Source organism: Triturus cristatus, chromosome 1_2 (genome assembly GCF_964204655.1).
Source record: "Triturus cristatus chromosome 1_2, aTriCri1.1, whole genome shotgun sequence".
In the NCBI taxonomy this organism is placed as follows: Eukaryota; Metazoa; Chordata; class Amphibia; order Caudata; family Salamandridae; genus Triturus; species Triturus cristatus.
The window spans coordinates 228,907,054-228,979,142 of record NC_140580.1 but is presented as its reverse complement, the minus strand read 5'-3'; the positions used below and the strand labels follow the sequence as shown (position 1 = coordinate 228,979,142).

The following is a 72,089-nucleotide window of genomic DNA, read 5'->3' as shown; positions in this document are numbered from 1 at the left end:
CCTTCGCGGTAACTGTGCACCCACTGGTTTAATAGTAACGAATGCCCCTAGATTATTTCTTCCTGATAGAATCTTCATGAAGGATTGGTCTCTAATCGCGTGGCGGTGTACACGCGATTGGTTGATACTCATTATAAGCACTGCCTAAAGCATTTCTGACGCAATCCTTATTGAGAGTCACGTGTTAGAAGGCCAAATCAAAACCACCATCACAAATACTGTGTACAAAAAGAATCTAGAAGAAACAAACAAATCCAACAAAGAATATAAAGATTCTATTCTTTTAAACAAGATAGAAAAATTCAAGAAGGATTTGGCACGTTTCTCGCTTGAGAAAGTTTACACTTACACCAAAGAAGGATATGTGGCACCAGAATTCAACAAGAGGGGTAGAAAAACTGGTTCCAACTACTCCTCTTCAGGGTCAGACACATTGTCAAGCGACTCAGAATCGTCGAACTATGAAGCACAGTACAATCAAGGCATGAGTACTCACTCAAGGCCTAATCGAAGAAGAGGGAGACATGGCCCTTACCAACAATCAGGCCCTTGGTGGCCCCCGACACCTTGGGGTTATCCACAATATCACCCCCCTATGACACCCTTTCCTCCTCCTACACAATTTTTTGGGAACCAGGCTTTTTTAGAACAAGGCCATGGAAGAAACAGAACCAGAAACAGAGGCAGGAGAAGAGGACAACAGCTTGTCCATTGGGAAGACGATCCACCTCCCCCGAACACACGGAGCAGGAAGGGCTTACAACAGCCCAGCACCAGCTCGAACACAACAGTCTAGTTGTAAACTTGAGCTCACGCACTCTCACTGAAGATGAGAATGCGGTCCTAGATAGAGGATTAGGATTTGTACCAACTAATCTTGGGGATCCCTTCCTTATGAGATGCGAATTGGCGCGTTTTGTTAGGAAAATTCGCCTTCATTTCTTCTTCAAAAATAAAGAGAATGAGACTGTGATGATAGATGGGGCATCCTCTAACACAGGGTTGAAACTACCTTCTAAATTCAATCCACCACATTACCTTGTACCAGAGCAAGTGCTAACGTTTGAGAAAGCTGTCACCCATGACATCAAGGCGATTTGTGACTCTAAAGATAGACCTTATCACAATCTACCGGCCAATGAGAAACAGGCCTTACCAACTTTGTCTAATGATACAGATATCACAATCAAACCTGCTGATAAAGGGGGAGCGATTGTGATTCAGGATACTATATCCTATCGACAAGAATGTCTACGCCAGCTGGGTGACTCGCGTTCATATCGTCTTTTGAAGACTGACCCCACTCCTAGGTTAACTAGAGAGATTGGCACTTTGATTGAAGAAGCTAAAACTGAGGGATGGATCACACCAAATGAGGCTGATTTTTTGTTATCCAAATTTCCTATCATGCCTCAGTTTTACACTTTACCGAAAATCCACAAGCCACAAAGACCTCCACTGGGACGCCCAATTATTTCAGGGATAGGGTCCCTTCTGGAGCCGTTATCCACCTTTGTCGACTTTTTTCTGAAATCAAAGGTGAAATTGATGCCAACTTTTTTGCAAGACACACAAGATGTTCTGAGACTATTACCAGAAACATCATTTGATGTAGATGTGGATTACCTTGTCTCATTTGACATAGAATCATTATATACCTCGATTCCACAAACAGAAACTCTAGATACTATACGTGAGCTTCTAGAATCTAGATTACAAGATTTGGATACTATTACACCAGTATAATTTATTCTTGAGTGCGCAAGGTTGGCCATGACTGAGAATTTTTTCAGGTTTGAAGATGATATTTATCTTCAAATCTTGGGCACTTCTATGGGCAGTATTTTTGCACCTTCGTTAGCCAATCTTTATGTCCATAAGTTTGAACAAGATCACATCTTGACCTCCACTAATCCTTTCCGCAACAATATACTGTTGTGGAAAAGATATATAGATGATATTTTTGTCATCTATAGAGGTACAGCTTCTGACATTCAAGTCTTTCACCAATGGCTGAACCATCAAAATGCCTTTCTAAAATTCACAGTAGAATTCACAAAAGAACGTCTTCCCTTTCTAGACATCTGTATATATCCACAAGATGGATTTCTTGGCAGTGAATTATATAAGAAGCCGATGGCAAGAAACTCATTGCTCACTTTTGAAAGTCATCACGCATTAAGAGGAATTGTTCCGATCCTGTCAAATTTCACAAACATGCAAAAAATGTGTCTGTACAACTGAAACAGCGTCGCTACCCGATGCGACTGGTCAAAAAAGCGTGGAAAAGAGCCTCTAATAACAACCGAGAGGCTCTATTGGAACCCCCAGTGACTAAACAACCTTTAAACAGACTGACATTTGTACATACTTTTAACACCATGACGAACAAAGTGCAAAAAAGTATACGCAAACACTGGCGGATTCTTAACATAGGGCCTGACACTGTACCTAGTCCGTTGTTTTCATATAAGAGAGGTTCTAATTTGAGGGATGTGTTGGTCCACACGAGACCAAAAAATGTTACACTGACTCAAATCAACACCTTGTGGAACCTTCCTCCGGTACAAGGCCACTTCCCTTGTGGTTCTTGTTCTGTTTGCCCTCAAACACAACATGTGAAACAGATAGACATAGGAACCCCTAGACCTTGGGTTCTGAAAAAGTACACAAACTGCAACTCTGAAAGAGTAATCTACATCATCACTTGTCCTTGTTCATTGAGGTACGTAGGTATGACGATACGCAAAGTGAAGCTACGTATCAGTGAACATAAGAGCACGATTCGGTGCAAAAAACTGGCCACTCGCTTGACTAATCACTTTCTGATGCTCAATCATAAAGCGGAAGATCTCAAGTGGTCTGTACTTGAACAGCTATACATACCTGCTCATGTGAGTGACATTTCACACTTTTTGTTCAAAAGGGAACAGAAATGGATTTACAGACTCCGTACAGATGTACAGGGGTTAAATGATGATATTCCCTGGACAGCACTATGATGACGTCCTACAATAACTAAATATGGTGGTCTTTACAAGCTGGCAGGTGTAGTGCACAGATGGTGCGTTCTTCCAATGTTCGGGTTGGAGCGTACTGATTTACTAAGACAACCGTCATTCAATCTGTATAGGCTCCTTTAATATGTAGAGTTGGTCTGTACTCGTTCCTTACCTCCCCCTTCTTCATACATGCAAGGATACTACGATTTCCTATTGAGCTGACTTACACTAAGCCGGTATACACAATCATGAGAACCATTGTGTTGAGCTGCATTAGGGAATGTGTTTATGAGACTGTCGGCTTGTGCCAGCTTGGTTGGGGTATAGTAATCCCCCATTATATTGGGAGTCGAAGGCTGAGTCGGAACTCATTTGAATGCATTGGGCGATATCCTGGTTTCGGCAAGATAAGTGGGATTACGCTGTCCTAGTTGTCGATGCATGAGTCTGTTCTCCCCCTCCCTCTCTGTGATGGCATGTTTTAAACACTGTTTCGGATTGCATGGAAACGTAGAACGAGGGAGGAGATCACCCATATGATCGTTTCGATCATTACGCATCATGTGACACCTGGGAACTTTAAGTCCTTTGATTCCCAGCTATATTGAGGTTCTGTCACACATCTATGCGGGTCTCGTAATAATTTTATTTTAATTAGTTAAGACCACAATACCAAGGAGACAATGCCTCATTATGTAATGAAAGTTTGGGCAGCTTCCGTGTATTTAAAATTATGACACACGGGAACTTCATATCCCATGATGCCTAGTCACTTTCAGTCGCTTTCGGATGACGTCATGCTCCGATGCGGACATCGGAATTGCATTTCAACCCACAACATCGGAGCGTCTGCACCTTCCCGTCCTACTCCTCAATACTCCGTGGTACCGACGGACAGGTCAGTGTATTGCCCATGTTTGTTTGTTTGGCTGTGTTTGTTACTTGTCTGGCTCTCGATGTTTTGAGCACGAGGTGCAGGTTTGGGTAGACCATCACCGCCATACTAATGAGAAGTAAAGCCTGAACACTGCTGATTTGCGTTACCATTGAAATAAACGAGTTGGTATGATCTATGTGACCTTTACAGAACAGTCGTTATGTATAGCATAATACTCTATAATACGTAAGGCTGGGTAGGTTGTATAGTATGTCTGGAGAAACATGATTGCCTCTATTACGAGTAGTAGTAGGCTTCTTTTAGTTAACACTTAGTCGTGGCATAGGGTATGCTGCCGATTAGGAAATCAGTAGAGTTGGTTTTTAATAACAGACAAGAGGCTGAATAAAGGTTTTGCACCACTTGTCTTTTTTATGTAGAGCGGGGCCACTTCTATCTGAGCAGGATGCCAGGTGAGGTGAGGCGGTCTCCCGTACTATAGATGGGTATGCATGGTTTTCCCACTTATTTCATGATATTGACATGGATTTGCAAAAAAATTAAAAACTTGGGATTATTAAGTCCAAGTATGATCAAGCAATTTGTCTTCACATGTACGTTTTCTTCCCTCTTTTTGCTTCTTACCATTTAGGATTAAAATAAAGACGCTCCCCTAACAAATCGTAAGGAGAGGTTTGAAATTTGCAATAAACTAATTGGTTTGCACTGGGGTTAAATTTAGTTTAAATTTGATTTCACACTATTATACAGCAGTAGCAAGGGTTCTGTTTGGTCCTGACGAAAGCCGGATTAATAGTCACCATCGGCTGAAACATGTTGACCTGATTTTTGGACTTATGCAGTTATTTTGTCAAAACTGCGTCTACACTGTTTTTAACTGTTGCCACATGGATAGACATTAATAAATAGTTTTTCTTTCCATTGGGCATTTTTAACATCACTTTCTTCAAAAATGTATTGTTTTTTTGCACTGCTTTTGCCACCATTTTGTATGTTTGTCAGCCACACTATCACTTGATAGACACCTCATCTCAAGATGTATAGAGAGGTGCCCGTACTGTTTGCAGCCTTGATCTTTCTGATGGCTCAGACAGGGCTATCGGATCCCAAATGATGTGGGCTGCTATTTTGGTGGCTGATGGGATTCACGTTTCATGTGTAGACAATTTTACATGTTTGAATTGCTTGATCTTTTTTGATTTGACCCTAGATTTCTGTGCTGTGGTATTAGTCTTAGAATTAAAGGGATTAGTCTTCTAGTGGTCGGTAAAAATTTCTCCCTTTGACCCTCCTTTGATATATTCTTATATCTTGTTGTATAGTTTAGTAAGGTGTCCCAAGTCTTCAAAACTCGGCTTGTCGAGTCCGTTATGTGGGTTCTGAGACTGTAACACGAAGAGGGTGAAGTCTTGGCTGCAATGTGGGCCTGGCATTGTTCTGCGCCTGCACTATCTGTGTGCAGAGAGGATTTTTTCGTGGTGTCCAAGGTGTAGGAGGCAACTAGATCAGCCCACTCCTGGGATCTTAGGTAAGATAAAGCATTGTGCTTGCCTCCTCGGGCTTCTGGTGTTACTTTTTGAGTGACTACCTCCTCTCCCCTCTTGACGTCTGAGAGGTTCATTACAGCCTTGTTTGTTGGCATCTGTGGGTGCCAGACTGGAGAGTATTTTTGAAGATATTATAAGGGTGGCGGATTCAGTTGCAATTCGCCAGAGATGTCGTGTACTGGCCCTTTCTCCATACCGGCAAGTCTGTGCTGTTTAAATTTCTGTGCGCTTGTCAAGGCCATAGACTGTGGTTCCCGATTGGATGGGATCTTGGGTTACTACCCCATCCTTGCTTTTACTGGGTTGGGTGGACAAATGAGCTGGGAAGTTTGGCCCATGGGGCTGCCGCCTGGAAGGTGAAATCGAATAAACTTGGGCAGCTCGAGTTGGAGAGTTAACACCCTCTGCCTCTACCTCTTCCTCTGCTCTCATGTGTGAGTTGGTAATGTTGTGTTCAGTAAAATCAGTAAGTGCTGGTGTCTTTTCCGGTGGTTGTAGGGCAGCCACAGGTTGATCCATGGGAGGTGAGGTGCTGGCTTGTGCAGCAGCCAGTTTAGTGATTGGCTGTAGTGGGAGAAGTGGATTCTGGAGGCCTTGGATTTCACGGCTGGAAGAGAATATGGAGGAGGCTGCATCTTTAAGGAAATAAAATTTAGAGTACATTTTTGGTTGAAAGAAAAGTGGGCCCCTGAAGAACTCCTATCTCCAGGGGCCACTTGTAACTGTAATTGTGGCACTTGTAACTGCGGAACTGAGCTAGAAGGAATTGCCTCCGCTGTATCTGCTAGGTCCTCTGATGAGGTCGCTGGATCAGGTTTGGTTACCCTGGTGTTCCCTTTGCGGTTCGATTGCCACAGCAGGGCAAGAGCTTGACCCCTATTCCTTTCAGACCTCATAGCAATAACAATGATGGGCTTCTTCTGATCTGGGGGCATGAGGCTTGATTTTCTGTAAGCACCGGGCTTTGTGCCGGTTTTCCTTTCTTTTTCAGTTTTCTGCCAGCCCAGATGTATCTGTAGTTAAGGTCACCAGAGGACCGGTGGGTGAATAGCTGGGATTAGATTAGCCGGTGTGCAAGGGAGATAGTTGGACGTCCTAGGTCTTCCTTGAGGAGTACGTATGTCCCGCTTGGTACTGTGTCGACGGAGTAGGTGGTTGCTGGCCTGTGGGTTAGGTTGAAGATGGCTGCTTAGAGGCTGCCTGGGACCTGATTGTCGCCCCCCCACTGGACAAAGTCTCGGAAATCCTCTGTTTCCTCTACCTGCTCCTCCTCATTTGTGTGCTCGTGTGCTGGCCACTATGGTAGACAGACCCCTTGATGGAGAATCGGGAGAATTTAGGGGGCTTCTGATGTTGCTGATCCTGCAGCTGCTGTCTCCCACAGCTGTGCTTTCTTCCCTTGTTGGAGCTCAAGGAGAACTAAAGCGCTATCCCCAGCCGCTGGTCTCCTACGCAATGGCAAAAGTGCAATAGCCAGAGCCAAGAGGGTTCTGGCTAGGAGCACTGGAGGTGAAGGGGAGGTGGGGGGGCGCTGGTGGCACTCTGGTGGTAGGCAGATGCCAGCGGGGCCCCCCGCAGAGACCTGGGACTCCTCTCTTATTGGCAGCATGCAGAGCTAGCTGTAGGAGCCCAGTTTCTAAAGGTACTGCTAGGCCTTGTAACTGGGGCAGAAGAGAGGGAGGCGCCAGGCTACGCATCGCTGCGTTTTCTCTGAAGCCCTTGTGACCTCCTCCTCCTCCCTTTCCCCCTGCCGTAGAGCTCCCTAGGTGCAAACCGGCTCCTGCTGTGCCTACCGTCTACTCCCACCCTTCTGCCAACCTACTGGCACCAGTGACGGAAGAGCGTTGGGGGAGCGGCTGGGGTCCTGATGCTGCTTTGGGGTCTGCAGTCACTAGAGAAGGGGCCTGGCAAACAGGGCTCATGGACGGATCTGCAAGCCGCGCCAAACCTAGTCAGCCCGCGTTTATTGGGCTCGCACTCTGCCGCCCCCTGCTATTGGCAGCAGCACTCACAGCCCTCCTTACCACCAAGCAGCCATCTTGCCGCCTCATCGCCCCGTGAGAGCTGTGCTGTGCCAGGAGCCCCAGACAGAGGGCCCGAGATGAGGGGTGGGGGTGAAAGCTCTGCTCGGCTGCTTCACTGGGCTCAGCTCGTCTCGACGTTTGCGTTTGGCGTCTGACATCAGCTGAGTTGATTATCGGAGACCGTATTTCCGTAAAATAGGCTGGGTGATAGTTCTTAGACAAGTTGGAAAAAAAAAATCAGTGGTCAGTGATACGAATAAGGAAAAACCCGACTACTTAGCAATGATATGTGCCTGCCACTGCCTACATGTTTGTTGGTTTTATTATTCATTTGATTTTTATCGTTTTTAATGTCTTTTAATGTGCACTTTATACTTGTACTGTATGGTTTTAGTTTTTTTTCTTAATGAAAATCAAATAAAGCTGACTTTAACTTTGATTCTTGTGAGCGTGCTAGTGTGGTACTTGCTACTAAATTGGCATGTAAATTTCCTCTATTGTGCATGCAAGATGGACTTAAAGGGGTGTGTGATGTAAGGCACATAAATGTTTGTGCCCATCTTGTCATCGAACATCACGCTTCCTTACATGGGCTTTGTTTCAGGGTCAAGAACATGGGTGAAACCTGCTGAAAGAAGAACTTAGTGGGTGTCTAGTGCGGCATGGTGCATGAGCATATATCATGGAGGCCAGATGGTGGTGCCATTACTGGAGCAAAGAGGTGAGATCTTGCAAGAATTAAGGAACTAAAGTGAGATCACAGGAGAACCGTGACATCTTGTGGCCATTTTGTTTATTTATTCCAGAAAGCGGCCAGGACCCTTTGGTATTCGTTCTGAATGACTGGCTGGAGTGGCAACGCATGGTCGTGAATAAGTGAGCAGCTTCAGAAGAAGTCAACTGGTAGGGTCTTGTGAGACATTTCTTTGTTGGGAACCTCCAGTAAAAGAAATCATGTCTGGAAAGTTCCGGAAGGAATCTCATAATTTGGCTAATAAAAAGAGAAGAGAAGCATTGAAATATTCCAAGATTGCCAAGTTTGTGTGTGGGGGAAATGACTCCATCTCCACCATGGTCCGTTCCCTCTGAAGGCATGATCGAGTAAGGGCCATTGGAGGTTGACATCTATGTTCGCCCATCTAATTTAAATGGTCAGACATACAGGTTAGTTTTCATTGCACGCCACGACCAGGAAAACCCTGGTAGTAAGGGGCAGTAAAAACTGCAAAATGGACCCCTTGTTTCCCAGTGTCGTTTTAGGTTTTGTTTTTGAAAATAAAAAAATTAACTTTGTAGAACTGCTCAATCATGTTGGCTGGAGCCATACAGCTAAGTTACAACTTACAATGCATTGATAGGGACTGTCATGACAGCAGTTGCTGTCAATGCATTAAATGTCTGCAGTCACAATGGACCTAAATTTGGCAGGTGGGACCTCCGCCAGGACGTCTGAGTAAAATACTTTGCTGCCTTGGTGGAAGACGGCCCAGCCGCCCATTTACAAATCAGGTCCTAAGCGTGTAAAAACAGCAAAGCTGTGTGTACTAATCTGTCTCATTACCTGCAAACAAAAGTGTGTCTGTAAGATTCCAGAAGCAATCAAATATCATGGATGGTTAAAAGAGAACTATTGAAGTACTGTGATTGCCAAGTTAATGTCATTTAGCTTGAAAGGTGGCACATTGATTCTATGTTGTAAAGAGAGGAAACTCTTTTCTATACTGAGTTACAGATAATTAAACAAATCAAAAGAAATCGTTCTTGTGTGAAAGGCTAAACTGACTAAGCCCACATTTACATCGGAGTTGCATCACTTTATTGGCACAGACCCACTGCAAAATCTGTTGTGGGATTTACAAAGCCATGCAAAGTCCGGTTTGTGTGGCTTTCAGGTATGCATTGCATTGGTGGAGCATGGGCATTCCTGTGCACCCAATCATGTATTTTTCTGCAAATCCATATTTATAAGGACTTGTAAACATGGGTTTGGGCTAAAAGGATGTGCCTACCCGAGGCTGGTGTAATAAGGAAAAATATCTATTTCTCCTTGTTACTTCCTGTTTACATGCATTCTGCAGCACACATACAAAAAGGAGTTAGACTCAGAGTATATGTTTAAATCCTGAACATAACGCAGCCACCCTTGCACAAGGGTGCTTGTGTTGACGTTAGGCAACCACAAGTGTGCCAGCGCATGGACAGAGCTGAACTGCACCATATCTTTGTAAATATGGCACAGCTCTGAACTCTTCCTTAAACGCACACAGTGCAGCAACTTCATTTGCTGCACTGTGTTGTGTGAAATCTAGGCCTACTTGTCTAAAAGCAGTTAGTGCTGTGTGAGTAGTAACTTAGGAGGCAAGCAAGCAAACCCTTGGAATCACTCTGGGTTAAAGGGATGTGGGTCCAGTCCTTCTCAGTCAGGCCAGAGGGTATCAGGCAGCAGGGCAGTACAACAGAAAAGCAGTTCTTCCAGAGTGCAGTCCAGCAGAGTGCCAATTCTTGTGGCACAGTAGTTACTCCTGACAAAGTTCTTTACAGGCCCAGTAGTGTACTCAAGTGGTGGGGTCAAAAGTTCAGATCTTATACCCAGTGGTGCCTCTGAAGTCGGGGTGACATCAAAGAAGCAAGTTGGAGTGCAGAGAGTTCCTCCCTCCCCAGCCCTGGCCCCAGAATCACTAAAGGGGGTATGCTGAGTTTCAAAAGTACACTGTTGTATATTCAATGCAGCGGGAGTGGATGTAGGAGGTATAGGAAGATAAACGGTACAGAGGAGGCTTCTTGGCCGTCCTCATAAAACAGGCCACCGGTTAATCTCTTTCAAATACCAACATTCTCATACAACTTACCACATGAGAATTTTATTGATTGACATGCTACATTTCACATGAACTAATGTCAAACCCCAGTTATCACACAGCCCTTTGTGTGGTAACAGGACACAGCCTATTCAGGTGTAAGTGTTAGCTCCTCCCTCTCACCCTGCCCAGTATGACCCATCAGGATGTGAATGGACCATCAGTCAAACCTAAGCTCCCTTTGTGTGTGGCTATCTGAAGGTAATGCACAAAGTCCAGCTGTCAGCCACTCCAGACGTGTATTGGAGACAGGCTCCAGGCACCCAGGACTAAGAGCAAAAAAATGTCATATTTCTAAAAGTCAGTGAGTGATAGTAGATGTCATTCCACATATATATATATATATATATATATATATAGAACTAAACTACTCCAAAATTATTTAGTAATTGAATACATTTCTTGTCGGCATCTTTACCTTTCTACATTTCTAAAAGTGGAATTTTTTAAAAGGTAATGCTGTATTCAACTTTATCAGTAAAGAGGATTTATCATTACCATTCCAGTTTTATGAAACATGACAGATCTCAATCAGGAATTACAGCTTATTCATTGAAATAAGGAATTCCCAAGGTTACCCAATTAGAGGGGAAGGCCTCAGTAGAGAAAGAATGAATTTGGGTGTTTTTCACTACCAAGACAAGTAAAACTTAAAAGTACATGTCCTACCTTTTGATTACCCAGCACCCTGCCCTGTGGGCTACCTTGCGCCTAACTTAGGGGTGACTTATATGTAATAAAAAGGAGTTTAAGGCTTGGCAGGGGGTTTTAAATGCCAAGTCGGCAGTGTAAACTGCACCTACAGGCTCTGCAGTGGCAGGCCTGAGACATGCTATTTGAGTGGGTGGCACAATTAGTGTTGCAGGCCTACTAGTAGCATTTAATTTACAGGCCCTGGGATCATGTAGTGCACTCTACTGGGGACTTGTATGTAAATTAAATATGCCAATTGTGGATAAGTCAATCAAACCTTGTTTAGAGGAGAGATCGCATGCACTTTAGCACTGCCTAGCAGTGGTAAAGTGCTCAGAGTCCTAAAGCCAGTAAAAATGAGGTGAGAAAAAGAGGAGAAGGAAGGCAAACAAAAAGTTTGGGGTGACCGTTCAGAGAGGGCCATTTTCCAACACTGATGTAATTAAAAAAATCAAAATGAATAATACATACATAGATACATAGATAGGTTTTATGTCAACTCTCTTTATTCATAGGTCTAGTCACTTGCCATTCATATTATTATTGTTATTTCCGCCTAATTCAGCACAAAGCATGAGCAAGGGATCACCAACCTCAGCCATTGGTTCTGGTGCACTGAGAATGATTGAATGTTTCCTGGTTACATGTGCCTGATAAGAAGTGCACTTCAGTTCCTGATCTAGTGGGCCAACACTTCACTTTGACAATGCTTCTTCCTGTCAGTTCATGTCATGTTAGTGTGTTTAAAGTATATCTTCAGGCTAAAGTAACCCATAGCCAATAATTCTTTAACCCCTGTTCTAAGTAAAACTGTCTGAAAGGAAGCACCTGAACTGTTCTAATTTAATCATAATCTTTATCTTGTCATAGGATACTCTCGGCTACATTGCTGCCTTCCACTAGCTTGTCTGGAGTTTATTCTCCTCTTCTTCAATGACGTTTATACGATTGGTTATGCGATCACTTAAATTCAAGTAGTTCATGTGCATAATAGCAAGTTCTTCTTTAAGAATATCTCGTTCCCTCTCTAGAATCTTAGCTGACTTTTCAACCTTCTCCGTGTCTCTGCAAGATTTTTTTCTTTCTGCAGCTAGGTAGCGTTTCTCTTTGAGTTGCTCTTGCAGCTCTTCTTTCAGCAGGTTCTTGTCCTCTTTAAGATCAGATACCATTTTAGACAGAGCACTGCATTCATTCTGCAATGACCTTATGCTTTTCCCTACAGCCTCGTCTCTGGCAATGGACTCCAGGTAATTATTTTCTATTTTCTCTTCTAATTTACATTTTTCTTGGTTAATCTGTTTAATTTGAAAGGCCATAGATGTTGTCTCAAATTCATACTCACTGATATTTATTTCAAGATTTTTCAGGTCATCCATTGCATCCCGTAACTTTTTTATTAACATTGTTATTTCCAAATCCTTTATTGACACTAATGCTGTTGTGCTTTTGATCTCTTCAGCAGAATGCTCGAGGCATTTTACTAGCTGTTTATTTTCTGTTTGTAATCTATTTAAACATTCTTCAAGCATTTGTTTTCCTTCCACTATCCTGAATTGGTTTTGCTTAAAATAATGTATTTCTTCTTTCATGCCTTCTAAAGATTTAACAAAAACTGCATTTTCTTCTTTGAGTACCTTGCACGTATTGCTAACTTTGACTTTTTCAATATCTGCCTTTCTCACCATTTGTAGTACCCTTTTCTTCATTTGTATATTGTGGTGTTTTTCGATCTCTAACCTTTTTGCATATTTTTTCAGCGTGATATATTTACAAGCAAGACGTTTTAATTCACTAACACACAGGTTGCTGTTCTTCTTTTGTTGTAAGAGTTTGTGTGTTAAACAAACATTCTTCAATTTTAGATGCTTTATTTCTTCTTGCTTCTGTGCTATTTCATCTATCAAGGACTGTACTAAACTTGCGCTCTCAGTTTCATTTTGTGTTAGTTTACCCCTTTCTTTATGTACATGTTGATAGTTGTCGCTAATTCTATTCAGATCCATTTCGGAACTTTGGAAGTCATTCCTTTTTAACTGAAGTTGGTACCACGACATAAATATTTCATAAATATTTCTTTTTTGTGGTTCAGTTTTATTGTATGTGTTGCTTTCAAACTCAGAAATTATTGTTTGCATAGGTTGAAGCTTCTCCTTCAGTTCAGTGCTTTCATTTTCTAAACTGGCACCTCGAGAAACTACACCACTTACTTTGTCAATGTTTTCCTTTTCGTTTGTAACCTGCAAACACCTATCTGCATTTTTTGGTGCGTCGTTTTCCGTAGGAAGTGCTGCAATTGATACATGTGTTCCAAAGTGCTTTTGTACAAAGATATTGTCCCACAAGTGTTGTTTTTCTACAGCAATTTTATCTTCTCTCCAAGGAATCTCTTCAGAGTAGTCAAGTCCCCAAGTGCAACTGTCATGTTCACTGAAGTATGTCTGCAACCATAATTGTTTTTTTGTTGTAGATAGACAAAAAGGCTCGTTAGCTTCACCTTCCTCTTCTCTAGCTGTAGGCGATCTTCTTTGCCATCCATGTCTTATTGCGTGATTGTGTGCTTTCTCATATTCCTGATGTGACTGAAACACTGGAGAAATACATTTTTCACAATTTTCTCCTTGTGTTGATAGTTCAGCTGAACCATTATCATTCGGCAATAATGTTGTCGGGGATTGGGTCTCAAATCCTGCCAACACCCTTGCATTACTACATTGATGTTGCATGCCCGCTTCATCTGTATTGTATGAACTTGAGCTATCATTCCATGTCAAATTTATTTTGTCCACTAACATTTCAACCTGTGTATGCACAGGAAAATCAGCATTTGGTCTCCATGAATGTGTCTGGGTTTCAAAACCTTCATCAAAGTTGAGCAGTAGTTTTTTTCCCTGTGACATCACTGGAGGGAGCGCTCAGGAGCTGATAAGTAGGTTATTGGTAGGCCAAAACTCGCAGACACCTGAAAAGTAATTGTATCTTATTGTGAATATTTAAAATATGTTCTTGAATTCACATTATATAACTACTTATTTAAAAGAGTGAGCATACAAATATGTTACAAATTTTAGGAGCAAGATTTTCTTTTAGTTTGTAGTAAATTGGAAACTTATTCCGTGCTTCTGTTTAACTACTGCTTTATTTTCTTGAATGTGTCACATTCCTACTTATTCTGAGAAAGACATGATTAAAAATATCTCTCCTGTAAATGGAAAAAATTCAAAAATTTCCTGATATTTTTAATCAATATTTTTCTTTGTCAAATTCAATGTTGGTCTGATTTTATAGTATGATAAGCAGGTTCACAAATAAGAAATATGCTCCCTTCCCCAGATTATCTTCTTCTCTATGAATATTAGTTAATTCACTAGTCCTCAGAAAGCTAATCTATTGCAATAGGTTTCTTCAAAGGCTCTTTCAATTCTTGTTCCAGTCCCTAAAAAGCCATTGAGGTTACTACCATTTTACTATATGTTCAACATTTACAGATTATATGTATTTATTTTAATTTCTAAAAATATATAGAGCAGGCCTAGCCACATGGGCGATAAAGCGGAAATCTCAGGGTAGTCTCTCTTTGGACAATGTAGGAAATGTGACATCATTACCTTTAATTACCATCACCCTTGTTTCCACTCAAGGTGATGAATCTTTGCCACCGTATTTTGACCAAAAGAGCTCTTTAATAAACATGAGCAAATAATCAAATGCAAATAAATATTTTAGCCAATAATGAGAGTGTTAAAGAGATTTATTTTCTAATTAATATTTAAGATTCTCTGACTCTTCATTCATAAGTCAGTTATCAATCAGGTTACAGAATTGATAATAGAAAAATAAAGTTAGTACAGTGCATATTATAATTGCATACAGTGTGTTCCATAAAGGAAAGACTTCCTATTCTAAGAAAATGAGGCACAAATGATGTCAATCAGAACTCCTGAAGGACTCAAATTACAGCAAGAGTGAGATTAGCAAGAAGCTAAACCAATAATTAATAATGGCAGAATCTCCCATAACGAGAAATAAAGCACAGAGCAAATAAGCCTTGGCAAAGCCAGTTAGTCAAAGCATAAATCTTGGGGATTTTAATAAAAGTCAGAATGGAACAAAACCTGCATCTAATCTGCCTTCATCTCCCTCTGTTCTGCTATCCATCAAGGTATGTCCTCCCCTCCTCTGCAGGTCTGAAAAAGTCTGTAAAGGTCTCCGTCCCTAAATCTGTCTGAGTTTGCGTCTGGCAAAGGTCTTTGCAAGGGTTCTGAAACTCCTAAACTAGGAACACGTCTATATAAAAAATAATGTTACAAAGCAGGTGGCATGGTTTCGTTCTGCATCCAATTGGAATCCAGCATTCTCATGTCCACCTCTCAGCAGTCTACATACGTCACCCATCAGACAGGCAAAAATCATTACCACGATATATTGTACATCTTATTTAATATAACTCCATCTCCTAACCCTCCTTTAAAAAACATTTTATTTTTAACTAAACACATGACATTAGCTGCAAAAGAACTATGTTATTTAAGCAAGAATCATTAAAGGATAACATGGTAATGCATTTTTGAAGTACATGTTTTTTCTATTCTCTGTAAAGCACTGGTGCTTTGCTGAACATTTCCAGCAACTAAATAGATAAGTCTCCGAGGTTACATGCTGTAAAGTATGCCAATCGTTTTCTGTTTCACAAGGAAAGAAAAATTCCTTCACTTATCTCGAAGGTCAACTGGGGCTTTCAGAGCAAGAGCTGAATCATGAGCTGTTTCTGTGTTTCTACATTTTAAAATGTCATGTTAATTCAGTACAACTATATTCTACTACTGCACACATTTAAAAAAAATTCAAATTAAAATCCCATGAGGACAAAATCTAAACTAGCCACATTAAATCAAACTATGAAATAATTGTGCAATGTTTACATGATTTATTAAATGGAAAGCGTCTAACAAAAGTCTGTGAATAGCAAAGGCTCATGTTTTCATTTTCAGCACCAAATGTCTGCATGTCACTTTTTAAATGCAGTTTTATGTCTGAAGCCCAAGGCAGGTTTGCCGTTAGTAATGCTTAATTCTATAGGAAACGTTTAGGCTGTTTCATGGGCAATGGAGTGCTTTGCAAATAACTAGAAATTCAAAAAGTGGATAGAGTAACAGGAGAAGGGATGGAGTAGCATTGGGGTTAAACTGAGGTGCTCCAGAAGATGACTAGACATTTACAGACAGTTTATGAACACGTGAGTTTTTATTTCCTCCTGAATGATAATAGGTTATCATTAATCCTCAGGTCCACAGATAGATCATTCCAGAGTCTGGAGGCCAGATAAGAGAAGACCTGGTTAAATGTGTTGTACTTACTTTTGGGATTGGTTTCTCGTATTTCCCTTTCCTTCTGATCATGAGTTTACCTCCCAAGTAGGTGGTTAGTCCTGGGTGCATAGTTTTATGTGTGATGCCCACCATCTTGAAATTAATTCTAACATCTAGGGCAGACATTGGAGATCTTTCAAGTTGGAGCTGATTTCTTGTTGTCAATGGTAAGATGGGCATCCATGTGAGGAATGCCTCAGAGGATGCAAATGTAGACTTGGGAAGGTGAACAAGTAATTCCATTGCGGTGTGATAGGATCAGACCACAAACAGTGGTCCTGATATTTTTAGGTGGAATGGATGTTTTGAAGTTTTTGAGAAGGTGGAGCAGGAATGAGGCAGTTTTGGTTAGTATGGATATGTGTGTTATCATAAAGACATTTTGGTCAATGGGGAATCCTAAGGATTTAGCTTTTGGCACTAATGATGTGATGCCGATGTTAATGAGACTCTGCAGTCAGTGATTGACCAGAGAAGGTAGACATTGGTAGTATGGATGGAAGAATTCTATTTTAGAGGTGTTGAATTTATCCACTTAACTGCTGAGGCTTCTTCTTAAATGTCCATGGACTTGATAATTCTCGCTCCAGTGCATACTCGACTCATGGGTTCACACTCTGCAACTCTGGGCAATAGCTTGCTTAATTTCCACATGGGCCCCTCATGGTGGGATGCCTGGCTTTCACCTTGCGGATGCCCTGCTGGGTTATCTCACAGGGGAATACCAGGACGGGTTCCCTAAGCAAGCGCTTAGAGACCGCTTGGTGATTTGCGCTATATAAAATTCCTACACATTTACACATTTACATTTCTTCACCCCAGTACTGGGCTCTTTTTTGGCTTTTTATGGTATTTTGTGCTTAGGCCCCCATAACTTTTTTCCCACATAAGTTATCCACAGCAAATGGGTGCTCTTTTTTCCCCAACATCATGGGGATTCTCAAAGGTACCCAGGGTTTGTGGATTCCTCTGGAGGGGCTCGAGAAAATGGGGAAAATATAGCAAATGTTTGAGTGTGGGAAAAACAGGAAAAGTGCTCAGTAAAACGTGTCAGTTTTATTTCTCCTAAAAATGGAATCAATGAATTGATTGCTGTGCTAAATTCACCATTTTCCCAGCTTTCATGAACATGCAGAGGTGTATGTGAAAACCAAATGTTATCTATGGTATTGGCTGTTTTCTAAGAGGTAACTATTTTTTCAAAATTTTAGTACTTTTTACCTATTTCCAGTTTGTGGTGGAAACCAATGTGAAACCCATGGATGATCCCAGAAAACCATAGATTTCTGAAAAGTAGGCAAAATTCTAAATTCAGCAATGTGTCATTTCTATAGATCCCTCAAGGTTTTCCTAAAGAATCTAAGTGTTGAATTAAAAAAATTTAATATTGAAAATGAGTAGGAAAAAGCGGGTATTTGTGACAACATTTTCATCTGTAAATTCTTATCACCGTTGGTGATTTAGAAAAGCTATATACCATTATATTGACTAGGCACTTCTGGTTGCGGGGATATATAGGGTTTGTAGGTTGACCAAGAACCTAAGATATCCAAAGCCAGCAACTGAGGTGCACCTTACCATGGTTTTTCATTGCATACAGAGTATAGAGCGATTCATATGGTAAAATACAAAGAGTGAAAAATGGCTATGAGGGGAACCTATGTGTTTCTGAAAAGTATACCAGAAACTGAGTTTAGGAGCAGTGGTTATTTGTACATCTCTCAATTTGTGGGTACCCATAGTAGCATGTGATTCAGAGGGCAATATTCAAAATGTCTTTTTTCTTATGCACTATCTTACGTTTAGAAGCCACAAATGCAGAGAAATCCACTGGGTAACGCCAAATCTTATCCTATTCTGTGTTTTCACATGTCGCCTGATAAAAATGGTAACTCACTTGTGTGGGTAGGTCTAGTTGATGGCAAGAGGAAAGGGCCCAAAACACAACATGGATGCATCACATTTTTCCACTGAAAACTGTCCCTTTTTTGCAATTTGGGTAGCTGTTTTTTTTAGGCCCTAGCTCAACCGACATGTAGAAAAACCTAGCAAACCTACAAGTTTTTGAAAACTAGATGCTCGGGGGAATCCCGGTTGGTGTGACTTGCATGGCTTTTAGCAGTTTTTCTACCCATAAGCCCTTGCAAACCTCAATCTTTGTAAAAAAAAACACATTTTTCTGACATTTATGTGAGGAAAACTTCTGGAATCTAAGGGGCCCACACATTTCGAACCACCCAGTATTCTTCCTCCCAAGTCTCCTGATAAAAATGGTACCTCACTTGCATGATTAGGCCTAGTGCCCGAGACCAGAAAGGGCCCAAAACGCAACATGGATACATCACATTTTTCCACTGAAAACTGACCCTCTTTTTGCAAAGTCAATAGCTGTGGGTTTTGGGTTCTAGCTCAGCCAACACCTAGGAAAACCTAGCAAATGTGCGCATTTTTGAAAACTAGACACCAGAGGGAATCCAGGGTGGGGTGACTTGCATGGCTCTGTTGCAGGGATTCTGCATAAACACAGAACTATGTGTAGGATTATGGGACCTTCGTGCATAGGGACTGGGTCATCCTGCCACCTTAGTACCCAGGACCAACTAGCTATAGTGTCTCACTTGCTCTCCGACTCACTCACAGAGAAACAAATGATTAGACACTCCAGAACACAACACTCCTGACTCTCTAAGGAATCGCGGTTGCAAGACACACCCTGTCGCTCGCACTCTTGTACTTGTCCACAATAAGAATTGACAGAGACACAAATATTTTTAAAATATTTATTTTAACTAACGTGCTCTAATGTGCAGTATACGTGCCACAATAAGCAAGAAAATGCATAACACAAATATGGTAAGCATAGAAATTAGTTCATAAATCATGAAAGGAGCTGTCATTTTGAGAAGACAGTATAGCCTAATCTCCCTCCCCTTGTATAGAAGCAGAATGATTATATAATAGAAGATCTCTGGGCGTTATCTGCAGACCCCATACCTCAGGCTATAGATGGTAGATCTACATCATAGGTGCTGTCATGCTCTTCTCCCTGGAAAGATCCCTCTCCAAGTGTGTGCTACCTATTCATGTATTCCATTAAGACCAAAGTACGTGTTCCCAAACAACTTCTGCATCAGTATGTTTTGTCTAGGTGCTAGGGCCTTACCAGAACAGAATAATACAGGTCATTGTTGATCGACCTTGCTCACCTCACAATGTTCAGACTAAATCTCAGGAGCCTGCAGAGAGTGAACACAGCGGTAGGTTCTCATGAGAAAATCGCAAAAGAGGATTTGCAAAATAAACTTGTGTAGTAGTGTGCACAAAGCAGAGGACAGTCTGCAGCGTGCTCATGCTAACCTATAGAAGACGACAATGTCACCATGGGCTATGTGACACCCTCCCTTTGGTCAGGTCAGTAGCCCTGGACTAAAACGGAACTCAGAGGTAAGCAGAGGCAAAGCGTCTTGGGGAAAGGCTAAATAGAAATTTAAAAATCAAAGTAGAATCATAATCCAATGAAAACGAATGTAGAGATGATAAAAATTCCCATATCCTCCCCTTTTTTGTTTGTGTCCAATATCATATCCATTCACAGCATATCATCTGGGCCAGCAATTTTGCGGGAGAAGTGGAATGCCATAGGCTCTAGCAGGCTGTCAGAACCTTCAATATTAAAAAGGTTTGCCATTTAATTAAGCAACTCGAATGAGCACACATGCTCCTCATATCCAGACACCATCAGGAGCAAGTCAGGGCAACCTGTGTTGACTTCAATGAAGCTTTTATCCAAGAGGTGCTGTGCACGAGAACAGGTACTCGAGTCTTCTACTGGACCAAGTGTAGGATCGTACACAAAACGCCTACCCACGGAACAGTCCTGTTTATGGGCCATCAATGGACCCATCAACAGTTCACAATCCTGGACAGCATGTGACGTATTAGAGAGGCAGACATCCAGGGCCCATTGAAAAAGGGCACCAGAGGCAGTAGAACACAGGTTGCCCGCAGGTGAAGTAGGCATAAAGGAAGGTCAACCAATAGTTGATGTTAAGAGCTTCTAATGGCATCAAACCAAAAAGCTGCTGTTTCCAATCACTGTACAGCTGCAACTGGTCCCAGCTTGGCAGTACCACAGGTTGAGGTGCCATTACAGAGCAGCAGTAAAAGTACCAGAATGCCGCAGACCAAAAGGAGAAGAAGGGGAAACCCTCCGAAGGGGCTGGAAAAAATAGAATGGATAAATTCTGGGATTATTCCAAAAATAGCCTGAAGGGAGGTGAAAAGGCCGGTTCCCGCAACTTTAAAAATATGGGCCAGGCCGGCTGTATCAGACGCATTAAGTATTTGGTGAATCAATTCTCAAAAATGTAGGGGGAGATTCATGTTTAGCAGTGAGTGAATCTCACTTGATGTTCTTGCCACCTGCAATTCGAAGTTCTCACGAGCTGATGTGAGAGCCACTTCTTGTTGAAATAATAGAGCTTTGAGTCTGCTTAGCTTATTGAAATCTGCTTTCAAAGTTGGAATGGAAGGCCACAGCGAACTATCTACAATCCCGTGTGGGGGTGGAAACAGGATATTGCTGCAACAAGTAACACGTTATGAAACGGTTACTATATATGGGATGCCTGCCCGTAAGCCGCAGAAGTTGTGGTTATTTAGGATAAGAAAACTGCCGTTAGAAAGCAGAGTCAGTGTGGGAATAATAGCTGGGACCTGGGTCCATTTTAAAAAATAAGCCAAATTAGGGGCCGAAACGTCACAGGCAGAGTGAAGGTTTACTTCTTTACAGACCAGGGAGTGTCCTACTGTAGAATCACAATCCTCCCCTCTAACGAAAGCTTCCTTCTCCACTAGTTGACAATGGAATGCGAATGGCAAGGACCACAATTCATGAATATAGCTACTCCCAAGGGGCTCATATCTACCTACAAGATAGTGTTTCATGCAAGCTGTAAACTGGAAAAGTGAGATGGGCAATTAAATAACCCTGTGTATTAACCATACAGCTGAATCAGTTTCTGCCACAAAAAATGGTAAGTGCTGTAGTTTCTCAATATGTAACAGTGTATGTTGCGTCCTTCATTGACATATGTTTTTAACTATCCGTCAAATTAAATGGTAAAAGCAGTGCGGAAGCATTCAGGTAGTCCCATGGTACCTTCCCATTTTTAAGTGTTTGCAAGGTCCAACCAAATTGCATAACAGAACGCAGCTGATTTTGACCATGATACAAAACAGAGACATCATTTTGAACAATATCAATTACAGAAGATACAATATTATCCAAAGTGTATGAAGAGAGGAAAGAGTGTTAATACTGTTATCAATCAGGGCAAGAACCTTCTCTAACTTATCTTGATCTATTTAACGTAGGTGTACTGCTGCTTCCATTTGCAACTGCTACCAAAACTCATTATATGCTGCATAAACAAAACATTTAGTGCGATGTGATTTTGGACCTTAAAGAAAATCAGCAAGATCAATATCACCAGCCAAAATGGAAAGATGTTGTTTTACAAACGACAGTGTGGAATGTTCCAACCATTGTTGACATAATTTACCAACAGAATACTTGGTAACAGTATAGGATTGTGGGAAACAAGGGTCAGGTCTACTTTCAGTGAGCCCTTTTGTGGCCTTTGTGAAGCTTAAATGACAGGCATTGATGTTCATAGGCCACTGCAACCAAGCCGAAGGGTCGATAGTAGAAGAATTAGGAGTACCGTTTTGGAACATAACAGTCAAGTCTTCAATTGTGTAATTGGTATGTGTATGCCATGTGTCATATTCAGCTAAAGACGGAATCGAGGGAGTATTTACATTTTTGGCAGTGGCCAAACCAAAACAGGTAGTTTGCTAAACCGTATGATTTTTTTTTAAAATGGCTGAGACGGTATTAAACATACACGATGCAAGGACTCAGTACCCTTCACCTGCTAACCTTTCGTACCCCAAATAGACTTTAAATCAACTGTGTTTTTCCAATAATCATAAGCTTTCAGGATCAAATCAGTTATGACGGAAGAGGAATAAACTAATTTAGTGTGGGTAAGCATGTATTTGTTGCGGGTAGGCATATTTAATTTGCAAATATAGGATACTGGGTCTGATAGATTATAACCAGAAAAATATGCAAACTTTCTTTTCTGTGTTATTGAACTCCCCTGTAATGGCGTTGGACAGTGCTCCCATTGCGTGAAATTAAAATGTGGTCTGAGTATTGGTCTTATGTAAAAAATTATGGCCATAGTGTTGGTAGCAAAATAAATCAGCATAATTTGCAGAATTTAAATACAGATCTTCAGTGTCAAATGCAGTATAATATTTCAAATCAGAAAACAGTGAGTATACAGTGTTGACATCCCAGTCATCGGAATGTACTCCAGGCAAAACAACATCACCTAAAGAAAACCGTAACACGTATGGAATTTGTAAGGTTCTGTAGGACCTTAGACATCGAATGGTACCTTATCCCAAATGATACCATCAACATTTGGGAATGCTGAAATATTAACTAGGGCTTGATCTCTTTTCATTTTATGAGATGAAGCATGAGGGGCCAAACTCCATCAACCAAGTGTACAGCAGAGATTTCAGGTAAGTAATGGCCATTCATCAATAGGGAAAAAAACAGTTACGAAGCCAATCCACATGAAGAGGAACACCATCAGCAACACAATCCAAACTTAAGTCCATGGTGGGACTAGGTGAGTTCTTTTTAACCAGGTGATGAAAACACAAATCCGTGTAGTAGACACTGTTACAGATGTGGACAACGAAGATGTATCCGAAGAAAAGATATCACGGTCCATATAGTAACCACTGGAACTGAGCTGCAATAAGGGGATTGTTCTTCATTGGAATGTATTATACTTCCAGGAATGTTAAGTGTAACTTCAATGGGGGAGAAGCATACTCATTCTCCAGAGTCGTAGATTTGGAAGGCAAAACTGGCAATAGATCAATTGAAGACTCCATTTCTCCCTACCAATAACTGGGGAGAATTTGAGGAAACAGAAGCCATTGGGTGAAGTGAAAAAATCCCTATGCAGAATGGTTGTAGGCATACTATTGAGTATCGGCCATATGGTGTAACTTGTCATGTTCAATTGAAATTAATCGATTCTCCTAGCGACCAGGCAGCAGAGGTAAAGTCACAGTACGGGTGCCTTTTAAACCAAGGACTGGGACCGGTGCACCATACGATGGACCTAATTCTTTTTTGCTCTCCACCTTCTCTCGGACCAGATCCCCAACTTTAGGAAGCCAGCCTAAAACCAGAATCAGCACCGCTGCATCCGAGCATGAGGGTAAATGAGCTTTAGCAAGAGCATCCTGATTCTTTTGTAGATCCTGCAACACAGCACAATGGTTATCTACGTCAAATTTTGCGGCAGCCGCCACAACGTCTAGACCCTCAAGGTCTGGCAAAAACATTTTAATGACAAAGAGCATCTCAAATGGGTTCTGCCCACCTAGTGATCTTCTAGGGAGATTATTTAGTGCACATTGGACTTTATATAGATGAGTCAACCAGCCCCGACCTGTACCTAATACTCTTGCTGTTAAAGATTGCTTTAAGTCACGGTTCATCCGCTCCACAACAGAATTGCCCTCAGGCCGAAATGGAGACGAGAATTGCACCTGCACCCCCATAGACTTTATTGCATCCCAGAGCCAAAAGCCGGACCTTGGTCTGAATGGAAGTTGCCACAGGCAAATGTCCCTACAAAGACACACAAATCTTTTATACCAGTTCCAGCATCAGCGCTGCGTTAAGGCCAAACCCAAAAGAATCTAGTACACAAATCCACTGCAACCAAAATATATTTAAAAGCATTGTCTAATGTCAAAGGACCGCAGTGATCAAGATAAATACAACCAAACGGTTGATGTGAAAGGAAAAGTTGAGTAGGAGGTGGTCGTGAAACTGTAGAAGGTTTAATCTATTGACAAACGTCACAGGAAGAAACATATTTACGTGCTTGCTGGTATAAGCCAAGCCACAAAAAATGTTGCTGTAAATGCGAAATAGTCGCTGTCACTCCAGCATGTGCAGATGCCATGCCTTCATGAGCAGCCACTATCAATGAAAGTCTGCGGTCCTCAGTGGGAATCAAACGATCACCAACTGATGAAATGGTTACAAATGGAATTTGATCAGGCATTAAGTGATAAGTGTAATGCAAAGGAAATTCTTTGGGAAACTGCATTCCCTCCTTTGCTGCGACAATAGCCGCCAAAATGTCATCATCAATTTTAGTCATAGGCCTGGTAACGGCAGCTACTGAGCATGTGGCTACTGCCGATTTGGCTGCCTCATCAGCCATCGAATTAGCAACAGCGTGTGCTCCCAGACGCTGATGGCCCAATGTATGGACAACATGTGTGAGTGGCAAACATTCCTTAAAAGCGGCCACTCGGACTGAAAGCATTTCATGCTTAATTGCTTTAGAATCACGAAAATTATTTTGTGTCCAAAAGAACAAGTTGTCATTAAAGGATTGTACACCACTAGAATGAGTCGCACAATACATGCGTAGGCACATCAAGATTTATGAAATAAACATGTTTTTGATATTCTGTTTGTGTAATTATTTTATGTAAGTTAGCATTCGCGGCACCATTTTATGTTTAGCTGCCATTTTGAATCATGACATTAGCTGCTTATTGTCTCCTCACGAAGTAGGCTGTTGAAAGTTTCATTCCTCCAAGGTTAGGCCTTGCTCTGCTAATGAATACACTGTTCTTATTAGCGCATACCTTTCCCACTAGACAGAGGCCTGCTCCCATTAGTCCACCAATGGGTACGGGCAGAACGACCTTGACAAAGAGATAGCATGTGCCCGGTCTCAGGATCAAAATTTATCCTTCTGTACCTCCTTTGTGTAGCTGCCTCCATCTGGAAACTTCCAGTCTGGGCGTGTCTTCATTGGTTCTGAATCGTACATAATGTATCACCATGTTTTCTGATGTCAGTCCTCTCTGCAGCACCCCTAAACGACTGGGCAGACGGGGCTTCGCTCAAGTGTATCTGAATAAACATATACTTGGTTTGTATTCTCTACTGTTTGACCAACTCTTCATTTGGTATGGAAGGCTGAGAGGTGGTCGTGAGTGACCCAGGTGACCCTAAACAGGCCACTTCCTTCAAGATCAGCAAATTCATGAGCCAAAACCAAAGCATGTATCTCAGCTAATTGTGCTGTGCAATCCCCAAGGGATTATGTGTGAACCAAGAACGATTTAAAATCATAGTCCACTATCGTGCCAGCCACAATCGCACAGGCTGCTGAATAAGCATGTTTAGAACCAATGGCGGGCTGTGCAGATCCATCAGTGTAAATAATACATTTGTACTGGTCAAGAGGGAGTAGTGATAAAGGAGGAGGATGAACATGTTCATATTGTAAGAACCCTGTGTTTGCAAAGAAGGCTCAAAGATAAAGTTGACATCAGTTGACGTCAATGAACTAGCCCATTGTATCCAACGAGGATGCAGAGCTTTAGAATTCGGTGCACTCGCCTTCGAATGGGCACCGGTGAAACCATGAAAATGCGGTTTACCTGAGCCAGAGAGCGTCCTTTTAAAATCGCCATCTGTACTGCTGTCAAAAATGTTTCTATTGAAGAAAAACGCATCTCAGCTTGAGTATACAAATGCAATTTATGAGCAATGGGAAGCGTGTCCTCTTCATTGAAAGTCACGTAAGTAAATCCTAATGCTCCTGGCACAATCCTGATTGCTAAATATGTTGTATTGTCTCTTGTTAAGAAAAATTGAGTCGCAAGCAGGTCAGACTGCAAAGACCTAAGTACTGCGGTATGTCCCGGAAGCCAACTGGAAGAGAAAAAAGAAGGTTGTATTAACGCGTATAGCGGTTTGATACACTGGGCATAATCAGGAATGTAAGTCCTGCAGAAATCAAAGAAACTCAGCAAAGATTGCAATTTTTTAAGGGTAGATGGAGATTACAATTGAGCATATTTCTCCAGAAGGTGGGGGGCCAACCCCCTACCTTCGTTATTGAGTTCATAACCAAGGAAAAGGAGAGCCAAAAGGCAATATGTGACTTCGCAAAATTGAACTTGTAACCTAATGCCGCAAAACGTGTGATAATGTGGTCCACACGCATAATCCGTCAAGTATTTGTTGTCGACGTACAAAAGGTATCAAGGTCAATTTCAAGTAAAACACCTGGGCTATTCTTATATCCCATAGGCAATCTTGTATATCGTCTTTCATTGCCTAGAGCGCTGAATGCAGTCATGTCTCTGCTTTTAGGAGCCAATGTGTGACTGAAAAAACCATTGGAGATATCCAACGCAGTTTTAAATTCCTTACGAACAATGGGGGATATTCTCAAGAATGTGTGATAATCATCGCAAATTTAGCCTAACGCAACTTTGCATATTGCAGTCTATTGCGGGAAAACAACGCTGTGTTAACGTGGTATTCCCAAGCCAGCGGCACCATGCGATAGTCCCACAATAACGCGTCAAATGACCGCGCTAAGAATCAACGGGACTCTGCAAAAATGCAAAAGAACAATGTGAAAAAAGTTGCGATGCCCCAAATCTCGATACAAAAATCAGCGAAAACAAGCCACAGGCCTGCAATTCCCACGCGTAAGGCATGAAAATGCACTATAAAAACAAAGAAAAGAAACACACCAAAACAAAATCAAACTGCGTAGCACCATGGATGCACTCGGACCGAGTGCAGAGGACAACCCGAACCCTACAAGCCCCACGAAGGACCAGCCCGGAACCCCGGGGTCGGGGAATGGCAAGGAGAAGAGGAAGATGGGGTTCAGTCCGCAGGAAGACCTGATCATCGTCACGGAGGTGATAGAACACTACCAACAACTGTTCGTCACCTCCACAGCATCATTGGCAACACAAACGGAAATATGGCAGTCCATCGTCACCAACGTGAATGCAGTCGGAGTATCGAGGAGGTCAATGGAGGAGGTCAAGAGGTGTTGGCACGAAGTGCACAACCAAACCAAGGAGAAACTTGCTGCCAACAGGAAGGCAGCAAAGGCGACTGGAGGTGGGAGTCCTACGCTGCAGGAGGAGCTGGATGAGCTGGAGGAAATGATGGCCACAGTCACCAGTGTGGAGACGGTGGCAGGAGTTGGGGATCTGTACACAGCTCGATATGACCTGACCCAACTGCAACAGGGTGAGTAACGACCAGGGACTGGGGGGACGGAGGGAGATGGGCTCAATGGCACACATGCACAATGATGACCAGCACACTGAACACCCACAATGAGTGTGGCACATGTCCCTGATACCGTTGGCACACTGCAGCACACACACATAGCAAGCACAGTACATTGACGACAATGTCATACAAAGTGTAACCCTCACACCACAGGACAGAGGACACAACTGGTGCCGCTCATGCGTAGTAACTGGCCAATCACATCTGGCATTGCATGACACTGTGAGATGATAATGTACGAGTACAACCTCACATCCGTCATGTACTCGATATGTTCACTGTCTCACAACAAATAGGCAGCTGCACCAAAACAGCCAAAATGTACTCTGTCATGCAGTCAGAATGTAAAAATCTCTGATGCGTGAACATACATGGAACACACTGTTAACCTGCATCTCCCCGTTACATTGCAGAGGGACAATCAACACATCCTGCTGAACTGCCCACACATCTCTACAGTGATGATGAAGAGGACACCCTGCACATTTGCCCAGACACCCTCCAACGACTCGTGGACAGCATCTGCACACCACCCCCATGAGCAGGGCAGCCCAGCTGCATTGCAGTGACCCCTCACCCTGCACAGACCACACAGCAGGAAGCACACACCACCAGAGCTGACTCACATGACCCCCACAACCACCACATGGAAGTCCAACGCTGTGTGTTAGGGTGCCAGGAGAAGATGGCTGATCAGCTGCTGGTGGGGTTCGACCTCATGGCAGCCAAACTCGATGCCATACGTGGGTGTCATCAGGGACCACGTACAGTCCCTAACGGACACCCACAGTCCGCACCATGCTTGCCGACAATCGTTGGCTGACCTCGTTGGGGCCATTACTCGGATACAGGAACTGCCTAGTCAGACAGGCTCCAGCGATGACAGCACAGAGTTAGCACAGATGCGGAGGACAATGGAGACCATGGAGCCGATTCAGGCTGGAAATAGGGCTGCCACGGCTGAACAACAGCGAGATGTAACTGGGATCCACCATGCCTGGCAGATCCTCATCTTTCCACTGCTGCCACAGAGCCTGTACCAAATGACTGCTGCAGGAACTTCGCCACACACATCTATGCCCCCTGATGTGTCATTGGCACACAGTGATGCAGCCCTATCACCTTCGCAACTTGATGTGTCAGTGCCCCACGGTGATGCAGCCATGACACCACCACTCACTTGACACACCGGACACAAAAGACATCTCAGAGGAGTAAGATGTGGAGGCTAATGACTGTGTGAGGAAGGAGGCAGTAGCATCCGTCCCCGCCACATGGCCTGTCCTTGTCTGGTTCAGCCCTATGCATCATGCCCTGAAACAACACCCCCCCACTGTCCCTCGGAACACTCTGCAACATTCATCTGGACCCCGACATGGCCTGCCATATCTGATCCAGTACCAATGACATAGAAATCAGGCTGGGGACTGAACTCTTCCTCTTCAGATCAACCTTGCATTCCCTCAAGGACTCTGGTTGGGCCACCACTGGGCAACCACGTTATGTGTGCTTGAACTGGCCATGTACCCCTCCAGCTCCGACTCCACACCGAATGTGAATAAAACATTCCAAATCACACAGACGTGTCATGTCTATGTTCATTCACGTATACAAGTATGGATGAATGTAGGGACATTGTTTCACAAAAAGGCACACCCTGGTAAATGTCATGAATGCGCATGTTTGACCGTGACACACATGGCCAATTAGATGAGTGTGAAGGTGTGAACTAGCTGTGGCCTCATTGCACATGGCCAACAATCTTGCAAACCCCCAACGTAGCCCCACGTACATGTGTCATATAGGGCTGTGTGTGGAAATTGCAAAATCTATCGCACGCATGAAGAAGTGTCCCCAATCGCATGTGGTTGCAGGGCATCTCTGCGCATGACCTACTCACACACATCAGTCTGTCTCAATGGATCACATTGATCCGCATGGCAAGATGTTGTACACCATACTCACATTGCTGAAGACACATAAGAGCACAGGACTACCAGCAACTAGCCCATACACAATGTCTGGCTCACAGAGGTGGAGCTGCCAATATGGATTTAACACCAATGTACATGCAGCAGTCTGTCCCTCCCTGTGTACGGACAATGCTCATTGAGGCACACAATTTGTCATACTAATCGACACTCATCACAGTTGTACACTGGTGAAGTTGCGTAGACTTTATTAGCATGTGCGTGTCAGTACGGGCAAGGAAGGGGACACAACAGGCAGACAAATGCATTAGACACTTACAGGCAGAATGGGGACGTGTCGTGGTGCAAGAAATGGGGAGGCGAAAATGAACACATATCCTTACGGATGGCAACGGTTTCAGCCCACCTTGCCTTGCTGGTCAAGTCATGTGATGTTTGGCGTCTGCTCATTTTCCGGTGTCAGGGGACGTGACTCACAGCCCATGGGATCTGCATAGTGTTGTACCACCGGACTGTGCCGACTGTGTGCCATGATGACAGTGAGCAGGTGGAAGGGACCAACAAGGTCATATGTCGTGCTACATTGCCATGTGTGTAGTCTCCCTCCAGCAGTATGTCAGATTTAGCAATGTTGCCTAACGACGCTGTGCAGCTCCGCACATGGGGATGCATCACCTTGCACAGGTGTGTGACAAGACGCGTAGGTGCATGCACATGCATTCTGAGTACAGACGAATGCATGCATGTCCACTGTTGTCCTGGGATGTGTGACCATTCTCCATGATGCAACACGGTGTTGGGACCTGTGCCCTGGGTGTCAATGTGTTGGGGCTGCAGGAAGGTAGTTACTCGTCCATGAATGCGAGCGCAGCTTCATATGCAATCTGTTCCAGGAGTACGTCGTTCTCGAGTTCAAGGAACACGAGGGAGAGCCAATCCATTAACTGGTCCTGACAGATGTGCTCTGTGCATGACGTTTCACTAATCTGCAACACAGCCCAATAGGGGAGCACCTCGATGTGGTCACTGCACACGATGACTTGTGCAATCTTCCATCCACTACTGCCAGCACATACGCCACAGATCAGGGTGTCCCATGCACGGGTATCCTGGTTGCACTCCTGTTCGTGGGCCAACAGGGGGCTCACACACAGGTCATAATCCAGTTCAGCTACCGTTGTGTTGGATAGGTAGACCTCCACGGGCTACTTGAATGTGCATGATCGACAGTGGAACCAGGGCTGGACGCATGTGACGTGCGCAAGCCGGAAACTCAGATGGTAACTGATTCGCAAAACTGCCCTTGGCAGTGCTTCCAGCAGATGCAGCATTCGTGCACGGTAAAGTTCCACATGACAGGGGTTGTGCATGTGCCCGGTATTGCATGCCGTTGCGTTTGTTGGTCTCGTAGCACCGGCACTCCTCAGAACGGCAGCTGTAATGGGGATGATATGCCACAGCTCGGAGTTATGAGTCGTATGTGTGTTCAACGTTTTGACGTATGGGTTGTTTTTTACAAATGTGTCATCCCATGCAGGTGTAGCTCGAACAGGGTAGTCTGGGGGTGTGGTGGCGGGGGGTGTTGTGTCGCTGTTGGGGCTCCACACTGCATGATCAGTGGCTCCATGGCATCTGTTGGACTTCAGGTGTGGCTGTGGTCTGTGATCCCTGTTCTGTTGCCGGTTGTCGTCCGGCTTTGCACCAGGTCAGAGCAGGTGTTAATTTCCTGGTGCGATAGGTCCTTGAGAATATGCCCCAATATTGTTTACTAATGCAGAGCTATGTGTGTTCTGTCCCTCAAAGGTACGAACATGACTGTTCAAATGTCTGTAGTCTAAACCTATACGATATGAACCATCCGGCTTCAATATCGGAAAAAGAGGATTATTCATTGACGAAACACAGGGTTCAATCACACCCTGATATTCCAATTGAGTCAAAATGTCACCCACAGATTCTTTAGCATAACGTTTAATTGGATATTGCGGTTGGGGCTGTGGTGTAGAAGGCAGAGGAGTAACATGCACTGGTGAATCCTTGTCCCAACCTGCCTGATTATGATATAATGTAGGAGCTAGGGCAAGGGCCCACTGCGAAGCTTAGGCATTTTTAGCATCCTCTGGGACATATTGTGAAAAACATGGAAGAATTACCTCCTCACCCCTAGAAGAAGCGAGGATAAACGGGGAGGTCAATCAACCTCCGCCAGCAACATATCATAAGAAGGTGTTAAATTGTCCCAAAAGACTGCTTTGACATTATGTTTAATATCACCTTCAATTTGGAGGCTAACTCGATAAAGCCTATCAGGAGGAGCAACACGAGTGTCAGCTGTCTCAATGGTACTAAAAGTGTCAGTTGCTTTCGCCTCCAGACGCTGGTGAAATGTCTGCCGCACTATGGTAACCTCCACTGCGCTGTCGAGGAGGGTTATTGCCCAACTCCTGTTGAGGCAAACTTTGCAGTCAAAGCGGCAACTTTTTTCTTCTGAAATGGGGCTCGATATTGAGGTGGTTGCTCCTGCATGACTTTTATGTCAAACTTGTGCTGCGGGTCACGTCTCGCCTGTGTGGACTCTCCTTGTCTGCGATCCAGTCGCCCTCCTCCGTTGAACTCTTGATCTGATGATTCCTGAAAGGAACGAGGAGAATGAGGATCAAGAAACCTGAAACCTCTCAGGGGTCTTAATTTTAGAGCAGTCACGCAAATCATAGGTACGGTCAGAAGTGTCAGGTGGAGATGAACCAGCACGAGAACCAGGCTTCTGATGCTGTCGCACATTTTTATTCCAAGACTGGACGACTCTCCTTTCCAGGAGGGGGTTTACTCTGTGCCTGGGTAAATGGTAAAATTCCTAAGCTATCGCGACCCAAGGATGTATACACATCCGCAATAATAATCGGCAATCGTCGCTCTCGATCCACGTCCACCACCGCCACCAGGCGTTGACGCACTTGTAAGCAAACTGCAAATTGCTTCACCGTTAATGTTGGCCAAAATTGTAGGAAAGTAGTATCTGCTTCCTATGGTTAGCCCCACTTTTTGCTGATGTCATACCGTTTTTGGACTAGTCTGACTGGGATCCTACTATCCAGGACCCCAGTCTATCTGCTTTCTCCCTAAATTGGGTATGTATGTACTTTAGGTACACTCCAGATTGGATACTGGGGTACCCTTAGCAGTCCCTAGTATATGGTACACCATGTACCCAGGGCATAGGTACCCCAGAGGCCTCCCACGGGCTGAAACGTGTACTATGCCACCCATGAGAGGCCATTCAAAATGACACAACAGGTCTGCTACAGCAGCCTGTATAAGCTGGTGCTTGCACCACTTACTTAGATGTGGGTACACTATATCTATCGAAATCACTACACTTAAAAACCTATTAGTCACCCCCTATGGCAGGCCTTATCAATCCTGAAGGCAGGGTGCTGGGTTTTATGTGAAAGGGTTGTCTGTGATGCACCCAGACATATAGGTTAAATTGCATTATACCTCCACACCAGTAACTGGTGTGGGAGGTATGATTCCACCCTTCTGAAACCATTACTATGGGTCACTGGTCTACCCGGTACCAACTTTCTCGACCTGGGCAACACAAAATGAACGCTGCCACCCACAGACATGATTCTGCTCTCCTGCTGCTGAGCCAACCTCAAGCAGAGGAAGGCATCCTGTCACACGGAGGTGTGACCACCTCCCCGACAAGGTTTAGTGTATCGGGGCTGGGTGGATGCACTCAGAGTGCCAGAAAGTCTGTACTGGGGGCACATTTGGTGTCCCTGTGCATAGTCCAGTTCAACACACAAGATGATGGACGGAATGTTGCACATTGGCAAAACGTTCACCCCCAGTCACAGATCTGGGTTTAATCCATCGTTATTTTGCTCACCACGCCACCCCAGTTCAGACATGGTGTGAGAAGTTGGCCTGGCATATGCTGGTCACTAGTTATAGTGGCCACCTTGCACCAGTCCAATTCGACTCTTAAGGTGATAGGTTAAAGACAACCTTTAAAGAAAGCTATCCTAGTGGTAGCTGTGAAGAGCAGCCTTCAGGCTAAGTCTTGAAGGAGTGTTAAGCTTATTGTTTTACCATAGATAACCTCTTGAATGACCAAATGAAAGAGTAGTCCACACAGGTATATATATAAAATATATGTATTTATTCTAAACAGAATCCCACAAGTCTCTTTATGAGGCTAGAGGTAAAGTTACAATTCAAACAAGCATTTATAGATACAATAAATAGCACTGGAATCACAGGGCCCCGGGGGGGACCAAACCATATATTAAAAAAGTTTGTATAAGAACCACAACAATTCTACAGACAATGCCTAGGGCATTTAGGATCGCTGGCCCCTTTAGAATGCACCCAAGGTTATGAGGAAGGGGACCCACGGGAGACGCGTGCAGTGCAAATAGCTGCTATCGGGATCTCTATTAAAGCCTATGGAGAATGTCGCGGTTTGATTTTAAAAGATTAAAGACACTTCTAGCAGGAGTTCAAAGTTAGGAGCTTAGAGTTAAGCTTTTGAGGAGCCCACTACCACGAGAGTACCGAGGTACCACTGTTACCTGCCCCAGGGAAGCCGGGTGCATAGGTCGTTTTCGATGTCGGGTCGCGAGCTGATTTTCAATGGGAAAATGTACAAAACTGCTGCTAGCCAAAAGCGTCGATGATGTCGTGAAGAAGGAAGTTGTAGATCTTGTAGAGGAGAACCTGAAAGCAGAGGGGACAGAGTCTGGATCACGTCACAGTGACCAGGGAGCTCAAGGAAAAGAGCCCTTCAATGTCGGGTGCTTCAAGTGAAAAAGGTGTAGCTTGGATCTGCAGCGACGGGCTACGGGAGGCTTCAAGGAAGGCCAGCTTCTGGAGGGCGACTGTCCCACAAAGGATGAGGGTCGCTGCGGTGTTAGTGTTCGGATTGGATCCACTAAGCCTTGGCAACCGCAACCCACGCAAGATGAACAAATCAGCTATTGGTGCAGACCCACGAGATCTGAGCAAGGTCTCCTTCAAGGAGACTGTAGAGCAGGCCTGGAGCAACCAGGGAAACTCTTAAAAGTAAAGATTGACCTCCGCTAGGGCCCACCAGTCGAGAGACAAGGGACCGTGGGAGGCAGCAATTTGGCGTGCGTAAAAGGGTGCCCACGGACCACAGGAGTGGGCTAGGGCGCTCATCTTTGGCACAATTACTGCGGAGAGGTTGGCTCAATATTGGGCCAAAGCACAACTTCCCCACTGGTCAGGGTCGTGTGCTATGCAAGAGGTGGCCGGTGTCCTGGGGTATTGGGGATCTCGGCACCCACGCGGTCCACGGTGCTCAGACTTGCTGGGCACACTCACTGGCCTCTGGGATGCTAGGAAACCCACCTCAAGGTTGAGAGTCGTCGATGTCCGAATGAGCATCGAAGTTCCAACTGGGTCACTTGCAGTGTTTCAGGTGCCTGCCAAGCAGGGGGGTATCTCCTTTACCCCAAGGGAGATTTCTTCAGTCAGCTGGGCAGCAGCTCGTCGAAGGTCAGGTCTGTGAAGTCCAAGATTAATCTGAGGCTCTGGGGACACAGTATTCACCTTTATCCAAGAGATTAGGGGAGGGTCCAGATCAGAGCCCACCAATGAGAGTTGAGGCGGGAAAGGGTGGCTACACCCTCTCCCCTTTGTGTGTTTCCCGCCTGGGCGAGGGGCAGGATGCCCCTGAACCGGTTCCAGGCGGTGTATGCAGAATGTAGGCGCTGTAGCAGCCTACGTGCAACTCTGAAAGGCATCCTATGGTGCACCCACCCAGTTCCAATCCACATAGCCTGTCTGGGAAGGTGCTGGCACCTCCCTGCAACAGGATCCCTATTGTCCAGCTGCCGAGGCTAGGGTTTTGCCCAGCAACAGGCAGCCAGAGTTGTGTGGGTGGCGAGTAGCATCCATTTTGTGATACGTGTGCACTTTTAAATTGGTGTCTAAATTCTGCCGCTTTTCCCTTATTGCCCCTCTAGCAGGGGGGAATCATGCCCTCATGCCCATGGCTGGACTGGGGTATGATTCCTACATGTTTGTCACCAAACACGATATGGTTCTGTGTAGCCATTCTCAAGTTATCACGCTATCGCGATATACTTATAATGCGGTTAAGAGTATATGGTATGGCTACACTACAAACAACCCAGCAATGATTTTTACGAGGGTTGCAGAGGGGCCCTACTCAGGTAGGGTTCCCCCCTCACACATATCTCAGCACCCTGCCATGTAGGATTAGCAAGACCTGCTTGAGGGGTGACCAATGAGAATACATGTGTTGTACATAGGTGGGATACAGGGTACCTGTATCCCTGTAAGGGGGTGCAAGCACCACCTTACCCAGACTACAGTAGTGGTCTGATGGTGTCAATTGGTATGGCTGTCCCAGGGTGGCACAATAAGTGCTGCAGCCCTGGTAGGCCTCTGAGGGACCCATGCCCTGGGTACCTAGGGTACCATCTACAAGGGCTGACAGGGTATCCTCAGTATCCAATTGGGTTGTACCTAGGGTTCTCACATCAGTTTAGAGAAGAAGCAGATAGGCTGGGGTCCTGGATAGCAGGGCCACAGCCTGGCTAGAGTCATAAAACAGTCAAAACATCAGCAAAATGTTGGGGGCAACTATGCAGTCGATGCCAATCTCCTACACATGGCCATATGCAAATCAGTCTTGACCCTGTGCCTCATGGGAACAGTCCAGCCCGAACTGCCAAGCCATGTCTTCCCTGGACCGGAATCAAGCATCCTAGGACCGGTTTCGGAGTTTCACCCCTCCTCAGCCAGGATAGCTTGACTCCAGTGGCGTAGTGAACACGGGACCCATGTCTGGGCATATCCTTCCCACATAGGGTGAACAGCAAAACACACAAGATGATGGACGGAATGTTGCACATTGGCAAAACATTCACCCCCAGTCACAGATCTGGGTTTAATCCATCGTTATTTTGCTCACATAGTCCAGTTCAAACCAGTTCTAGGAGCCATTGGCTCCTGCTCTGGAGCGAAACTGGACAAAGGACATGGGTGTAGCCAACCCTCCCCTGGAGGAGACGACGGGGAGATCCTTATCGTTTGACGCGGCGGTGGGACTCCTGCACTGGTTCCCTCATACCCCCAAGAACAAAATATCTAGCAAGTTCATTGATTTAGGGCTGCTCCTTGCTAAACGAGAGGTGACCAGGAACTGGAAGGCACGAGCTGGTCCGACAGGAAGCCGGTGGCGCAGCGAATTTTTGAAGTGGGCGACGGGGGAGAGCACGCTAAGATACCAGCTAGCTTGGAGGCAGCGTACTGAGAAGGCACAGGAGGCAGCGCTGGAGTGGGAGACGTTAGTGCAGGCCCTTAGGGATTATTGCGCCCCCAGCGACTCTGAAAGTGAGGAAGCAGCTCGCCCCAAGTCCCGATAGACGATTGCACTTTTCAGCTCTGTTGCTTTCCCCATGGGTCCTTTAGCAGATCCTGTTGAGGTTGTTGCCGTGCGCTGATGGCGGGGTTGGGTGGGTTCTCTTTGGTTAGTAGCGTTTTGAGGGTGGGGTTTTTCTTTCTGGGTTTATAGGCTTGTTTGGAAAAGCAGATGAAGGACAGTGGATCATCCGGACCGGCCTCGACATCCTTCTGAGCCCCCATTGAATTTCGCCGCCCGACCCTAGGGTTGTGGGCTGAATGGCTGTGTAAGAAACTTACGGCGGGGGGACGGAGGGGTGTGTCTCATTGATCTTGCTTGTTATATTATGCTGGTTGATTATGTAACGATTTACTGATTCCTGCAATAAAAATATATTTACAAAAAAAAAAAAAAAATGGGTGTAGCCAACCCTCTGTCCTGCCCCTCCCCTAGGAGGGTCCCCTAAATCTGTCCAACCCTTTCCCGTGGGTATAAAACGGGTTACCTGGCTACAGGTCTTCAGATTTTACCTGGTCAAGATTCTACTAAGAAGAAACCAAGTACTTCGAATGCCTGCATGATGCTGGACGACTGAAGAATCTCCCTTGAAGTAAAGGAGTTACTCCCCTGCACTAGCAGGCACCTAAGCGCATCTGATCAGCTTGCATCTCCCGAGCTCCTGAAGATTCTGAAGATTTCAGCAACACAGGAGGTGAGTTTCTGAAGGTCCCTGAGGTCGATCTGCACTCAACGATTCTGAGACCAAATATCCCTCGCGTGACCCGAACCCCTGTGCACCGCATACATTTGCAAGTGTATATGCTTGTTGGCGATCCCTGAGCTTGTGCATTCGAATCCTAGTAGTCCTGACCTGAGCAGTATTTGCACCGAAGAAATCTGGCCTCCTCGCACTGAGTGCTCCATGGGCTGGTGCTTTGCAGACTTGCTTGAGGTCTCCTCGTGATCCCTGGTCCGTTGGCCTGTGGGTCCTGGCGAGGGTCACCTTGTTGGTTCTTGGGCTTCCCTGGTTGCCCAGACATGCCCTGACTCCCCATTGCTTGGAGAGTCCCTGGACCTTGCTTGTCCTCACCGTAACCTGTTTGTCCTTCCTACGTGGGTTGCATTTGCCAAGGCTTGTTGGTGCTGCAGCCGGACATCGACCCCTCAGCACTCGACATCCTTTGTGGGACAGCTCACCTCCGGATCCTGGTCATCCTCGACGTCTCCTGGTCCCGGTGGCTGCAGAGTCAAACATCCCTTCTCCGCACCTGAAGCAATCGACATCGGTGGGCATTCGACTACCGTGCCCCTGGTCACCTGAAGTGACCCAGACTCTGTCCCCTCTGCTTTCAGGTTCCTCTCACCTAGAATCCAGGCTTGGATTCCACCGGACACTCTTCGCCTTCCTGGCAGTAGTACTTCTTTGGAGCTCTCCATTCAAAACGACAAAGGTTTCCGACACCACTTGACCCCTATGCACCCAGCTCCTCTGGGATAGGTAACACGGGTACCTCGGTACTCACTGGTGGGTTGGCTCTAGAACCTCCTATGTTCCAAAGGGTTTGCTTGAAGTCCTCGTAGAAGTGTCCTTAAACTATAATTTTGCAACCGCGACTTTCCCATAGAGTTGTACGGAGCACGCGGTCGTGTTTCCTCACTGCACCCGTCCTCCGTGGGCTCTCTGTGTCACTACCTTGGGAGGTTCCTTGGGGCCCCAGTGATTCTACGTGCTCTAGGCACTGTGTCTAGTCAAGTCGTGATTGTTATACCATTTTTTTTTAATATGGTTCCGTCTCCCCCTGGAGCCTGCTGTGTATTGTGCTACGTACGAATGCTCTATTGATTCAGTATTGAGTGCTTTTTGTTCTAATCTCGTGTAGAGACTACTAGAGAGTGCTATATTAATAAATACATATTTTTATATAACTACTGTGTGGTTCTCCTTTCATTTAGTCATTCAGGAGGTGATATTCTGGTAAAACAAGCTGCTTTACATTCCTTCAACATTACGCCTGAAGGCTGCTCTCCACAGTTACCACTAGAATAGCTTTCTAAAGGTTATCTTTGACCTCAGACATCATAAGGATCGTGTGGACTGGTACAGGGTCCCCACTTTAATTAGTGGACAGCATATACCAGGCCACCTTCTCACATTGGTGTGCAGCGTTTGGGATTCAAACTTGCTATTGTTTTTCCAGATACATATCATTGAGTGATTAACTGAAAACCACTAAGTATTAGGCACATAGAATACATCACGATTTGAATAAGTAAGTTGTACTGGACTTGGAGTTGACAAAGTTAAGGGTCTAGCACACCCTTTCTCCAACTCAAGAGAGTTTAGTCTTCACTAGGTTAGGTAGGTGCCTACACCACATAACACTAGGATGTCTTCTAGAGGAGAAGCCAGTGGCTCTCTGCCAACTAGGTACAATGGCCTCTCATTCCATGAATTGAAAGCCATGTGTGTGTGTCTAGGAAGCTGAGGACAGGGAGAAGTGCAAACACCCAACGTCTCATTGAGATTTTGCTCTTGGATGACCTTAGTAAGACCCCAGGGTCTGATGGGGTAGATAGAGTGGGTGGGGCAGGGAATGAGGAAAAGCCAGGAAGTGAAACCTTCTTTGACCTGGACTCAAACCCTGACCAGGAGAATCAAGATGATTCTAACCTGGGCAATACAGATCGTCCTTTAGGTGGGGGAGAAGGCCCTAGTGGCCCTCTCTTTACTCCACCAGGAAGAGTACAGAGTTTACCTAGGAGACCCAGATCTCCCTCTGTAGAATCTCGACACTCAGGAACTTCTGTAGGGACTTCCATATCAAACAAGAGCAAATCCTCTTATGATAGACAGTGCCAACTTCTGGAGCTTGGGAAAATCAAGCTTAGGCTCATGAAGGAGCTTGGGATGATAGGGAACATGTCCACTAACAGCATCCCCAAATCCAGGGCTGGACCATCCCTGTGTTCATCCTGTACCTTTTTCAGAATGCTCGGCAGAACGATCATGGAGGGGGTGCCAAAGCACCGTGTATACACTGAAGCAAACACCGTCCCCCAGGTGGTGCAGCCCACTAAAGGAGGAATCAGACCTCTCGGCAAACTCATTGTAAGGATCCTGTGTTTCTCAACAGGAGACGTATGAGGAAATACAGCCTCAAGATGCTCAATTGTTTGTGCGATCCAAAATGGTAAGTCCTCACGATTCTGAGGACGTTTTCCCATCACAGAGTTAATCATAATGGGATTAATCACAAGTACTTCGCCCTGACCTGGTGCTGGAGGAGCAGCTTCAGCCTGAAGTGCACGAGACATAAACTGTATGACTCGCCTATGAAGATGAACTAATTGTGTATATAGTATACGTAGCTCCACAATGGTCAACATTAAGATAATTGGGATTTGGTGCAAAACCAGCCAAAAAAGGCCAAGTAACCCCATTGATAGACAAGGGGCCCATTCGAACAAAAGAGAGGGTGAGGGAGGGCACCATTAAACCAAATGGTATGCTCCCAGGACGTCAACAGAACTTCAATTAATGCATAAGGACTATACGCTGCTGGAGAAGCAGCGGCCGTGTAAGCGCGAAACAAATTATCATTTGCATCTACCGCTTGAATTGTAACCCAAGAATAAAATACAGTATGGTGGATACGCCTCAACCATGAAAATAAAGGTAGCGCCCGCATTGGGGACTCCATGCTGAGTCAAGTAGGATGTAACCACCGCCAGTCTATGTGCCGGAATAGCGACCGGTTGTGCTATGTGGAAACGTAAATTGGGTCAATTATACCTTTTAAACTTCAAGCTTGAAAAACCTACAAACATAGGTGTACCCTACAGATATAGGAGGCAAAACCCCCTTCCCACAGATGTCCCCGGGAACCGGTGAGAGGGTATCATGGACAAGCACAAGCACTACTCAGGGGTCCAGTGAATAAGTACCAGAACAAACGTTGGTGGCGCCATGTTGCAGGGATTCAGCACAAACACAGAAATATGCATAGGATTATTGGACCCTAGTGCATAGGGACTGGGTCATCCCTCCACCTTAATAACCATGAGCATAGGACCGACTAGCTACAGTGTCTCACTTGCTTCCTACTCACTCATAGAGAAACAAATGATTAGACACCCCAGAACACAACACTACTGACTCTCTCAGGAATCGCGGTTGCAAGACACACCCTTTCGCTCGCACTCTTCTACTTGTCCACAATAAGATTTGACAGAGACACGAATAAGTTTAAAATATTTTTTTACCTAATGTGCTCTAATGTGCAGTATACGGTCCACAATAAGCAAGAAAATGCATGACACAAATATGGTAAGCATAGCAATTAGTCCATAAATCGTGAAAGGAGCTGTCATTATGAAAAGACAGTATAGACTAATCTCCCTCCCCTTGTGTAGAAGCAGAATGATTATATAATAGAAGATCTCTGGGCGTTATCTGCAGACCCCATACCTCAGTCTATAGATGGCATCATAGGTGCTGTCTTGCTCTTCTCCCTGGAAAGGTCCCTCTCCAAGTGTGTGCTACCTATTTGTGTATTCCATTAAGACAAAAGTATGTGTTCCCAAACAACAGCTGCATCAGTATGTTTTGTCTAGGTGCTAGGGCCTGACCAGAACAGAATAACACGGGTCATTGTTGATCGACCTTGCTCACAATGGTCAGACTAAATCCCAGGAAGCTGCAGAGAGTGAACACAGTGGTAGGTTCTCATGTGAAAATGGCAAAAGAGGCGTTTTACAAATAAGTTTGTGTAGTAACGTGCGTAAAGCAACGGACAGTCTGCAGCGTGCTCATGCTAACTTATAGAAGACGACAATGTCCCCATGGTCCATGTGACAGCTCTCCCCAGGCTTTCTTACCCAGAAGCCCTTACAAACCTTAAACTTTGACTAAAAAACATATAATACTCATAAATGTATGCTGGAAAGTTCCAGAATCTGTGGGGATCCATACATTTTGTACCCCCCTCTCCCCGAGATCCCATATCTTTCGATAATAACAGTACCCCATTTGTGTTAGTAGGCCAAGAGACTGCGACACAAAAGGCCCTAAGCACTACGTGGAGAGATCAGCAATTGAGGTAGCTGTGTGCTCAGCCTCCCACACATTGAAACCTACCTACCGCAGACATTTTTTTAAACCAGACACCCAGGGGATTCAAGGGTAGTGTGCCTTGGACGCATCCCACAAGGTTTTCTTACCCACAATATCCTGCAAATCTCAACTGCGTGGACTACCATAGGCACTGGTTTGATCAATTTTTATCTCGGACACTAGGCTTAGCAAGTGGCATTTTTATCAGGACAAGTGGGGGAATGTTGCTTGGTGAGAATTTTCTGGATTCCTGCAGATTCTGGAAATGCCGGTAAAATGTGTGATTTAGGGTAAGACGTGAGGTTAGCTGGGCATTGTGGATGATAAAATCTTGTGGGATGCACGGGAAGCACCCCACCCTGGACTTCTCCAGGTGTCTAGTTTTCCGAAATTTCGGAGTCCGGTAGGGTTCCCCCAGGTGGCCTACCCAAGCCAAAAAAGAGCAGTCATTCGCCATGGCAAGTGAGACGATACTGGGATTTTAGCCACTCTCTGGGTCCATATGTAAAAATAACACCCAAAATAATCAAATGGCATCTCGCTTGCCATTGGGATGGGATGTTTTAGTCCCCAGGGGAGCAGAAAGACTGTTGAGGGTGAGGGTGGGGCCTGATGTTAGGATGGGTCAGACCCACCCCATTATTTTATAAGAAAAATATATTCCTGCCTTACAGTGGCTCTCTGATGCCCCTAGGGACATATTGGTGGCAAACTCCCCTGCCTGTCCTGGGGGGGAGGCAGAAAGACTGGATTTTCCCTTGAGGGATGGGTGGAGTGGGCAATGCATTCATCCCTTTCTTTCTACCAAAATGCAAAATGCCTGGTGTCTAGTGGGATTTCTGCCCCCCCTTATACTATCCCGGGGGAAGATTTGGGGCAACCTCCCCAATTTGGTCAAACGTCTTCTATCTGCCCCAGGGAGATAGACACTATTGCCCCTTCTAGGGCTGAGGTATACCTCAATGCCCAGGTAGGCCACCCCTCCATTTGTTTGTTTAGGCACCATTTTGTGTTCCCTAGTGTTCAGTTGGTGAACTGCCCTCTCAGGAACAAAATATGGGCAAAACCCTGGCCGACACTGGGGAGGGGGCAGAAAGACTGGTTGCCCCTTTTGTGGTGAGGGTGTGGCCAATGTCATAGTGCAACATCCCAACCCCCTTATTTTGCCCTAAATGCAAAATCCCTGGTGTCTAATGGGTTTTTCTACCTTCTGGGGGACAGATTTGGGGCAACCTCTCCAATTGGAACAAACCTGTTAGAGGGGCAGAAATATAATATTGCCCCTTCCTGAACAGGGGTATAGCTCGATGTGAGGGTAGGCTGCACCATCCTTTTGTTTCTTTTGAACCCACTTAGAATTTTTCTGGTGTCTAGTGGCTTTCTTCCCCTCTAACCATGGGTGAGGCAGACTGCAAAAAACTTCCTATCTGCCCCCGTGGGGATACAGAAATACTGTTGCACCGTTTTGGGGAGGGGGACATGGCCCATAGTGGGCAGCCTCCAACTCTCCTCTTTCTAATTGTTTTTTTATTCCCTGGAGTCTACTGGGCTATCAGCGTCCCCCTCCAGTGGGGCAGAATTGGGATAATCGCCCCATCCGCTCTACGGGGGGCAGAAAAACTGTTGCGTCCTTCCATGGTGGGCAGCACTCACCCCTATGTTTTTTTCTCTATCTTTCTCTGGTGTCTAGTGGGCTTTCTGCACCCTGGGGAGGCAGATTGAGGGGCAAACCTCCAATATGCCCCTAAGGGGGGGCATAAACATTGTTTGCCCATTTTTGGGGTGGGGGCATGTTCATGGTGGGCAGCCCCACCCCTTCCTTTTTCTATTTTGTTATTATCCCTCATGTCTAGTGGTGCACACCCATCCTCCCAACAGAGAGGCAACAGAAAGGCTGAACATTTGGGGGGATTGGGTGAGGACAAGCACTTGCCTAAGGGGCCTTTTGCCCAAATCCCTAGTGTCTAGTGGGTGGATCCCTGCTTGGTAATGGTTCTCCGGTGAGATTATTCCCTTTCCATTGATACCTCTCTCAGCATCATCAGTGCTTGGAGGCTGAGAGCTGAGATCGGTTTGTTGTAGTTAAGAGGTAATGACATCAGCACGCCCAGCGTGCTGATTGTAATTACCCAAAAAAACAAAACCTCAGACTGCTCAGGAAGCTCTTCCCAAGCAGCCTGAGCTAAATATTTTATAAACGAATCCCTTAATTTCAAAGCACCGGCTGATTCTTTAGAGCCTTCCCAAGTATTGGCCAAAGTCATCATACGCACTGGGGCAGCATTGCAGGTGTCAGTCATTTGCTGACGGCCGCAATAAAGAAGTTAAGAAAGAATACATGCATCCATTTTGCAAGGTTTTCCCTGAATAGTTTAAGGGTGTTTTGTTATGTGATGGTTTTGATATTTTTAGGTAAATTTGAGAGTCGTTGGCTTATTGGTGAATTCTTATATTCATTAGAGGCTCCATGTAAAAGCTAAATGAAAGAAGAGGGGAAAAGATAGAATCCTTAGGAACACTGCAGCATAGTTGATGAGAGTGTGATTGAAATGTCTCCATTTTCACAAACTGTGATCTAGAGGTGATGAACTGTTGGGAACAATTTAAAAAAATGCCACCCATTACCATTCTAGATAATACGATTTTCAGAAGCCTTCCATGGTTTATTGTAGTGAATGCTAATATCAAGTCAAGTGTCACTAGAAGACAGACTTTTCCTCCGTCCATTTCAAATCGTTGATGATTTGAAGGGTAGCAGTTTCCTCGATGCATTTAGGGCTGAATGCAGACTTGGGGTTGTTTATGAGGCTGTTATTTGATATGTGGAACAGACGCTAAATGGATACAGCTTTTTTTTTCTAAGGCAAGGAAGGATAGTTTGGACACTGGCCCCAGGTTATGTAACTCTTTGGGGTCCAAGTTAGGTTTTCTCAGAAGTGATTTGATTCATCCAGCTTTGAGGAATGATGTAAATAAACCTCCCTCAAGCTAGACAGTGATGATATTAAAGAGAAGTATACGTTTTTAGTAGGCTGATTGATACGGAGTTAATTTTGTATTAGGAGGTTTTAATTGATGTCATAATGTGTAAGAGTACATCTAATTCTATTCAGTTGAATGTTAACCACTTTTAAGTAGTCCTGACTGGAATGTTAGGCAAGTCTGGTGTCATGGAAGGGTTTTTGATCACATTGTGAATTTTTTAGAATCAATCAATCAATTCACTTTATTCGTTTTTTTGCATAAAACCATAAAAGTCAAATAAAACAGAACATACAAAAAAAACTATCATAAACGAGTCTGCCAAACAACATCAAATGCTGTACATAAGATTAAGATGTATATAAAGTGAATGTATAAATTATTTTTTTAAAGAATTAAAGAAACATACAAAGACTGAATACAAGGTAACGGTACACCCAGGTACACAACTCAACCATCCATTGTATACCTGAGACGGTTAATCGCAACTGGCTCATAGCCTGACTGCAGAATTATAAGAAATTAAGGACATAAAAACCAGTATTGCCAGATAACATTTGTAAAAAAGTAAAAGCAAGACGAACCTGCCTGAACTTAAACTTATTCAAAAAGGGGATAATAAAAGCCTTCCAGGGTACCTTATAAAAGCTACAGAACATTGTAAAGTGGAGCATGTCCAGTGGAGACTTACCTTTGCAGCCACAGGACGTTAGGTTCTGACCCCAACTACACCCCCGTGGCTGCGCCATCAAAAGATAAAAGAGATCAAAATGAAACCTAGTCAATAAAATGCGATCGTAACCACTTAATCGTCCCAGGATCAGTTTATTTAAAGTTGTACCCTGACTAGGCCAGGAAGAGTCTGCAAAAGGCCAGCAGGTCAGAGAGATAAGCCATACTTAGCTCTTCGTGTACTGCTAAAGTTGAGGTTCCCTGAGGCAGACCTAAGAGACGTCTCAAAAACGATTTTCAACTGTTTGTAGTTTCTCTTTGACAGTGTATCCCCAGATTTCACTACCATAATGCACCTTGGCAATGCTCTTTGCCTGGTATATCTGCACTAGAGCCCCAATCGGTCTCTTTCCTAGTCTTGAGGCAAAGTTAAAAATGGCAGCATTGGATCAATCAAAATCTTCTTTCTTCCTATGTTTTAATTGCCCCCATTTCATCTTATCATCTAACAGGATCCCCAGATAGGAAAAGACATCTGTGCGAGGGACCTGAACAGCATCAACCGGGAAGGGATAATGCTTTTTTGGATGGTTCACTGACAGAACATCGACAATGAAAATATCAATGTAAAAATGATCGATACAAAAATATCGACTTTCTATACTTAAATAGGTAAGTACAAAAATATTGAATAACAATTATCGTTTACAAAAATATATTTATATTAAATATCGATTAAAAAATATATATATAATTTAAAATGTACATAAATTAAACACTAGCTTTAATTTATATTTTTTTATAATTAAATGTATATTTTAACAAATACAACAAATTAACTTCCTTTTAAAAATGTAAACACACATATGTAAAAAATAAACTCATATTTTAATTAATAATATAATTTAAAAAAATCTTAAATAGCATTCTATTATAAAAATATGTATAAACATATTTAAAAATACCAAAAACATAAAATATTAAAAAAGGGAATCAATTTAATTTAAAATAAAAATTAAACACACATATTTTACAATTTAATTAATAAGTTACAAAAACAAATTTTGCAAAAAATATTATTATAATAAATCAAACACATAATTATATAAATTACAATATGAAATACATTATTACAAATTAAAATAAATACATTAACATTTCCCACCACATTAAAAAGAAAACATTTTTCTACTAAATAAATATACAAATAATTACTTCTACTGTTACGAAGTCACCCACCTGTGCTCCGGTGTGTTCCTTTCCTGATGCTGCTGGCCCCCCACTCCACCTGAAACCAATCAGAACGGCAAGGTGGGAATTCTCTTGCAGTTCCGTCTGATTCCCGGGGGAAGGGGGGAATGGGAGAGAGAGAGAGAGAGAGAGAGACAAAACACTGCAAGCCTGGTGTCGGGTTCAGAAACTGGTTCTTGTATGCGTCTCTCTGGGAAGGGGATGTTTGGGCCTCTGGAACTTGCTTGGTTAGATATCAGTAGTGTCCTATTGGAAACAAACAAATACCATAACTAAATGCAAATCTTCTGTGTACATCTAAATAGTGCTAAGCAAGAACTATCATTCATGTACGATGTACTAATTACTGTTCAATAATCAAACATACCCAAAAAAGGACAGCCCAAGGCTTTGCGCCCTTCCTGGATTCAATAATATGCAAATTAGTTCTGTAATGCTTATTTTGCCCTTTCGAAGAAGCAAACAAAGATTACACTGGTTAGCTTTACGTGTACTTCCTTGAATTATCTGAATCTCTTTTAACTTTACTTTGAAATTCTCATACCATAATGAGTTCCAGGCGATGATTCTAAAAGGGAGTCAAAAAAGAAATAAACAACAAACAACAAAGAAAATTCTGTTCTCAAATAAACAGTTTCTATCTGCCTTAGAGTTTGTGATGAATTATCACTATTGGCTTTAACAGAGTTTGTGATTACTTATCACTATTTGGCTCTAAAGTCTAAAAGCTGTTCACTAAAGTTCTGCACGACTTACCCCAAAATAATTATCCTCCTTGAATCCTTGACTCTTCGTAAATGTGTCTTTTTGTTTAAAGTCAAAAGTTCCTTTTCAAGAGATTCCAATCGTTCAAATGTTAAGTGAAATATGAGCTCTTACCAGAGGTTTTTGATGCGCTAAAAATAAAGGTTACCGGAATTCTCATGAAGGGTTGCTTGGCAACCGAGTTGTTGATGAATCTTCTTCTTTTTGTTTCTACAGGAAATCGAAGGGATGACTTCAAGCAAGCGGAAGGGAAGCCAGCCGGTTAGTCTCACAATGAGGAAACAATGGGAGGTGCTGGAGTCCGGAAGAGATGAGCCGGGCGAGTGAAGAGCCAGCCGGATGCCTTCTGCGGAAGGATTTCTCCAGAGCGGGATACCAAAGCAGAAGTACAGGCTTCAGAGGATGATCGCGAACGGAGACAGGTAGGTACCGCTTTCGAAAAGCGAAGCATCGGGACCAGGCGGGTGGGGGTTTAAATAGTTGTGGAGGCACGCGTTCGGCAAGGCAGTTAACACGTGTTTCCAGAATAGCTGTTACAACGTGCCCTGAAGCGGCTCCACTTAGCATAGCACGTTTTGCAACAAGGCAGTTGGCAGGTGTCTAAAACGTGCATTGACAATTTGCATGGAGCATTCATATCAACAAGCATTGGTACATACAATGTCAATAAGCATTAGTGACTACAATACTTACAATGTCAATAAGCATTGGTAACTACAATAACATTCCTCATGTAACTTGTATGGTACAATACAGAAGTTTAAGATAACATTTGCTAATTCTGGATTTCATGAAGAATGTAAAGCTTTAGCCTTAAGACATTAGGTAACTTTACCTTTAGAGAATAAATAAGGAATTTTTGGATACACAGCTTAGGTTTTTCGCAACATCGACAACACAACACAACAGTACCAAAATATTTTACACCACACAAAAATAAGATTTACTCTTCTAACTACAATAAATATAAAATTACATAAAATATAACATTACAAAATACTACAATTTACTATTCTCACCACATTTAACACAGCAATAAAATTTATAATAAACAAAAAAAACAGCAATTCCCACTCCAGTCAGTGCAACAGTAGGGAAAGTGTTGGATAGCGGAGAGGTAAAAATTGCTATAAATAAATAAATATAAATGTGTTAAAAATAAAAATATATTTAATATTAAAAATAGAAAAACATATTATAGTGTAAAACAAATATCACAAATACCTACAAATATTATAATAAATAAAATAAATATAAAAATTCAAACAAGTAAATATTTTTATTTATAAATTATTTAACAGAAACATAAATTTAGCCTATTTACTTCCAGCCCTATAACACCACACAACTCACAACCCACATTGAAAATAAAATAAAAAATATTTGCATAATTAACACAATTAATGTTCAATTAAACAAATGTTATTAATTAAAAAAAAAAAAACATAAAATGTAATTAACTTCCCAATCTTTGCACCTCACCCCACACCTAAAATTAAACTGTAAAAAAATTAATTGCACCATGGAGGGCGTACAGGGGGCTATTGGAGGACTCTGTAGAAGCCGGAAATTATCTGATTGCCTATGGACTGCGGTTAGTTTTATTTGGATTCCTCCTTGTTTATATGATGATTCCTGCTTCACCCTGTCATTTGCGCTTCTAATCAATGTAAATGTCTACCCAATGTGCATGCAATGGCAAATGTTGTTATACTGTCTATTGAGCTGTTAATTAAAAAGAGTTTAAAAACAAATGAATTGCACAATTAAAAAAAAATCAATTAACTAACTAATAGTATTTAACAACTAATTATAAAGTAACTAAAATCAATTTACTCCCCACCCTTCAACCCTATAAACCCATAACCCACACAAACAAAATAATTATAAAACAGTTACCCAACTAATTATCAATGAATTAATTAATATTAATAACAACTAATTAATTAATTAAAAATAAATTACTTCCCACCCTTCACCTCTATAAACCCCACAACCTGCACATAAAATTAATTACAGAATTACCATAATTGTCAATTAATGAATCAATGTTAATTAACAAATTATTAATCAATTAAAAATAAATTACTTCCCACCCTTTACCCCTAGAAAACCTCACAACATGCACCTTAAATGTACCCAAAAAAATTTAAAACACAATTAACATTATGAAAATCTCAATTAAATAAATAGTAATAAATAAAAAATATTCATTCATCATCATTATCAACTTTATTTCACATCTCAAAGATGCATAAAAGTACACGTGGTAAAACGCATTTCATTTCATTTGATAAACCGATTGTGAGATAAATACAATGCAAATTACAAACGGAATCAAATAGCAGCAATCATGAATTTAAAAGAAAACAGGTGCAATCAATTAAAACGATAGTCTTTAAGATTCGATAGATAATATTCTAAAAACCTTGCGAGTTCTCACAACGGCCAATAAAAAGGAAGCAAGTGCATAGCAAACCAGTGGGGTTTCTAATTGGTAATTTAAGGAAAGGGCTAAAACTGGATTACGCAAAGAAAATTTCTTTAAAAGTGGGATAATAAAAATCTTCCTCTCTGCTTTATACAAAGGGCAGAAAAATAGTGAAGTGAAGTGTGAAGTTGATTGGGTCTCCTTATTGTTACACGGGCAGGGCGGTAAGTAACTTTCAGAAAATAAATTATATGGATGGCCCAACATTAACGGAATGAAATTCAATCGAAATCTGGCCAGGATAAAATGATGCTGATTGTTCTCGACAAACCCTAAATACGAATGAGAATGTTTGGGCATCTGCAGTATGCTTTCTAAAAAACTTTACAGATTGTTTCTCTCTTAGGCTATCCCACCTATCACGAATAACTTTCGTTAAATAAATGTCCTTCAATTTACATTTAGGAAAGTGTTCACAAAGGGTAGGAGTGTCATAGAGGAAAGCAAGACCCAATGAAGTTAAGGTTTGCATAACATACGAAAGCCATGGGATTTTGTGGACATGAGCCATGTTCAGGACATCTTTCAAGATTTTCTGGTGCAAAGCCACTGTGCCACTTTTCCATACTGATAGCCAAAGAGAGAGTGGGGCTAATTTAATGACATTGGTAATAAATGGCATACTGACTTCAGTGTGTGCAACAAAGTTTTTACATGATTGTGGGACTGACAGCAATCTTTTGATAAATTTATCTTTTAAAACTTGGGGGCATATTCTCAAGGAGCTATCGCCGAGTTATTGGCACCGTATCCCATCCAAAGGCACAATAAAATTATCTCCCCATTCACAAGCTGGTGCAAACAGCCCATACCACCAGATTTCTCGCCATAGCACCCTCAAAAAACATCACCACGGATGACCACGGCATCTATTGTTAATGAGATGCAGAGTGGGCATTCCCGTGCAGAAAGCCGTGACAACACCACTCCACAACATTCTCAACAACCAGCCAGATCGGCGATAAGATCACAAAACATGTGATAAGGCGCGTTAGCAGCAGGAAATTAATACCTGCTCTGACCTGGTGCAAAGTCGGACAACAACCGGCACCAGACAAGAGAGCACAGCCCAGAGCCAAAAATGAAGAACAACAGATGCCCCCGGGCAACTGAACATGCAGCCAGGAGCCCCAATAGGGCAACAACACCCATCGCAACCACCCCCAGGACAGCCACCACCCCCCCACCGGGGCCACGCCCCGGCCACCACCCACCTCCCCTGACCAAGAGAATGCACATCAACGTCACAAAATCATGCATAAAACCATTCGCCTGATGCCGCAGAAACACAACAACTAACAGCCATTTGAGTACAGACAAAGCAGATTCAATCCATCACCATTGAAAGTACAAACAAAACACCACAATCAAATATCACACCAAACAACTATTTGGTAGAGTCATGGAGGGTCATCCCTGGACAATCTGCAAGTGACAGCCTGTAAGACAATAGCTCAGATAAGAAGGTGTGTCAGGCACACATTAAAGGAGAGAGAAAGAGAGAGAGAGACTGAACAAGGAGCACAAAGACAATCGTGCCCTTGGCACATACATGCCAACTGTTGCGTGTGTCTCGCAATTGGTGCACCCAAAACCTGAGGCCTGGCAACATATCCAGCGCCATGGCCACATCACATTTCAGAAACACAAGCAGTAGTCAGACTAAAATTAGGCATGAAAGCTCCTTTGTCTCGAAACACAAGGCGGAAGGACATTCGGACCTCCGACCTTGGTCTCCAATGCGCACGGCACCCCCTGAGTGAGATACCATACCAGACTCTGGCGACTTCCACACCATGAACTGCGCTAATGAAAGTGTGACTTTTCCACACCCCACACACACTTGTCCCTGCTCGAGCTACACCTGCATGGCATGCCCCCAACACATTGGTACAAGAGACAACCCCTACGTCAAAACGTTGAACACACATACGACTCACTACTCCAAGCTGTGGCATATCGTCCACAGAACCGCCGCCGGTCTGAGGAGTGCCGGTGGTACGAGACCAACAAACGCAATGGCAGGCAATCCCGGGCACATGCACAACCACAGTCATGTGAAACTGTACCATGCACGAATGCTCCATCTGTTGGGAGCTCTGCCAATGGCAGTCCTGCGAATCAGTTACCGTCTGAGTTTCCGGCTTGCATACGTCACATGCGTCCAGCCATGGTTCTACTGTCGATCATGCACATTCGAGTGGCCCATGGAGGTCTACCTATCCAACACAGCGCTAGCTGAACTGGATTACGACTTGTGTGTGTGACCCCTGTTGGCACACGAACAGGAGTGCAACCAGGATACCCGGCATGGGATGCCTTGATATGTGGTGTCTGTTCCGGCAGCAGTGGATGGGAGATTGCACAAGTCATCGTGTGCAGTGACCACGTCGAGGCGCTCCCCTATTGGGCTGTGCTGAGGATTGGTGAAACTGCGTGGTCGGAGCACATCTGTCCGGACCAGTTAATGAATTGGCTCTCCCTCATGTTCCTTGAATCCGAGAACGACGTACTTCTGGAACTGATTGCCTACAAAGCAGCACTCGCATTCATGGACGATTAACTACCTTCCTGCATACACAACTGATTGATACCCAGAGCACAGGTCCCAACACTGTGTTGCATCGTGGAGGATTGGTCCCATAAGACAGTACAACAGTGGACAATTCTGCATTTGCACGGACTCGGAATGCCTGTGCGTGCACCTACGCATGTTGCCACACACCTGTGCAAGGTGCTGCAGCCCCATGGGTGGAGCTGCACAGCATTGTTTGGCGAAGTTTCCAAATCTGACATACTGCTGGAGGTAGACTACACACATGCCAATGTGGCACGTCATGTGACCTTGTTGGTCCCTTTCAACCTGCTCAGTGTCAGCAGAGCACACTGTCGGCGCAGTCCGGTGGGAACGCTCCATGCAGATCCCATGGGCTGTGAGTCGTGTCCCATGACACGGGGCAATAAGCAGATGCTAAACATCACATGCCTCGACCAGCAAGGCAAGGTGGGCTGAGACCGTTGCCAACCGTAAGGATATGTGTACATATTTGCCACCCCATTCCATGCACCTCGACACGTTCCCATTCTGCCTGTAAGTGTATTCAGCATTTGTCTGCCTGTTCGGGCCCATCACTTGCCCGTACTGACACACACATGCTTATAAAGCCTACGCAACTTCACCAGTGTACAACTGTGATGAGTGTTGACTAATTTGACAAATCGTGTGCATCAATGAGCATTGTCCGTACACAGGGAGGGACAGACTGCCACTGGTACGTAGGTGGTGAATCCCTATTGGCAGCTCCACCTCTGTGAGCCACACATTGCGTTTGGGATACTTGCTGGTAGACCTGTGCCCTTACGTGTCATCAGCAATGTGAGTATGGTGTCAAACTACTTGCCTTGTAGATTGATATGATCCATTGAAGCAGACCGTGTATACACTAATGTGTGTGAGTACATCATGCGAAGAGGAGTTCCATAGCCACATGTGATGGGGGACACTACTTTAGGTGGGCTACCGATTCTGACATTGACACACACAGCCCTATGTGATACATTGACGTGGGGCTACGTTGGGGGATGCGAGATTGTTGTGCATGTGCAATGAGGCCACAGCTAGTTCACACCTTCACAGTATTCCAATTGGCCATGTGGGTCATGATCAAACTTGCACATTGCTGACATTTACCAGGGTGTACCTCTTAGTGCAATCAATGTCCCTACATTCATCCATACTTGTACACGTGGGTGAACATAGACATGACACATCTGTGTGATTTGGAATGTTTTATTCACATTCTGGGGAGTATCCGAGATGGAGGGGTACATGTCCAGTTCAAGCCAACATTAAGTGGTTACCCAGTGGTGAGCCAACCAGAGTCCTTGGGGGAATGCAAAGTTGATCTGAAGAGGAAGAGTACAGTCCTCAGCCGGATTGCAGTGTCATTGGTACAAGGGCAAATATGGCAGTCCATGTCGGGGTCCAGGGGAATGTCGAAGAGTGTTCCGGGGACAGTTGGATGCGTTGTACCAGGGCATGATGCATGGGGCTGAACCATGCAGGGACTGGCCATGTGGTGGGTACGGTTCCTACTGCCTCCTTCCTCACACAGTTATTGCACTCCACATCTTACTCCTCTGAGACGTCTTCCGTGTCCGGTGTGTCAGGTGTGTGTGGTGGTGTTATGCCTGCATCACTGTCGGCCACATCAGGGTGCGGAGGTGTAAAGGCTGCATCATTGTGTTCCACTGACACATCAGGGTGCGAAGGTGATAGAGCTGCATCACTGTGTGCCACTGACACATCAGGGGGCAGAGATGTGTGTATCGAAGTTCCTGCAGCAGTCATCTGGTACAGGCTCAGTGGCAGCAATGGCAAGATGAGGATCTGCAAGGCCTGGAAGTTCCCAGCTACATGTCGCTGGTGTTCAGCAGTGGCAGCCCTACTCCCAGCCTGCATCGGCTCCATGGTCTCAATTGTCCTCCGCAGCTGTGCCAACTCTGTGCTGTCTTCGCTGGAACCTGTCTGACTAGGCAGTTCCTGTATCCGAGTAATGGCCCCAACGATCTGGAAACTCCGGGTAGGAGATAATTCTAGTGTGACATTTAGTCCTCCTATGCAAGGTAAAGGTGACCCCCGTAGGGGAAAAAATGCAGCCCGTCTAGTGCTTTGCCATCTAACACCCTTCTGCAAGACACGAGACAAAGCAGCATAGCTAGCTCAGCCGACAACTCTTTCCTGGAAAGGAACCGGTTGGGCTGCCACAAAAGAAAAAAGTTAAGAACTTGATTGACATCCCAAAGGAACGAATAACGCGGTTCCAGGGGAAGAGACAGTCTGATACCACAGAACAACCTGCAGACCAAGGGGTGCGCCCCTACAGCGGCATCATCAACACGAACATGGCCAGCCGATATGATTGAATGGAAGGTGTTAATTGACCTGTAGGCGAGGCCCTTCCGAGCCAGATGAGCCAAAAAATTGAGGATATGGACTACATCCGAGTCCAAGGGATTGAGACCCCTTCGCATACACCAACCGGACTATCTTCCCCAAGCGGATGTGTACCTCTTGACCGTACTATCCGCCCATGCTTTGGCCATGAGGTGCTCAGCTGTCTCTGAAAGTCCTGGGACTTCCCAGCGTTCCCGGTAATCTGCCATGCCATGAGCCACAACGAGTTCTCTTGAAGAAGAGGATGAGGAACTTGATCCGGACTCCTAAGGGGAGTTGGAAACTGGGGGAGTAGGATTGAAGAATCCCAGGAAAGTTCCAGAAGAACTGGAAACCAAACTTGAGACCTCCAAAGAGGGGAAATCAACCCCACCTCCGCCTCTTGTCTCCTGACCTGGGCTGTCACTCTTGTGATCATCGCAAAGGGGGGAAAAGCATAATCCATTTCCTGACTCCAATCTTGAAGGAACGCATCCGTGGCTAACGCCGCCAGATCCGGTCTCCAACTGAAGAAACGAGGCAGCTGGTGATCTAGCCTGGAGGCAAAGAGGTCTACGGAAAAAGGACCCCACCAAGAGTTTAAAGTTGCAAAGACTCCCGGGTCCAACTTCCAAAGACTGACATCCCTGAGGTTGTGGGATTGGTAATCCGCCCCCTGGTTCTCGCATACCGGTAGATATTCCGCCGTAGCCGAGGCCTGATGGTCCAGGCAGTACTTCCAAAACGCCGCTGCTAGGTCCGAAAGGGCTCGCGAACGAGTGCCTCCCAAATGATTGATGTACCGGACCGCGTACACATTGTCCATCTTCAATAGCACACATGATTGGACCAAATCTTTTGTCCAGCGGCGAACTGCGAGAGAACCCGCAAGAAGGTCTAGGCAATTTATATGTAAGTGTTGTTCTTCTGGAGACCACAAGCCTCCCGTGGAAACTGTGCCGAATCTGCCCCCCCCCCCCAGCCTGTTCTGCTGGCATCGGACTCTATAGCTAAGTCTGGAGCAGAGCCGAAGATTGCTTGTCCATTCCAAGCCTCCATGTGACAGAGCCACCAACGGAGCTCTTCTTGCGACTCCTCCAAGAGAGATATCCTGTGACAGTAGGCACGACCCCTGCGAAGGTGATACGCTTTCAGACGCTGCAGGGCCCTGTAATGCAGAGGGCCTGGAAAAATTGCCTGAATCGATGATGAGAAAAGGCCCACTACTTGGGCAATTTGCCTGAGTGTTATCTAAAGCCTGGCAAGCGTAAGTCTCAACTTGTGACGAATCTTTGTGATTTTGCAAGATGGAAGACTTAAAGTCGAAGAGGTTGAATCTATCACAAACCCCAAAAATGTTACTGACCGAGAAGGGGTCAAGAGGGATTTTTTCTCGTTTATAACGAAACCCAGACCCTGCAAAAGATCCACTGCCAAGAGAAGATGAGAAAGAAGCCTCTTGAGGTAAGCGTCTATTAGAGGCAGGTCGTCTAAGTACACCATGAGACGAATCCCATGCGTCCGATGGAGCTCCACCACTGGTTTGAGAACCTTGGTAAAGCACCAAGAGGCCGAGGAAAGACCAAACGGAAAAGATGCAAACTCGTAAGTCTGATTCTTCCAGATGAATTGAAGGAACTTCCGATGAAGAGGAAAAATCGGAACCACAAGATAAGTGTCCTTGAGGTCCAAACTGGCCATCCAATCGAAAGGACGCAGAGCATCCCTGAGAAGGTAAATCTCTTCCATTTTGAAATTGTGGTAAACCACCCACTGGTTGAATTCGCTCAGATTTATTACTGGGCGCTGACCACCACCACATTAGAAACGGCTCACCAAAGAGACCTTGTCGACGAGAAAGATATTGCTGATGAAACCATTTGGATGGAGAGAGGTAGGCTGAATAGCACCCTTGGTCAGGAGAGAACGGATCTCCTGATCCACCAGCGAAGCCTCCTGTTGGGAAAAATGGAGCAGGCGAGGATCTTTGAACAGGGTTGCCAAAGACCTCCAAACGAAACCCCTGAACTGTCTGAAGAACCCAAGCATCGCTTGTGATTGAGACCCATGACAGGAAAAAATTCGCCAGCCGCCCCCCCTATTTTTTAAAAGGGAAGAAGGGAGTACACTCACCGGGACTTGCGGAAGAGTTCGCTCCTCTGAAGCCTCTACCCTTGTCACGACGTCCTCTCGTTGGGTAGAAGTTTCCGAACCTTGATTGGTCCTGGTACTGATGGGGGCCTTGACCTCTCTGTTGGTTTGCACCACGACCGGACGAGCGACCCCTGCCTCGACCGGCCCTGTGGAAAACCCGAAGGAACACCTTTTGAATGGTTGTCTGCACTTTATCTAAAGATGTGAAAGTGTTTACAAACTTTCCAAGCTGTTTTAGAAACGGCTCACCAAAGAGACCTTGCGCCACTGCCCCCACTTCAGAATATGCCAAATCCCCAAATTTAGGGTCCACCTTTATAAGGAGAGAACGCTGTCTCTCAGTGGAAAGGGCACAATTTGCATTGCCCAGGAAAATTATCGTTCGTTGCGCCCACCCAGAGAGGGTCTCGGGAGAAATAAGAGCACCAGATACCTTGGCTTCCTCCGCCATATCCAGGATCTTTGTTAAGGGCCCCAGGGTATTTAAAAGTTTATCCTGGCATGCACGCCAAGAGCGGTCTATGCCTTTTTTGGGATCTTTCATGAATTTTTGTAGGAATGTTGCCATGCGTGGATCAATCTCCAGGGTTAGTGCAACCCTGCCCTCTAGGGACGGGCGCGGGCACTCTGCACGCAAACAATTCCTAGCCTCCTTTTCAAGGGGTCTACGAATGCAATTCGACACATAACAGGCAACTTTGTCGGCAGGAGCCCATTCTGAAGACCGGGGGTGAATTATATCTGCTGGATCCAGCATATCCGACAAATCTGCAGCGTAGGAAGCCGAAAGAGAGGGACCACCGGAGCCCAACAGGCCAGGAACCGCGTCGGCAACTCCTGAACCCTTAGGCGTAGCAGGAAGGATCAAGGGGGCTAAACCCCCATTTCCCGGTGGCAATGTTGGTTGGGTTGCCATAAAGGCCTGACGTAACTGATCAAAGGCATCTATATCCACCCCAGCCTCGCGAATACGCTATGGGGGGGCTTAAGAATCCCCAGGTACCAGGCTAGGAGCAGGCACCACCGGCGCAACAGGAGGGGCCCATGTCTCAAGCGGTTGATTAATCTGACGAGAGAGTCTTTCTTCTAGAGGGTTCATAGCCTCCTCCACTGCCCTATATATAGACGCATCCACAGCGTCGTAAAAATCATCACCCCATGGGAGATCTGCCAGTGGGTCAGCCCCACCTTGAGAATTATCATCGTATTCCATAGTTAACCACAACACCAGAAGGATACACTAATACACCAATTACAGTATGGGCAGAGTCACCCTTTAGTTGAAAGTCTGGGTGTCAGACTAAAAGCCCTTATACCGAGGCTTATTTATGGGGGACTGGGTGTCAGTCCAGGAAAGGAGCGCACTACACGCTAATCAGAAGGGCACAAGGCCCTGGGACACAGCCTGGAGCAGAAGCGATAGCAAGGCAGTTGTTGAGGCCTGGGGACGTGTTCCTGACAAGGTGCCTTTAACAAGGGCAATACCAGACCTCCAGGAGGCGTAGATAACGCTACTGACTCTATGCGCTGAAGCAGAGCGTCGGAATCCTGGTCACCAAGACAGGGCAAGGGCAGACCCACACACAGGCGTAATCCTCACCGGCCTCTGCAACTGGAAGTGCGCAAACGTTGAAATTCCTGTCACAGGAATTCGAAGTGCGCACCACTCCCGCCGCGCCTCTCACGCCCCCTACCAGCGGGAGGCCAACTGCTCTCCAGGACCGAGCGCATAAAAGCGAAAAGCCACTCTCGTGCTCGCAAGCGCCCGCTGTGAACACACAGTTAGATGCGGGCCAGAACAAAAGAACCAACGCGAGGAAACGCGTACCAGATAAAACAACAATTATCGAACTCGAACGCGCGATAGCAAGCACCGCACAGCACAAATGCACGGTAACACTTTGAAATAATTTAAGGACTATTACACACAATTTTCACCACATAAGGCGAGAGATAACAGAGCACTTATCTTGGCTGCAGTAGCGAAAAAAGAGAACTGGGAGACATGGATGATGGACTATGTTGGATTGCCTATGTGCTGATTGGTTGGCAGAATGCTGCCCATTGGTTGTTTTAAACTACATTTCTGTTCCCGATGTTTCATGGGAAATGTAGTCTCTGGTTACATGTTACATGGCTGCTGTAATAAAAGTGGAGAAAGTATAGCATAATCCTCGCCTCCGGTCCTGACATAGAAATAAAGACATTTCTCATTGTTACACCTCACCTGGGGAGGTGTATCTTTTTGGCATATTTCCAGGTTTACCAGGTTTCGTAAACCTGTGAATGCATCACAAACCACGGAATTTGCATGGTAACACCCACCGCAACGCCTATGGAACACCTCCCTTGAGCAGAGCAATGCAACGAAGCGATTTGTGTTCCATCGCATTATTCCATATTTTTAAAGCCCTTCGAAGCCACGCAAAGTTAGAGCCTTGCATCATGCATGTATCACGTTGCGTGGTGCAAGCATGATGCAAAGCTCTCATAAATATGCTCCTTCGTAAGGAAGAATGAAGTATTGCAAAAGAGTAAATCATCAGGCTGTCCAGAAACAGAAGATTCAAACTGATTCAATTTATTTTACATGGACTAAACCTCGCACCGTAGAGAGTAAGAAGAAGATTTGGCACAGGTCAAGGAACCTTCCCCATCTTTCGCAGACTGCAAGATTTATTCTTGAGGTGTAGGGGTGCCCTGTTATACAGACATATAGGCTAGCAACACTAAATAAAATAAAAGGGATATTAGAACATTTGTAGTTAATGTACCGGATATCTATCTGCTGAGAATCTTTCGAGCGGGGGGGAAATTTATTTTAAGTCCGGGATTTGTTGCTTATTTTGGCCAAAAGCGAACTACCTATGTACTGGAAAGCAGCTGAAACTCCAACGATTAAGGCCAGGAAAGCTGACGTGTCGAAGTGGATGACAGCTCACTTTGTGACCCGCTGCACCATAGTTTCTATGACGGCCAACAGAACTAGACTGGCGGTTTTGGAGAGTGTGTTGGAATCCTTTCTTGGTAGTATTAATGAAATACCTCCCAGAAGAGCATGTTCAAGAGGTATATTGGCATTCTTCTGTCCCATGAGGTGAGACAGGAACACAGGACCTATGGTTAATCAGCAAATACCAAAGACAGAGTAGAAAACTAGGGACAGTTTTACTAACATTTTGCGTCATGGTTGCACCACTTTTGTGGTGCAGCCATGACGTAAAATGCTAGTAGATATTTACAAAGCCACACAAGAGGCGATTTGTGCTGCCTTGCGTGGCTTTGTAAATTAAATGTAATGGAACGCAGCAGCTTCCGCTGCATTGCATTACATTTCATTCTGAAAGGCGTTCCATGGGTGGAACATGGGCGTTGCCATGCTTTCAGCCATGGATTTCATGCAAGCCAGGATTTACAATGGTTTGTAAACCTGGGATTGCATGATATCGCTACGCCTCACAGAAGACGGCGTAACGAGGAGAAACATCTTTTTTCTCTTAGTTATTTCTTATTTCTATGTGTTCTGCAATTTTCAGACCCCATAGAAAGAGGAAAATGCATCGAGAGATTGGGTTTGTGCAGGAAGGTATCCCTTCCTGCAAAGAAACAATTCTCCTTGCAACGCAAGCATCCTTGCACCATGGTCGAAGGGTGCCTGCATTGGTGCTTGGCTCCCTGAAGTGCGCCAGTGCTTGAGAGAGAAGAAGTGCGCCATATGTTAGTTGATATGGCGCATTTCTGCTCTCTCCCTTTCACGCTACACTGCATTGCGTGAAAGGTTAGTACATCTAGCCTCAAATCTGATGCAAGATGGTGAAGTACGTGATGTAAAGTTTACACTTGGACCTATGTGCAAAGTTATGAGTAACATGGCGAAAAGTATTGACGTTTAGAGTGAATGAGGCTTCAAGGGGTGGTGGGGGAGTTCTAGCAGCGCTGGAAGTTGTGAGTTGGTAAAACATTGATAAAATATGGTATCTGGTAACTTTGAATCAATAAGAGATACAATTTTGTTATAAATCTTGGAAGATTACCCACACCCATGCCTTGTGGCCTTTTCCCCAAAGAGGAAAATGAGCATATAAGAGAGCTATCTATGCCAGCTCGCAATGAGAACAGAAAAAAATAATTTAAAGAAAACGCATCAATTTCTGCCTCTTGATAATTCCAGAACACTGACTTTCATTTCTTCATTATATTGCACAGCTTGAAGTACTTTCTTAATTTTCAGCCTGTTTTGTATTTGAAATGCGCTCTGGGGTTTATACTTTTTAGTGGAAATACTAAACTAGCGTTCTGATACTTCTGAGTTTTGGGGTCTAATTTAAGTTGCAGCTGAATTGAAAGTCATTTTGAATAATTTCATCTCGGTTGAAATTTAGGGCTGGGCTGCTCTACCTGCAAGAAAGTACATTCGAGAAGGTTTTCAGGATCTCCCCTATGACAGCTTATGAGGGGCATGTATATGCCAATAAGTTCAGTACAGGTTATTTCCATGTTTCCTTAATAAAAGACTGGATGTTACTGTCCGGTAGGTTGACATGTCTAGTCATATCCAAAACGCAGTAACTTCACGTCCACCAACGTTATATATCAGTCCCTATTCACTTCTGATGCGATGGTTTCCATCAGTTGACTACACATTCACCTTCAATGTAAATCTGCTGCGACAAGGGCCAGACGTTTGAAACTCGTCTTCCCAGTTCTTGCAAACAGCATTCTTTTATAATCCGAGATTGCTTTCCAGCATCTCATGCTCGTTTTGCCAGTTTTCACCGATAACATAAACCACCCAGTTCTGGTAAAATATTAAGTTAAAATGCATACCTTCAGCCTGTTGGACGACCGTTCATCATCACGGAGCTTTTTGATTTCTCAGTTTCTCTGAACTTTGCTAAGCTAAAGTTATGTTTTGGTAGAACAGAAATCTTTTCCGCAAAATGTGGCGCGTGCTTCAGCTGAATAACCCTGGTCACTGCGGCCTGTTTGCTTCCAGTCACGCTGGTGCGCGTGCCACAGTCTAGAGTTTCTCATGGGCAGGTCTCTGTAACTTGATTGCTTTTGAACAGAGGGTTTTGCCCTAAGCCAAATTCTGTATTTATGGGCTCTCTCACTCCTGTAAACACCATTGTCCAGGTTGCTAAGAAACAATCAACCGTCACACTTTCGGCGTGCTTTCGAGAGAAATCCGTGGTATTTGTCTTTTAAAATGCACGTTTCATTAAAGGCTAACTATTGGTGAATGTTATCAAAAGCGTAATGCTTGATGGTGAAAACTCACATTCAAATCTAGTGGAATCCCGAAGATTACAAAAAGGTTAAAATCGAAATACGAATCGGATTAAACCCAGTAATATTAGTGTCGTTTTTATTCGTTAAATCCAAATAGTTAAACTTTAAAGGAGCAAAAAATAAAACTGACTAAAGATGCGTTCGTTCCATGTGCTTTAGGTTCAAAGGTCAGAGCCTCTTCCAGAAACAAAAAAAGGTTTCTGCATGAGACATTGGTATTCGGTATAAAATGCCGCAGAGTGAGCCACTGTCTGCGATCTCCAGGCGACCACTGCAGAAGATCTAAGGGGGCATATTTACAAGCCCCTATCGCCATTGACTTTGTGAAGGTGATAGGGCCTCGCCTTAATTACAAGGAAGCGTTAAGCGTTAAGGCCCCCTTTCACGTTGTATTTTGTATTATGTTGTATTTTGCGTGAAAGGGAAGGGCAATGGGCGTTGCAGTGGGCGTTCGCAATAGGTGTTGTAGTGTGCGTTCCACCGTAATACCCATTGATTTTGACGCTGCCTCCTATTTACAAGGGCAGCGTAATTAGGAGGCAGCGCCAAAATTAAGACCAGGGAATACCTGGTCTTAAGTTGACGAAACGAGGAGAAATGTCTTATTTCTCCTCGTTTTTGCTTTTTCCATGTGTGCTGTCTTGTGCAGCACACATGGAAAAACCAAAAAGCCTTTGATTGTTTATGTACAGGAAGGTCCCCCTTCCTGCACATAAACAATCTTTTTTTTAAAAATGACTTTTTGTGACTTCCATGTGTGCTGCATTAAGCAGTACACATAGAAGTGACAAACTGGCATTTAAAGACTGTTTCTGTACAGGAAGGGGGACCTTCCTGTACATAAACAATCTTTCCCCTGCACATAGACACCCTTACACTATGGTGCAAGGGTGCCTGCATTGGCGGTACACTGATAAGTGTAGCACCAGCGCAGGTGGAAACGCAAGGCTGCACCACATTTTTTGCAAATATGGTGTAGCCTTGCGTTTTCGGAAGTGGCGGAGTGAGGCGTTAAACCATGAGGGCTAAAGCCTCACTCCGCCACTTCAGTTGTAGCCATAGAAAATTAGGTAATTTGGCCAGCAAAGGCAATAATCTAGGATGTGGCCTAACGGCTAGAGCGGTCGACCCCGGAGCTGGGGAACCGGGTTTGAGTTTCAGCTGCGAAGCGCAACATCCTGTGATTCTGGCCAAATCACTCAATCTCCCCGAGCCTAACAGAAATGAATGTGTTCGCCTGCAACGCAACTGGTGCTTATGTACAGTACTCTGATACATTCGGGTCTAGTTCGCACTATATAAAACAAACAAAAAAACATGTGTGTGGTGTGCCTTTTGTAGAAGCAACCACTCAACATACAAGAATTCCTGAAATGATAAGTAGCAAGATACCACGTCATCAGTGCCTTGAGTGCAACAACAAATTAGCATATTCCAACGTGCGGGTATCATAAAAACGCTAGCCACTAAAAATATATCGAGAAACGTTTCATAGATTCATGAGTGTTAGCTTTCAAGTATTTCAAACAGACACAGCACTGAGACCAGTTGTACACAGCACTGCATGTTTGAGTCTAAGTTTTGTAAAGATGTGTGGGGTACATGCACACTTAAAGTAATGATTGTGTGTTTGACTTCAGTACAGTATTTGGCTTGCTTGCTGTGCTACTACCCCTATGACGTTACTTCAGTTCCTATATTCCTTATGCCAGTAATTACATAATAAAGGCGCATGCTTCACATAGACCTCTTACCTATGAAAGCCGGGAAGGAGCCTTATTAACATTGCTTATTTGAAGCAATATGTTTTCCCTGTTTCTTGTTTAATCCACCTACTTCCTGTAACCTCACCCCAGTCCATCTAACTAAATTTTTTTCTTGTCTTGTGTGATGTTCCCTTAAGCTACCGTTTCTTCGCCGGTCATTTTCTTTTTCTGTCCAGTTTATTTTGTTTAGTTGGGAGATTTCTTGAACTAGCCCTAGAGTAGTGAGTCACTGCAGATACGTTCTGCTACTCGTCTGCGTTCCCCAGATGGAGGGCAGGCTATGCGTTGGTCTTTTATCAGACGTACAGATTCTGTCCACCCTGTCAAGGTGCAGTAGCTAGGATGGAATGGGCAGATGCTGGTGGACTTACACGATTCAGTAGCCAGCTCCGAGGGCACTTCCTACTTTCTGCAAGGTTCAGCTGAGCGATGCTGGACAGTCACAAGTATGGGCAGCTGTGTGGTCCAATCCGTCCTTCTCAGGTGCAAAAATATGGCAATTTTCTGGCCCTTCACAGGTTTGCTTCTCAAGTCCTGGAAATGTCAGTTCTCATTCGTAGTGGAAAACAGGTTGCAAACGTATATGCCAGTTATCATGGTGGAAGAGGTGGCCTGCTCTGGCCTAAGTGCCTCAGGAGAACTGCTCCTGGGCGGAGGTAAATGTCTTGTCTCTCCAGGCTTCCTACCTCCCAGGGAGAACCTGGAGGCGGATTACCTCAGCAGAGTGTTTACTTCATCATCGTCCTACCATTTCTCTCAGATAATGTTTTGGATGGTGAGAAATCAGGTAAGCCTGCCCTGAGTTCCTCCTTAGAAAATATGCTTGTTCCCCAGTTATGTTCGAATAGGTGGAGTCCATGCAGGAGCATAAAGGTGGCCTTTATGTCATCCTGCAAATTCCCTTCCCTCTATGGGAGCTGGAGAAGATCCACGAGGAAGCAGTGAGAATGATCATGATTGCTACAGATTAGCCATGTTGTCCATGGTTTCAGATCATTCTCGGTTGACTGTCCCGCCCCGTCTACCTTCCCTCTGTGACCTTCTCCTCTGCAGTTTCGACCTCTGGTCCTTCAGGATTTTTGCTGGCTTCACCTGGAGGTTGAGCATGTGCGTTCTAACAGCAGGATATTCTAGATAAGTACCTTTGAATGGCCAAGAGTGTAGATCAATGGTGCAGCATACCGTGTTTTGTTAACACATAGTCATGAACGGACCTTTTTAGACTGAGCCTTGCAGAGGCTTCTTGTAACTGCTCTGTGTGGGTCTGACTCCCCCCACGCATTGGGTTGGCTTTGTGTGTGTCTTTCAATAATGAAAGCACGCAAATGGCTAACGGCGGGTGCATGTCTCTCCTCTTTTGTAATGTTCACTCCCACGGTGTTTTGCCTGTGGGAGCGAGCAGCAGCACGCAGGGTGGCAGCTGCATTCCTCGGGTCAGGTTACTATCTACTTGTTCACTTCCATTGTGTTTTGCCTGCGGGAGCAAGCAGCGGTGCGCAGGGTGGCAGCTACATTCCTCCGGTCAGGTTACTATCTACTTTTTTTTTTTGCGGGCTCCATTTTTACCTATCCTCCTCTTTATATTAACAGGGTGCTGCTCCTTCTCGTATCATCCGCTGCTGCTGTGATATCGCTCTGCTGTGCTTCCTGCCAGTGGCGGTGTGTCCATTGGGGGCGTTGCCCCACTAGCCATGGACGACCGTCACGCTAACGTTCAGGACTCGAAATCAAAATAAATTATCTGAGCGCACTTGCAGTCTGCGGCAACGCTCTAGCTCAGAGAGCTCTACCGGGACAAGCCAGACTGATTCGGACATCGCGGAAGGTGTGGGGGCGGGGCTGTGGCAGTGATTGACAGCGCAGCAGAAATAGCGCTGCTGCAGTGTGCGCATGTCAATTTTTGGGCTAGTCATTTTTATGACTGGCCAGCGCATGCGCACACGCAGTAGTACCTTCCCTCCTCCTCCCCTATAGCGACTCAGACTGGCAAGGGACCCGGGACCCCGGGTCTCATTATGGGCAGGCAGTAACCCTCCTCTTAGCCAATCCTGGCGCAGTGGCGCTGCTAATGCAGCGCCAGGATTGGCTGAGAGTAGACACCGCGCAGCCAGGCAGGCTGCAGGATGGTGCCGCGCGTGGGTGGTGGCACTGCCCAATGCCGCACTTGTATGGCCAATCACACTGTGGCTTATGTGAGCCATGCAGTGGTGATTGGCCATTTCCTGTACGCTGTCGGCACGTCACCACGCCTCGCGTGCCAGTGCCACACGAGTCGATGATTCAGAGTCACAAGAGTCGAGAGTGTAGTAGAGTAGACCTCGTGCCACCGGTGTGTCTTCTCTTGAGTCAGTCGAGTCGAGTGAGTCAGTGACTGTCTACACACTTCCTCAATGAGATAACGTAAGTTTTTATTTTAACACAGTGAGTTGTTTCTAAATTCTAACATGGCGCTGGCGCATCGTTCCTTCATACTTAGGCAGCGGCTCTTCTGCTTTGAATAATTATTGCTCTGGGTCAATATTCCCGACAGATCCTAAGTGTACTGTTGACATATTTCATAGGCTTCTCGTCGGAAGTGTCTGCGAATCTTACGACTTTTGGCCAGTGCAATACTACAAATACTGTGTGCAGTAAATGCAGCACGTGGATATTTTAATAAGAATGGCCTCGTCCTTTTTGTGCAATGGCCACATTCCCAGTTACATTCACAGAAACGTCCAGCATTGAAGCTCAGCACGGCTCAGGAGGACCGCGTGACATTGTGAACAGGCCATTTCTGTCACACATTGCTATGAATTCTTTAAGACATTGCGGGTTTGCCCTGAGTGTGGCAGGAACTTTTACGTTTTGAGTGCTATCACCGACACTACAAAAAAGGGATGCAGAGCACAATCTCTGGACGTACCAGTGTGCCAAACTCTGTATCAAGCCTAATGACTGCAAAAATGTCACACAACCCACAAGTATGGCGGCCGATGAGTATTGCGAACTGGCTCGTGCCACACAAGAGATCTTGGTGTCCAGCGGGAAGCAGGGAAGCGGGAACAGTGTAGTCATGTCTCTCCCTCAAACCTCAGGCAGGGGGAGACACAATGGTGCCAAGCAGCTTCCATAGGCCGTGAACCAGCAGCACCTGCACCCTGGGACACAACTGATTACAGAGGAAATATGAGGCTGGGTGTTTGCTGAAGAAAGATTAGATTTTTGACAGCAGGGTAAGAGAATGGATTTAGAGAGTAGTGAGAAAGGGGGAAGGGATGGAAGGCACGGGTGGAAGAGGACGCAGAAGAACAAAGAAGAGGTGCTGAAGGACAGAGGCAGTAGAACAAATGTGTATGTTTTTTTTTAAATAATAAATAAGAATGTAAATTTATAAACATTCAAGGAAAGAGAGGCTGAATCAGGAACACATGGCAGCCATTTCTGGTGGCTGAGGTTTGCTCAACAGACTTAACACTGGTTTCAGATGTTCATTGTTGGTCAATGATACATCCTAGAGGTGGCATGTAATTTGTAACATAATCACTGTGCTCTTGCCGAACAGCACTGTTATCGTGTGCATATGGACCTGCATTAGTCCCTTGGAGAGGGACTGTGTAATTATCATTTATATTATAGCTATATTTGTTAAATTAATTTTAAGCTATCTTTCCTCTACCTTGTTTAATTTTTGCAGTGTATGTTCGATTGCTAGTTCATAAAAGATCACACAGTGTCTAACACATACAACAGTGGGCGAGAGGGCGTGTGGCCTTTTGGCCTTGAGGTAGTCTACAACTGAGAACACTTTGGTTTGTTAAGATCATTTTGATTTGACCAGAGTGCATGCTTCTATGTGTATTCATTTATTCATTCATTTATTGGCAGCAACTGTACAAATGGAGATTGTTTCATGTTTCTTAAAGACCTTCCAAGATCACAGATGTTTATTACTACTAAAGTTGACACAGCAGTTGTTCCTAACACAGAAGTTACACCATCACTGTACACATGTACACACCAGAAGTCCTAAACACAATAATGATGTTGACCCTTTCCGCACATCTTTGCAGGCAGCACTGAAATGGTTGCAATTTTTTTTTCCAAAAAGACTTCTAGGTTAGGCAGATAATAGCCTTGTGTTTATGACTGTCAGGCACGACTGATGACGATTTCAGGCACGAGGGCCTGGTTACGTGGAAGCATATTCATGAAGGCACTGGCATAATAATTGTTTAAGCTGCTGACAAAGCCAGGTTATATTTCAAGGGCCGTGCGATGTACAAGCAGCCCATCCCTTGGGAAACATCGCTGACCCTTGCAGTCAACATCCTAAAGCCAAGCTGTGGCATTCTACACTGAGAAGTTGCTTAGCAACATGAAACATGTCCATGTCATATTGGAATCTCTGATGTCAGAGAATGTTGTAAATAGGATTGTTCTGGAAAGTCAGTTGTTTGATGTAATGCTGCCTGATGGATGGGATCTTCTTTCATGGATTAAACTCACTGCAACTACTTACCTGTCTACCTTATTCTTTGGATATGGGGATTACTTCACTGGCGTAGTCGGCACAGGAGTAAAGAAGAAGATCTCAACAACAACGTGGCTGCATTTAAAGTTTAAAGGAGGAATTTAACTTCTGGTCTTCCGTTTAAAACAACTCCTGTTTTACCACAATTGAAGGACATTCAGGGGTCTGAAGGCCATTCATCTTAACGGAGTACTAAAAAAAAAAAAGAAATTCACATGTGGTGTTTGGATCATCAGCACATTCCTACAAGCTGCGAGCAACGGTGGAACATCAATTTTTAATCAAACGAGGCTTTTTCATCGCGTTGTTGCACCTTGAACATGTGTGAGGATTTCGACGTTTAAGTGTTGTGTATATTTATACATGCGTAGACTGTTCCTGTGCTTTTATGGTGCATCGGAGAGCGTCGGAGAGCGAGGGAGAATTTGAGAACATGAAATGTGAGGTTATTTGAAACTACGTTGTTGTCGTTCTCTGGCGTGTGGAGATATTTAAAATTTCAAAAGTAAACATTGGGAGCTCGAGAGGCGTGATACCTTCTTACCCGGAACTTGGATTTTGCTCTATCCGGTTCGTTCCATGTTCTGCTTCTGCGTCGGCAGGGAACAGAGTCAGTGCAGCGGGTCGTAAAGCTTCCTTCATTGTTCACGATCCGAATCTTCAGTCGGAAGGCAGCGTCAGCATCAGCAGTCTCTCGAACGCTCTGGAGGGTGTCATCACGCACAGGCAGCGTCAGCATCAGCAGTCTTTCGAACGCTCTGGAGGGTGTCATCACGTACCACGCTATTGTTTGCGTGTGCGTGGGTGCCATTTTGGTTTCTGTATCCTAGCAACGGCACAAACTTTATCGGCAATCTTTGAACAGCGCGCATGGAAGTGCCGATTTCAATTTAAAGCAAGCAAAGGAAGAGTGTCCTGTAAAACGTTTTCATTTCCTGCGCGCAGGGAGGTGTCAATTTTTATTTTAAAAATTTTAAAAGCATGCAAAGGAAGTTTCATCAGGAGAGACACATAAAAGAGTCCTCTTAAACATTGTTTTATTTATAATAGTATGTGACAATATTCTAGTGTTTTTTTAGATATAGAAGGAGATTAATACTTACGGTCGTACATTATAGTACATTCTTATTGATAACGTTTAGGTTCATATTGGTTGAAGTCAAATCACGCAAACATGCAGAATGTTACGGCTGCTCCTTTCTTTTTGTCATGTCCTGGGTCACCTCCAATTAAGTGGAAAAAATGGAAGGTAGTTTTTGAGAGGTATGCCAGAGTGTGTGGACCATCTTTGAGCGCAGAAAGGAAGTCATCTCTGCTTCTGCATTGTTTAGGTTCTGAAGGTCAGGATGTATTCGATCACTTGCCAGATCTTCCAGATTCAGAGGCGGGGAGGTTGAATGATTATGAAGTATGTATTAAGAAACTTGATAAACATTATCTTCCTAAAGTTAGCACAATTTTAGAAAGATATCAATTTGCAAAGAGGAGGCAATCAGCTGAGGAGACTGTTGAGGATTACATAACCCAACTAAGAAAATTAGCGTCATCATGCAAATTTGACAATTTGACGGATGAACGCATTAGGGATCAATTTATGTTTGGGTGCACTATTGAGAAAATTAGAGAGGAATTGTGGTTAAAGGATGAACCGACATTGGATGAGGTGTTGACTATTGCCAAACGAATTGAGCATTCGTTAAAGTGTGTTGCCGTTATTAAAAGGGACGCAGAAAAAGGGTCTAAAGTTGAATCTGTGAAAGTAGAGACTAAAGATCGCAATAATGAAGTAAAAAGAAATCCGGAAAAGGGGTGGTCTGAAAGAAAATGTTACAGATGTGGCAAAGCTGGACACCTAGCCAATGACAAGAAATGTCCTGCGCTCAATCAAACATGTTCCAAATGTAAACTAAAGGGGCATTTTACGGCGTTATGCAAAACAAAATATAAACCTAAGGTAAAAGAAGTTGAAATATACCAAAGGGAGTTAGAACAGTCGGAAGATCATGTGTGTGGGCAGATAGTAATACAGGTTGACAGTAAAGGTAATACTAAATCTTGTCCTTATGATGAAATCGTAGTAGATGGAGAAAAAACGAGAGTACTATTCGATTCTGGGGCAAAGATTACCATCGTCTCTAATGAGTTCTATAACTCGAAGCTCAAAGGAAAGATCAATTTAATGAAACCTGATATTATTCCTTTGGCATATGGTGGAGAGCCAATAAAACTCCATGGTTATTTTGTGGGATTGATTGAATATAAAGACAGGATGGCATCGGGGAAAATTTATGTGTCAAAGCGGGGTGATAGTATTATCAGCTGGATTCACCAGGGGGATTTAGGAGTGTATTTGGACCCCAACGCTAATCCGTGTATACAGCTAAGGGATAGGATCCAATCTGTGGATAGGAACACCAATGAGGAGTATGTTCAGAATTTAAGGAGGGAGTTTCCTAGTGTATTTAAGGAGACTTTAGGCTGTTTAATGGGGTATCAACATAAAATTCAGCTGAAAGGTGATGCAATTCCTGTGTGTTGTAAAGTGAGAAGTGTGCCATTGTCAGTTAAGGAAGACATGAAGAAGGAAATACAAAAGTTAAGCAGTAGTGGAATAATTGAGGAAGTAGAGGGATCAGAATGGTTGGCCCCGGTTGTGGCAGCACGCAAACCCAATGGCAATCTGCGTTTATGCATTGATTTAAGACAACTTAACAAAGCGGTGGTGGTGGATAGGTATCCATTGCCAAACATAACTGAATTGTTGACTTTACTTGATGGAGCTAAAGTGTTTAGCACCATAGATCTCACTTCGGCATATCACCAAATTGAGTTAGATGAATCATCACGGGATTACACATCTTTTGTCACGCCCTTTGGAACGTATAGGTTTAGAAGAATGCCTTTTGGTTTGGTGTCTGCCTCTTCTGTGTTTCAGAGGGTGATGGAGAGGGTATTAAAAGACTTACCAGGGGTATGTGTATACCAGGACGATATCTTGGTGTTTGCAAAAAATGAAGTGGAACATGACATTAGGTTGAAATCCGTTTTGGGGAATTTGTGCAAATATAACCTTACGGTTAAGGTGGAAAAATGCAAGTTTAGATCAGACAACATCAATTATTTGGGTCATAGTATCTCTGGGGAAGGAGTGAAACCTAAATCTGATTTAATTGAGACCATTATGAGGATGTGTTCTC

General features: G+C 44.4%; 1 protein-coding gene across 1 annotated transcript; it reads right to left on the bottom strand.

Annotated features, from left to right (window-relative positions):
* Positions 1-11,545: 11,545 nt before the first annotated feature.
* Positions 11,546-62,310, bottom strand: LOC146867090 (uncharacterized). Its single transcript, XM_085614812.1, has 2 exons — positions 62,149-62,310; positions 11,546-13,981 (listed from the first exon to the last, which is right to left on the bottom strand). The coding sequence occupies exon 2, from the start codon at positions 13,917-13,919 to the stop codon at positions 11,922-11,924; it is 1,998 nt and encodes a 665-aa protein (XP_085470938.1). The 5' UTR covers positions 13,920-13,981; positions 62,149-62,310; the 3' UTR covers positions 11,546-11,921.
* Positions 62,311-72,089: the final 9,779 nt, after the last annotated feature.

Excerpts from the sequence above, each read along its gene's own strand:
- LOC146867090 (XM_085614812.1), bottom strand. The coding sequence starts at position 13,919 with ATGTCACAGGGAAAAAAACTACTGCTCAACTTTGATGAAGGTTTTGAA.